Source organism: Callospermophilus lateralis, chromosome 14 (genome assembly GCF_048772815.1).
Source record: "Callospermophilus lateralis isolate mCalLat2 chromosome 14, mCalLat2.hap1, whole genome shotgun sequence".
NCBI classification, from domain to species: domain Eukaryota; kingdom Metazoa; phylum Chordata; class Mammalia; order Rodentia; family Sciuridae; genus Callospermophilus; species Callospermophilus lateralis.
This window is the reverse complement of record NC_135318.1, coordinates 48,992,164-49,053,111: the sequence shown is the minus strand read 5'-3', so window position 1 is coordinate 49,053,111 and position 60,948 is coordinate 48,992,164. Positions and strand designations below refer to the sequence as shown.

Here is a 60,948-nt window from a genome sequence, read left to right as displayed (position 1 = left end):
ACAGGGAATAAAGATACCTAAGGAAAACAGCAAGGTCCAAGGAAACTTCTTCGTCTTGAAAGGATGGGTGTAGAACTAAAATTGAAAGTCACTTTAAAGATATGGATGTAAATGTTATAAAAGGTAGAAAACCTCCCATACCTTGAAAGCTTACTTCAACTGCCTTCTCCAATTTAACATTTTAAAGAAGTTTTTATGTACATATAAATTTAAGAAATGCCAAGAAGTCTCTGAAAACCCCATAGGGGTCACTTTGACCCATGGGCATCAAAAATAATCAAGAATATATTTTTCCAATGACATAGTCATTACAGGTTTTACCTTATATTTGCTTGAAAGCAAATATTAGTTAATTCTTTTAAGAATACATTAATAATGTCATAAAAGAAATATAAACTTAAAAAAAATCATATGCAAAGGAGTCACTCAATTGTTCATTTTGCATTGTGCCAATGCTTGAATACTGACTACTTTGAACAAAATTATGATTGTTCGGATTAGTACCATTTGATGGTCCTGATTCATTTATCAGGTTGTTATCTGCACAACTGAAGTCCGATCGCTCAAATGCATTTGATTGTGAAACAAAAACAGTACTAGAACTGGTGCCTGCTGACATACTGGAAGAAGACATCTGATGGAGCTGTCTCAAGTCTCTTGGATCTAACACTGAATTACATGAGGGGTTTTCAAGATTCATGCTCACAAGTCTTGGATTATCAGTCTCCTCCATGCTATCACTGCTGGTTGTCATCATATTCACAGGGCAATTTGACAGCATGTTGGCATCAGAAATACCATATAAGTCAGCTGGTGATATGGATGATGTTTCCATTCTGCCTATGTCATCAGTACTGTTATAAATGCAAACATTAGAAGCATTTAAATCACCAACAGACATGTCCAGGAATGATGAGATACCTTGAGAATTAGCAGAAAGTGTCCCTGTTGAAAAACTACTCAGTGGATTTGTATTGACTGAACGTGAGGTAGGATGGGCCATTGATGACCAACTTGAAGGAGGCTGAGGCACCATTGAAGGTATGGCTGAAGCATGATGTGACAATCCACTGGAGATGGATACAGGTGAGGAATAGTAGGATTCTCCTTGACTAGAAACTCCTGAAGATCTGGACATTTCTGACAAAACTGTACCATGAGAAAACAAGTTTGATTCTGTGGAGGGAAAATGTATTTAACAAAATTAAAATGAACAAAGTTATAAAAATCATTATTGCAAAATTAAAATTTAAAAAACACATTCTTAAAGAGAAATTTCAAGAGAACTGATTTAACATTTTAAATAAAATGTTTTTCAAAGCACTAAAATTATTATACAAGTCCAAAACTGAATTCTATAACATGTAACTTTAATAAATGAATTTAAGATGAATTTTAAAGTTATTTTGGGATATATAATTTCAGTCCAGTTTTTGAGGCCTTATACATGTATTTTTTAAAAGTGAAAGATAAATATTGGAATTTTAATTAACAGGAATTAAACAGCCAAATCATTTCATACTCTCACTTTTAGGAGAAAATGGAGGGACAGAGAAAGCATTCATTAGGGATGGTTGAAAACTATATATAACTTGTAAGATACATTAAGGTGTGACCCTAAAGTATTACAAAATCCCCAGTCAGAAAAAAATTCTGTATTTACTTATGTATTATATAAATGCTGTATATTCTAAACCAGGAAAGGTACTAATATAAGTATACTATGTATACAACCAGAAATATGAAAAATTGAGCTCTGTATATATAATAAGAATTGTGATACATTCTGCTGTTATATATAAATAAAAATAAATAAATTTTTTTTAAAAAGATGTAAGAGAAGGAGCTGGGGTTGTGACTCAGCAGTAGACTGCTCACCTAGCACGTGCAGGGCACTGGGTTTGATCCTCAGCACCATATAAAAATAAATAAATAAAATAAAGGTATTGTGTCCAACTACAACTAAAAAATATTAAAAAAAAAGATAAGAGAAATTCTAATTAACCATTCATTGGCTGAATTATATAAACCAAGGAGTTGTCAAATTTTTTTCTCTAAAGGGCCAGATAACATTTTATTTTATGCTTTGTGAGCTACATAACCTCTGCTAATAATCATCCAATTTCTGTTGTAGTTTTAAAAAAAAATAGAAAAGGCAACTGTGGCTGGAGATGTTATCTTAGTGATAGATCACTTGCCTGGCATACGTGAGGCCCTGGGTTTGATGTTTAGTACTGGCAGGGTGGAGAAGGGGAGGTAGCCAGAGATGATAAGTCATCAACTGAGCATGGCTATGTTCCAATAAAACTTTACTTATAAGAAAGGTGACTAGCCAGACCTAAACCATTTCTTCCATGACACACTATAATTAGGAAAATTACTACTGTATGAACAAAATATAGTTTTTCAAACATAATCAGTTTCCAACACAATCTACAGAAGCACAACTAAATTATCATGTTGAAATCTTGAAAAAATTTATAGGAGAGGAAAATATCAAAGAAAGGCTTATTCTTAAAAGTGGAATTCCACTACATTGTGCAAGGAATACTCCACAGGGGATAAAATACCTTTTTTGATGAATCTTCCTTCTTCGATTGACTCTACTGGACCAGATCTTGGTCTCTCAGGAAAATTGACTGCTATGATAAAGTTTTTCCATTATTAAATGCAATTTGAAAATTAATTTATCAATTAAAACTTGAAAAACTGAATAAAGCAAATAACAAGATCTATTTAAATACGAATCATACAAAATATTCTTACCACAATCCTGCCACAGTTTCTGGAACAGTAGAGTTGTTTTTTGTTTCTTTGATTTATTGCCATAAGTATCTGATTAAAAAGAAACCAGGAAAGTAGGTGAATCATCAAGGAATTATATTTCCTCTCCATTAATAAACAAAAAGCTTTAAATAGACGTACATTTTACATCTGTTACATCTAGATATACATCTGGATTTAATAAGTACATTATAATACCTGTAAGTCAATATCAACTAACGAAAGGTCTGATAAGGATCAAAATAGCAAACACTTTCTAAAAAGGGCATACTAAGAACAAAAATAGATACTCCAAAATCAAAAATAATTTGTTTGTGTTGGTACTGGGGCTTCAACCCATGGGCTCTTTACCACTGAGCTACATCCCAAGTCCTTTTTTTGTTTGTGTGTGTGTACAGGGGATTGAAATCAGGGGCACTTTACCATGGAGCCATATCCCCAGCAATTTTTCTTATATCTTGAGACAGGGTCTCACTAAGTTACTTAAATTGTTGAGGCTGGGTTCAAACTTGCCTCAGCCTCCCCAGTCACTGGGATTGTAGGTGTGGACCACCATGCCTGGCTAAAACAGAAATGTTGATAAATAGTTTAGATGATCTGAAATTATTTCAGATTAATCAAACCTTCCTAAGAAAGAGATGCAAAGAGCATAAGGAAAAAATGAAAACGTTCAGAAAACATATATAAATTATGAATATATATAATGACTAAATGTATCTTACCATGTAGCAGGATCAACATTAAGACATGTATAAAGCAATACCACACCAAAGTATCATACCTTTTTCATCTGGCAGATACCTAAAATCCATAGATTCACTAACTTCCTGGTCAGAGGGTCTCCGCAGCTGCATTTTTACTGTTACTGGTTCTGTTATAGCTTTACAATATGGAGGAGTCTTGAAAACAATGGCTACTTGACGGTGTACATCAGCTTGTGAAAAGTTACCCTTTGCTTCCCAATCATTCAACACAAAACGAACTTCTATGTCATCTAGTTAATAAGAAACCAAATGAATAACAACAATGAAAAAACAAAGTAAATTTTATCTATTAATTTAAAATACATTCTGAATTCAATGAAACAAAATAAGTAAATACCTTTCTGAACTTTGTCACAAAGTAGAAATATTTCATCTCCTCCCCTGACACTTCCACAGTTCTTGTTTACACGACAAATCCTTAATTCTGCAGTATTTGGGGCACCTAAATATAGAGGATTTTAAAAAAATGTGTCTCTACCTTAATAATACATATTATTCTGTTGTAAGGGGAAGGATTTGAGGGAAATCATTTACAAAATAGATAAAAGTTTGTATGTACAGATAGATGACAATAAATACATTAACCATTCACACCTGTCCCTTTCTTTTTTTTTTTTAATTTTTATTATTGGTTGTTCAAAACATTACATAGCTCTTGACATATCATATTTCACACATTTGATTCAAGTGGGTTATGAACTCCCATTTTTACCCCGTATACAGATTGCAGTCACATCGGTTACACATCCACGTTTTTACATATTGCCATACTAGTGTATGTTGTATTCTGCTGCCTTTCCTATCCTCTACTATCCCCCCTCCCCTGCCCTCCCCTCCCATCTTCTCTCTCTACCCCATCTACTGTAATTCATTTCTCCCCCTTGTTTTTTTTTTCCCCTTTCCCCTCACTTCCTCTTGTATGTAATTTTGTATAACAATGAGGGTCTCCTTCCATTTCCATGCAATTACCCTTCTCTCTCCCTTTCCCTCCCACCTCTCGTCCCTGTTTAATGTTAATCTTCTTCTCATGCTCTTCCTCCCTACTCTGTTCTTAGTTGCTCTCCTTATATCAAAGAAGACATTTGGCATTTGTTTTTTAGGGATTGGCTAGCTTCACTTAGCATAATCTGCTCTAATGCCATCCATTTCCCTGCAAATTCCATGATTTTGTCATTTTTTAGTGCAGAGTAATACTCCATTGTGTATAAATGCCACATTTTTTTTTATCCATTCATCTATTGAAGGGCATCTAGGTTGGTTCCACAGTCTAGCTATTGTGAATTGTGTTTCTTTTTAGCTGCTTTAAATAATCTGGTTTAGAGCCAAATGACTCATTTCTAGGCAATGACATTTTCTCTAAATAAACCTCCCTGCTTCTAAATTCTGATTCTTCCAATACATCCTGCATACTGTTACCAGATTAATTTTTTTTTCTGGTACTGGGCATTGAACCCATAGGTGCTTTACCACTGAGCTATATCCCTAGTCCTCTTTATTTTTTATCTTGAGACAGAGTCTTGCTAAATGCTGAGAGTCTTGTTAAGTTGCTGAGATTATAGGTGTGTGCCACTGTGCCAGCTAGATTAATCTTAAATCTCATCCATGTCCCTAGGGCAATACAATTTCCATGTTTTCTTTTATGTGGACAATATGACTAAATAGTTCTTGCTGACATTCACTGCTCTGTATGAGAAGGATACTATTATCTACATTTACAGCCCTAGGTTTCACTAACCTACATGCAAAACAGGTATAATAAGACACCATTGGTAAATAAATATTTTGTGTGTGTGCAGCTAAAATATTTGACCGCAGCATCACAGTCTTTTCGAATGATAAATTTCTGTATCTTTTGTTCTAGCATCTGTCAACATTCTACTTCTGAAAATTTACGCCAGAGTAATATTTATACAAGATATTCACATATAAGGATACTTATCACAATTAAATTTGTTAGGGCAAAAGGAAAACTATGAGAAGGAAAGAAAAACCCAAATGTCCCATGAAAGGATAATGATTTAATAAAATTACAACTAGGCCAGGGCTGTAGCTCAGTGGTAGAGCACACGCCTCGCACATGTGAGGCACTGGGTTCGATCCTCAGCACCACATAAAAATAATAAAGATAAAAAAATTACAATATAGGCATGTCATGAAATATGCAGTTATTGAAAGAATAATGTAACCAAGAGGAAAAGAGGTTCAAGATATAAATTACTAAGAACGAAATTAAGTTTTTAGAAAGATCAGTGACGATATTTTTAAACTATATTGTGTATATGACTGATGATGATTTATTTGTTGGTATAAAGAAAAAACTGGTAAAATATGTGTTTGAGGACAGTGATTATCTTTGGAGGATAAAATTGCAGGAGATTTACTCTTTGTATATTTTATAGTATTTGAATTTTTCTTATGATGAATATACTGTTTTCCCAAATACCAAAAAATTTTTAATAATTAAACTAGTCTTTAAAAACAAAAACAAGCTAAGACTACAAATACAAGGAAATAAAGCACTTACGGTTGTCATAAATTGGGTTAGAGACAACAGGAGGAAGAGCAGTTGTCAAATTACCAAGTTCATCAGGGAGGAAAACTTGAAAACACAGTCTCACCACATTGAGATCACAATCTTCAATATCAAGCAGCTGTTGCTCAGGGACTGAACAAGTATAAACATATTTTTTTAAATGCAGAATAGTCACACAGAGCTAAAATCCCTCATCCATTATATCCAATAAGCTTGAATAGCAACCAAATCTGTACTAACAAAAACAGAATGTACCCAATCTCAAGAATGCCTTTTATTATTATCAAGTAGTCACTATCTAACAGTATTTGATAAATTATAGCCTTTTTAGGAAGTAACTGTTCTAGTAAGCTGACACTTAGAATAGAACCCCAAAATGAAATTAATAACAATTTGATTTTTTTTAATGGATGCAAGTTATACATAACAGAGAAGAGATATTCATTCAACAAATCTGTATTTGGTTTAGTTTAAGTTATCTTCTAAATCTTCCAGGAATTATTTCCCCAGTTTTACAGATGAGAGCTGATTTTAAAGAGACAAAATTATTTGTCCAAAGTTTTACAGCTAGGAAGTGGTAGGGTGGGAATCTGAACCCAGGCCATTGACTCCAGAGCTTATGCTTTTAAAAATTAAACTCTACTAGAAAATTTTACTTACAATCCACATGAAAATGACATACACACAGGAATATCTACTAAAATTGAGATCTACATTTTAGGGATGAAGTGCCAAGAAGATACCAAATGATATAAGATAGCTTGTTTCTATAAAATACTTCATTTGTAAATTAAGTTTGCTCAAAAACAAAAAACCCTACAGTAGGAAAATTTTGCAGTTCTGAAAAAAATAAAATAAAAACTCATATGACAAAATAAAATGTAAGAACAGTTTTTTATAATGATGTTTGAAAAGAAACCCAGTTCCAACAAAAAATATTACTGCATTTTCAAAGAATACCATAAGCTATAACAAATCATAAACAATTCAGCTATATTTTTAAATGCTTAAATATATATATTAAATTTTACAAATTTTATATTTTAACACTTATTTTATAAAATATTAAAATGTAAAATACTAAGTTTGAAAAAACATTTAACCAAATTCCTTAGTACTATAGGCAATAACTAATAAAAACAGTTTTATACTGTTTTAATTTATTTGTACTCATACAGTCTCAGTAATTATCACAACATTTAAATTTGTCTCAATATCATTATTCTCAAGCTAGAGTCTTATAGACTCTAACATCTGAGTCTATAAGAACACAGTTGTATAATAAAAAGTCAAAATGCTATGATGCCAACACATGTATTATAGTAGCACACTTTTCTGGCATCTTAATTAAGGAGGCAATAAGAGGTTTCCTTCTTCAAAACCAAGTTTTATAGCATTGTAAAATTGGAGTTCAAGATCTCACTGTCTCTCAGTTTCAAAGATGAGTAATCAATACACACACACACACACACACACACGCACATAATGAGTAGCTAGGTGCTCCTGACAAGTTTAAAAACAAATCTATACGAATGGTTAAATAAACTATGGCATAACCATGCAATGCAGTAATGCTCAGCAATAAAAAGGAACCAACTATGGATTTTTGCCCCAACTTGGATATATTTCAAAAACAACATGCTGAGCAAGAAGAACCAGACAAGAAAGAGCATAGACTACATGGTTCAATTTGCATGAAACTGTAGAAATAAAAGGGGAGAAATAAAATCTCTTTCTTACTATGAATCACAAAGAAGAAAACATTGAACTAAATGTGCTTTTAAAATGCAGATTCTCAGGACCCACACCAGACCCAGAAATGTGGTCTTGAATCTACATTTTATTTTTTAAAATTTATTTATTTATTCTAATTTGTTATACATGACAGCAGAATGCATTTCAATTTATAGTATACATTTACAGCACAATTTTTCATGTCTCTGGGTGTACACAAAGTAGAGTCATACCATTTGTGTCTTCATACATGTACCTAGGGTAATGATGTCCATCTCATTCCACCATCTTTCCTACCCCCATGCTACCTCCTTTCTGTTCCCTCCCCTTTGCCCTGCTCCCTCTCCTTTGCCCTATCTATAAAGTTCCTCCATTCCTCCTATGCTCCCCGCTACCCCCATTATGGATCAGCATCTACATATTAGAGAAAATATTTGGCCTTTGGTTTTTTGGAACTAGCTTACTTCACTTAGCATGATATTCTCCAACTCCATCCATTTACCTGCAAATGCCATGATTTTATTCTCATTTAATGCTGAGTAATATTCCATTGTGTACATATACCACAGTTTCTTTATCCATTCATCTACTGAAGGGCATCTAGGTTGGTTCCACATTGTGGAATTGTGCTGCTATTGTGAATTGTGCTGCTATAAACATTGATGTGGCTGTGTCACTGTAGTATGCTGTTTTTAAGTCCTTTGTGTATAAACTGAGGAGTGGGATAGCTGGGTCAAATGATGATTCCATGGAATCTGTATTTTAATCTGTACTATGGGATTCCTGTGAATATTCAAGTTGAAAACCACTGCAGAAGTGGCACTAAAGGATGATTAGCAGAGTTCTGAAATGATCATAGTGATTTTAGGAGGATCTTTTGGATGTTTAGAGGGATATCAAGGATAAAGGTGAGAATGCAAGTTCAGAGGCTGTCAACAACTGTTAAGATTAAAAACGATGTAAGCTTACATTCCTACAATGTCAGTGAAAAGACTGGAGACACTGGACTGAGATGGTCAAAGTGAGTAAACAATTAGTTTTTCTGGAATTGTTAAGGGTTCATGAAGAGAAGCAGTTGACGAGAAGATAGAAAAGATGTCAGAGCTTTATGTAGGTGACTTTGAATGTAGGGGCCATTTAATTTTTAAACTATATAAGAAGCCATTATAAGATTCATATCATAGTATTATTCTAAAGACCTGTGATTTGATTGGGGGAAAACTGCTACAACTCAAATTATGAAATGATGAGTTCCTAAACAAGGGAAGTGGCAAAAGGGCTGGAGGAAAGAATGGATGTTAAAACAAAAAGTAGCTGGAGCTATAGCTTAGAAGTAGAGCACTTGCCCATCATGTGTGATGCCCTGGGTTAGATCCCTAGCACCACATAAACAAAAAACAATCTAAACAACAGAAAACATAAATACTGTGAAAGACCAACTGCAGGATTATTTCTTTTCCAAATCTTGTTAAGACCATAAATCTTGGAGCCAGGCTACCTGTATTCAAATTTTGCCTTTACCACTCACTATTTATATGACCTGGAGCAAATTAGTTTTTCTATGCATCCATTTTCTTGTTTACGCAAAGGAGAGATGAATAACACCTACCTCATAGGTTGTCACAAGAATTAGATGAAGTAAAATATGTAAAGCACTTACTATATAACAGGAATTACCTTAAGCATTATCGAATGTTATTAATATAATGCCTGGTTCTGGACTGCCAACAAACAAATGAAAACCTTCCACAGAAGTAGCAGATAAATTTCTGCATGATTTGGGACAGTTATATGACCAAAGCTTTAGTTTTCTCTTCTATAAAGCAGTGTTGCTTTAATGATTCAATAAAACAGTGTACATAAAGCTCATGACATTTATTCCCTGACATACAAAAAGGCCTTAATACATGACAGCTATTAACAATCTCCCTGTTTTATACTGCATCTAGACTTGAATGGCCTCTTTAATTTAAAAATCTATTTTTTTTAATTTGACATTGAATTGAAGCTTTAAGTGAGCATACTCTTGACCCATAAATTTACCAGTTCTGAAAATTTTATGCTAAGGAAATATTCACACAAGAGCTCAAAGTGCCTATTTGATGGAGTTTCTAAGTGAAATGAAAATAACCTAGAAGTTCATTACAATTACTAGGTAAACAAATTACAGTCCATTCAAACAAAAGAATAATCTGTTAAAAAAAATAGATCTGTAAGTACTGACAAGATGTTTAAGATATAATCTTGTGTAGGAAAAACTAAAGCAGTAGAATATGAAGCACAGAATAACTCCCTTTACATAAAAATGTACATCTGTATGAAAATTTAAGACCTAGAAAAAAAGAAATGCACAGGCTGGGCTGTGGCTCAGTGGTAGAGCGCTTGCCTATCATGTGCGAGGTATTGAGTTTGATCCCTGGCACACATAAAAATAAATAAATAAAATAAAGATATTGTGTCCATGTACAACTAAAAAAAAAATATTAAAAACAAACAAACAACAACAAAAGAGATGCACATCCTATGGTCCATAAAAATAGTACTTGTCTGTAAGCACATTCCTTAAATTATCATTATTTCCTTTAAATTATTTTTACACATTCAGGAAAAACAAACCAACAATATAGGCATGTCTTAAATATGACAAATATATCTATTTATCATAAATTGTATAGTCATTCAATTCCTGACATGCCTATTTAAGTAGCTGCAGAACATGTTAGAAGGAAGAATACCATTATTATAGAAACCAATATCTAGTTCAAAACCCATTTACCCATTCAAACAATATAGAGTGCTAAAAAGTACCAGGAGCCACAACAGGATAATGCTATAAGTATAAATGCTTAATAAATGCTATCTAAATAAAATCCACTGAATAGTAAATATGTAGGAATATAAACAAATATACTATGAAAATGTCTTGTGGGATTTTCCTATTTATGTACTACTACTTCTATGCTTGGGAATAAGTTTTGCTGTGGTCTATGCCTATGAATTAAATGCACTCCAATATCTTATAACCCTACTATACCTCCAATACCTTACCTACTAACATTCACAATGTATGTTGTCTGTTGGAAGAGTGGCATAAGGAAGGCCACATTTAAAGAGAACCAGTTTTCTTACAGAAAAAAAAAATGACATTCTCCACTGATAATTGAAATGATACTTACCATTGAAAGGATTGATTCCTGAACTTATTCTTGAAATAATGGCTTCCTTTACTTCTTTTTTCTTAACACATCGGATACCCAAATTTTGAAAACTAGGAGGAAAAGAATAAACTTTCAAAACTGCAGTCTAGTTAATTAAAAAAAAAAAACACTATAGAAACCAAGCATATATCCCACACTGAGGAGACATTATTTTGTTGTCTGGAGATATTAAAGCATGAATTGTATTTCTAATTGCTATGATAAAAATGGGAGAATTCTTTTTTTAAAGAGATGGGGAGAGAGAGAGAAAGAGAATTTTTAATATTTATTTTTTAGTTATCGGCAGACACAACATCTTTGTTTTGTATGTGGTGCTGAGAATCGAACCCAGGACGCACGCATGCCAGGTGAGCGCACTACCGCTTGAGCCACATCGCCAGCGGCAAAATGGGAGAATTTTGAAAAGTGGTGTTATATTTCTAAAAGAACTGCTACAAGAAAAATGTACACATAGAATTATAGCATTTTTATATATCATAATTATACCTTACCAATATGCCTATGTCAAATTTACCAAAGTAGACACAGATTAACCGGAAAGGAACACCAAAAAGCAAAACGTCGCCTCCCAAATTCATGATCAAATCAGTAAAATCTGTGTATTTGATCATATTAAGGAAAAGGTATAAAAAGATGCCCACAGCCTCAAGTCCACAGGTGTGTTTGTTTTAGATGTAGGAATGTTGTCTACATTTAAAATCAAGTAACTGCATATAAACATTGGAAATTCTGAATTCTCTTTAATATTTTAGAGGTTTGGTAATGTAAGTTGGCACAGAAACAACTGGTAGGGGCTGAGCATTGGGGACCCCATTGATGCAGAACTCTACAGTTTGCTGTAATGCCTACTAGTCCTCTTAAAAACAATCAGCTCCATTCATTTATGCTGGCTGCACAGGCCTGCCAGAGATCTGATTTTTGACTTCCACAGTCAATAGCAGTAGAATATGTTTTGTGCCATATTACATGATGTTACTGTAAGAAAGTATTGAAAAAAAAAGTATTAAAATGTATTTTATTAGAAAGAGGTTTAATACTAACAACAATATTTAACAAAAGTTTCAAAATGTCATTTATGGAAAACTTCTCAATAGCTACAAATATTACTAATTTGCATATGTGTAGTACAGATGATGGTCAGGGGAACTCCCCCACCACCACTCAGTCATACTTGTTCCCGCATGGAAAAACCATGACATCATTAAAGTTGGGTGGGTGTGAATAAGGAAGCAAAACTCAATTATAGAAACATTACCATTTGTTCAAACTTCATATGACACTTGCAACCAGAGGCTGCCTTGTTTTTCTCTCTCCCCATGCTTCTTCTACTGTCTCATGTTCATGCTCTGCACATTCAGACTTCTGATTGTTAAAATCTAAAATATCTTTGGCATTTTCTTCCTCTACTTCCAATACTAAAACATAAGTCATGAATTCTTAATCCTTTCTTAAAATTCTATAATTACAATCCTTTTCCTCAAAAGTAGTCCTTTACTGTGAAATATTTTTTGTTTGATTCTTAATTTTTCATTTCTTTAAGAATTCTTCATACTTTTATACTAAATGATTTTGTTTCATCTGAATAATGATTGCTAAGAATATTAGAAGTAATGAGGATTTTTGAAATTCTGAAGGTTGAGGGTGTAGCTCAATGGTAGAGCACTTTCTATATTTGTGTAAGGCCCTGAGTCTGATCCCCAGCATGGCAAAAGAATAAGAAAAGGAAATTTTTGATACGCAGAAACCAAAGATTACAAAGATTATATGAATCAATTATTAATTTGTTTATTCACATTCAACAAGTTTTGAAGTTCCCACTATCCCTTAAAAATTCTGGAAAGTAATGAGGACATACAATCCTCCCTTCATGGAGTTTATAGTTGCATACAAGAGTTGGCAAACTATAACTCCTGGCCATATCCAGCATACTGCCTGGTTTTGTAAATTAAGTTTATACAGAACAGTCGTACTCATGAATTTCAAGCCGCAACAGCAGAGTTCAATAATTGCAACACAGACCCTAGAGCCTGCAAAGCCTAAAATCTTTACTATCTAGCTTTTTACAGAAAAAGTCTGCTAACTTCTACTCTGGATAATCTGATAGCTATTAAATAATCACACAAAAAAATGCTAAACTGAAATCATGACAAGGAGATATACATGATTTATGGAAGCCTATGATGGGAGAGTCAATCAATTCAGGGTGGACACAGGCCTCCTGTAAGGAAGTGATTCTTAATATGAATAGAACTGAACTAAGGGAAGAGGAAAGGAAAGAGACTTCCATGCAATGGCCCCTACAGAAGAACCTTGTGAGCAGAGGAAACTAAAGGAAGGCTTTTGTGATGAAAGCGTAGAGATCAGGCAGAGGAAGCACAATTCAACAGAAGGCTAGAACAAGTGGACCATGGGGGCTGGTAGGCCACAGAAAGAATGTTGTTCCTATTCCAAGAGCCACAGAAAGCCATTAAAATGTCTTAAGCAGGGAAATATTCAATTTGTATTTTAAAAGATATCTCTGGCTAAAGTAAAGGAAAACTAAGGGGAGGAGATCAAAAAAAGAGTTGATGCAAGACCACCAGGGTTAAGGCTATCCCAGCAACTCCAATTTAAAACTGTTGAGGTAGTATGGTTTTCATGGGAGTTCACTAGGTGACATGGATAGATTCAAGAGCTATTTAGGAGGTATCTTAATGATTCACACACGTGTGAGGGGTCTATGTTTGGGGGTTTTATAGAAACCACTAAGACAAGGTACAGTGAAAGGAGAACAATTTTGAGGGAAAAGAGCTGTGATCATGGTTAAGATCATGGTTTGGGGCATATTCTATTAGGGGTCTTTTTGAGACATTTAAAAGAACATTAAGAGCAATCAGACTAAATATCATTCCCTAGTGAAAAGAACTAGGGATCCTTGGGAAAAAATGATGATACAAGGTCTGAATCAAGAAAAGTTCAAGTCTTGAATACACTGTTGTATCAGAAAGTGAAGAAGTGTATGAAGAAACATGGGGACATATTGAAAGGATATAAGAGACAGTATGAAGGGGTTTGTTTTGATCAAATCTGGGTCAATTTGAAAATCAAAATAATGCCACTATAATAATGGTCTATAATACCATTATTATAAGAATATAAGTTGACAGTGACACTTTTTAAATGGGGAAGGGAAAGAAGGAAAGATCCTTTCTTTACAATAGAATGCCAATTAATATCACCAAGAATAGAAAAAACTGAGATCACATGTGTCCTGAAGGGATCACCTCTGTAGATTTCTTGCCCAGTGTTTCATGAAACATGTTATGTTTCTCATGTTAAATATAATCCTAAATATAATGAGTAATCCTTAATGGGATCCTGGATTGGGGATAAAGACCGGGCAACCACAAAGGTCATTACTGGGATAAATGAAGTAATCCAAAAATTTAACTGCTACAGTAAGAAAGAAGGAATGGCCAGAAAAGAAGGAAGTAAAATACGTTTGTTCTCATAGAAATTAAGAAAAGAGAATGTTTCCAGACAGGAGAGGTCAGGTTCAAAATGCTTTTGGGAAGTCAAATAATACAGACAGGATTTATTTCTTGCAAAGTGTATATTACCAAACATTTTGTGTTTTGTGTTGTTATTATTAATAAGAGGACGCATTTTCTGAATAGTTACTATCAATATATAAGGAAACTGACTAATATTTCTGTTGTCATTAGTTTCATTTTTCCCCAAGAACAATACATGCTCATTATAAAAATGAACAATTTAGGAAAAAAGAAACCTCACAATTCTACCCATCCAAAAACAACCACTATTAATACCTTAGCATATACACTACCATGTATATGTATAAACTTTTTAAACAAAAATAAGATTATTCTTCATATCTTGTTTTAAAACATATCTTGTTTTAAAATCTATTTTATTTATCTAGCTTATTATGAATCTCTTTATTTATCAACAGACATATTCGCAATGTTAGTTTTATGACTATTCAGAAGTAGACTAAGTGAATGTCCCACTTTATTTAACTTGTATCCTTTCTTATTTATAACTTTTTGCCATTACAAAGTTACAGTAAACATCATTAAATGTCTGAAAATGCTTAACAGTTTCCTGGGAATAAATTCCTAGACGCAGAATTGCTGGCTCAAGGTGCTTTCATAGTTTTTAGGCTTTTGCTATGTAGCTGTTAAATTGCCTATCAGAAAGCTTTCATTAACTTATACTAACTTACTAAACAGGCTCATCTTCTGGTAGCCTCACCAACATATGAACTTATTACATAATTTTTTTTATTTTAGAACTTTTGTTGTATGTTAATTTTGTAATCTGCCACTTTCTTAATAAATTCTAGTTTTCCAACTTATTTTCTCATATGTGGCATTTTTTAAAAAGTTAACTACATGAAAAAATAGAATAAAAATTTCAGGAATTGTTCAAACTTGAGAAAGAAAATCACAACATAAAGTTTGTTTTTACCTTTACTGATAAAAAGAAGTATTCATGCTAACCATCATGTGATGTGCTGTGTGTTCTAATGAAGAATGAAAATGTACTTCTAATGCAAATAGTAAGAAAATTTAAGTATACACATAGTAAACAGTATGACAAATTAATTTATTCTGCTAAAAAGTAATAGATGATCATGGACAGGAAATAGAACATCCTATACTTGTCCTATTCCTAAAGATGTTTTTGACTATTGGCTGGGGCTGTAGCTCAGTGGCAGAGCGCTTGCCTAGCATGCATAGGTACTAGGTTTGATCCTGCCACTCTGTTTTAAAATAAAGGCATTCTGTCCATCTACAATTACAAAAATATACATATTTAAAAAAAGATGTTTGTGACTATGTACTTACAATAAAGGCCTGCGTTCTTGACCAAATTCTGCTTCATAGTAGCCATCTCTGCAGTCTTTTCCAACTAAATCATGAGGATGAGGTTTATAGGGGTCATTTTTTGTAACTAATGTAATTCTTACTTTTCCTTTTCCATAGTAGTTCATAATCTGGAAAAAGGGGGGATTAAATATATGATTCATAAATATATTTTATTAAAAACTGATTTACTAAATTGACAGTTCAATTTATATAATGTAATTAGCTCTAAATAAATAAAGTTCAACTGACCAGAAACTGCAGTAGAGATGAAACTTTCCAAAGAACACCAGTAGGAAAGAACTTACCTCTCAGCTGCTGGACATATTATTTTCTGCCCTAATTTCAACTGATCATATCATCTGATTATTTATTTCTTTTTAAAACAAGTAATATTATACTTTAATTTTTATCACAGAGCATGAGGAAGAACTAAAATGTTAGAACACTAAATCCTTTATCTTAGATGTACTATCATACCATAAATATCCCTTGAAAATATATAGCTAAACCACACTCAAAATAATAGCACATAAATATAATTTTACTTAACATGCAAGATTTAATTTTACAAAATAACAGTTAATCAGTTATATTAAATAATATAAACAAATCTCAAGTGTTCCCTGTGCAATAAGCAGTAAATCAAGCTGAGTTTAATAAGATGAAATTTCACTCAAATCTGGAACATTCCCAGTACAAAGGAGAGTAAGCATGGGAGAGGCAGGAGGACACTATGAGATGGAGAGAAACTAATGTTTACTTTCAAAGCTAGCAAATTTGCACAAATGAGCAGGAAATAAAAAAAAAAAAACCATTATACCCTAAGGGAGCAAGGTAGTTAAGTAGACTGAGTGGCGTACCAGGTAGAGGGCACTAAAATCCATAAATCTGAATTTAAACATAATTTAAACAGTATCCATGAAGTATATGTTGCCTTTCTGGGTGGAAGAGAGGTAACCACTCAAGACTCTAGGACAGGCTTACAGTAGATAGAACTCAAGCTGGAAAGCGTTTAGGACCTTCTGGAATGGTAAGGATACAGATCATAGAAATATTTTAGAGACATAATGAATAAATAGAATTATGGAGAAGAAAAAATTGACTCAAAGGATTGGAAAATAGAATTTTTAAAATTTACTTATTATGTTTTACCTTTAACATTTAAATAAAAGAATTTGAATAAACCAAATCCATACTGTACCAAAAATGTAACTTAAAATTAAAAAGTTGCTACAGTTAGATGGGAGCAAGAAGCTCTGGCATAATATTGCACAGTATAGTGATTAGATATAACAATAATGTACTGTATATTTTAAAAGCTAGAAAAGGGCTAGGGATACAGCTCAGCAGTTAGTAGAGTGCTTGCCTTGCATGCACAAGGCCCTGGGTTCAATCATCAGCACATACCAAGAAAAAAAAAAGCTAGAAGAAAGGAGTTTGAATATTTCACCATATAGACATGGTAAATGTTTGAGGAGATAAGTATGTTTAACATTATTTAAAGTTTATATAGTCCATACATATATCAAACATTACATGGTATGCCATTCATATATATAATTTTTATGTTTTTATGTATTAGTTAAATAAATGAAAATAGGAATTTGGAAATTCAATACAAAATGTTGGCATTACCTTATTCTATAATTTAACAATTCTCTTTAAATTCAACAGAATAAACTCTGTAAGTAGTGCAGTTATAAAATAGTGAATTAAGCTGGGCACAGTGGTGCATGCCTGATATCCTAGCAGCTCAGGAGGCTGAGGCAGAAGAATTGCGAATTCAAAGCTAGACTCAGCAAAAGCTAGGCGCTAAGCTACGCAGTGAAACCTTGTCTCTAAATAGAATACAAAATAGGGCTGGGGATGTGGCTCAGTGGTTGAGTGCCCCTGAGTTCAATCCTTGGTACTCCCCTCCCCAAAAATAGTGAATAAAGATCTGTTGATAAAAATTAAATACAACTTTTCAAAATTCACTTTGCTATTAGGTTTTTGTTGTTTGAGATGAGATCCTGCTATCCTGCTATTTGCTCAGACTGGTCTTGAACTTCAGGATTCAAGTGATCCTCCTGTCTCAGTATCCCAAGTAGCTGAGACTACAGCATGTGCTACTATGCCCAGATTGCTATTAAGCTTTTAAATTGGCATTTAAAGGATAAAAAATTAAAAGGTAAGTGAAATATAATTTACAAAAATAAACTGATACAGGGGCTGGGGTTGTGGCTCAGTGGTAGAACGCTTGCCTAGCACATGTGAGGCACTGAGTTCGATCCTCGACACCATATAAAAATAAAGCCGAGTTGAAATAGAAAAGTCTCTATAACAGATGGAAGATGTCTTGAAAGCATTGCAAACGAAGCTGTGGGAGGTTGAATCAAAATTGTAGTTTAAGAGCTGCAAAAGCTGAACTCTGTTCCATGTTCCATGTCTCTTATTCTTTCCCACCCATTATGTCTTAAATGAGAAGAACTGTAGAATCATTTCTGCAGCTGTATTTTATGGCAAAGAGGTGATTGTTTCCCACATTAGAATTTTTAAGCAATTTTATGATACTTGCTGGAATTGGAATTTAGGAATTTGTATTCTGATAAGAAACTGGGCTGAGTTTTCAGAATTATTTCCTTCTCTGTGTCAAATTCATTATTATTGATTTTCTATTTTTTAAAGAACGATTTTGCTTTTAATACTTTGGACAGTATTAAATAGTGAATGATAAAAATCTTTTAAAAAATTAAATAAATATATAAATTTGTACATCTGCAACTAAAAAATAAAAATAAAAATAAACTGGTATATTTATCAAAGTCATTGTCAATTAAAAACTACTTTTGAAACTTATGCTAATATGAAAAAAGCCATATTTTAAAAATTATACTATTTTAAATGATGCCAATGATGCAGAGTATCAGATGCAGGCAATAAAGATAAGGAAAAAGGAAAAAAAATGTTCTTCTCCTTTTTGATAAGCCCTAGACTAAGACATTGCAGGAAGAATTCTGATTCAGTTCTCAAATTCATGTTTCATCTACACAGAAATTTTCCTCACCTCTACATGAACATAATACTTTTTCCTCATTAAATGCTTTGTGTTCCATGAAAGGCATCATAATCCAAAAGCTGCCAATGTACACTTAGCACTGTGATTCTCTCTACATAGATTAATATACAAATAATTGTAATTATCTACATCAGGGAAGACTGTATTATAATTAAGAAATGTCCCTACCATCTAATACAGATTAATTTAAAAGGCAATCAAGGAAAAAGACTATGGAGGTAATTAAAGAAAATGAGCCTTTAATATAACTGCAATAGCTAAAATATCAATCAACCAAAAGTGAGAAAGACACAGAAGGATCTATTACCTGGATAGATGGGAATGTTCGATTGTTCTCAGTGCTGTGCTCTCCTGGAATGCTGCCAGCTGATCGCCCTTCACATTTGTACCTAAAACGCATTCCCCTCTGCCTGGGTTGTTCAATTATCTTTATATATGGGTTATACCCACCTGAAAATTTTAAAAGGGAAGGGTTCAGTGAGATTACAATAGGATTATAATAGATTTTTAACAATTTGGGTTTTTTTTTTTTTAAACAGCAGATTAAAACAAAGATTCTCCCTCCCAACATTAACAAGGTTGTAATGTAATTATCCAAGATTGATTGGAAGACACATCTTTTGTTCCCATTCAAATTGAGCTCATATGTAGTATTGACACAAGTCATACAAATCAACTGATTAATTAATGCTTTATTGCTTAATATCCACAGCTAATGCCAATATCAAGTTCTAAAATAACCACTTCATAAATATTCACTTTCCACATGAGATCAAGCAGAAGGGTTTTCCCCAAGATGCCCCAGAATGATGAAGAAGATAGTATTCAGCAGTACATTATACTTCCCAAGACAGTAAACATATTTAACTGTTTGGCTTAACACTGGATTCTTGGAAGTAGGTGAAAAGATCATTCCCTAAAAATGAAAATAATTTAAATTCTTGCAAAAGCATAAGTTTGGAATGTTAAAGGACTTGTACATTGTATACTAAAACAAGCCCCAGAAGAGACTTCAGGCTCAAAAGAATTTTCAAGCAGTCCCATCTAAACTTTTTCTACAATATAAGACACTATGGAGGAAAAGAAACCACAACTATTTTGTTTTATATAGCAATATTATTCAAAATTGCACCTGTAGGATAAGCTACTGATACACATACTTAATGAATGACTCTTAAAATAATTATGCTGAGTGAACAAAGCCAGACCAAAAGAGCACATATGGTATAAGTCCATTTAGAGCTAACTCTAGACTAAGTAAACTATAATGAAAGAAAGCAGATCACTAGTTGCCTAAAATGGGGTAAAGTTTAGGGGATGATGGACATGTTAATTATTTTGATTGTGGTGATGATTTAGGTTGTACACATAGGTCAAAACTTACCAAACTGTGTACTTTAAGAATGTGTAATTTGTTATATATTAATTATACATTAATAAGGCTGTTTAAAACATATGTATCTTTACCCTTTCTTATTATCCAAATCATGGAAATAAAAGTTCAATAAAGATACTCAATTGTGCTTAAAAGGGGTGATTAACAATGTGTTTTCATTTCAGGGGTATGAAGACATCTTCCATTCAAAAAAGAAAAAAAAAAAAAGACTCTCCCCCAATCCATTTAGTGATTTCTAAATTCCCACAATTATAAATCCATTTCACTGAGGTTATCCTGTTAGAATGCAAGCAATTTCAGAAAAGATAAAACGGTGGGTCTTATTAGGTAAGTATAAGAAGAGGCCTTTTGAATCCCACCTAGCCATTTTTTAACAGTAAGTCCCTGGAAATGTTATTAAAATCTCTTAGTCTCCTCTGTAAAATGGGAATGATAATCATAACAGCACTACCTCATAGTGTTGTTGTGAGGATCAGATATCACATGTGTTAAAATTCTTACTGTTATACATATGACATGGTGAAAAGAGGAGGAAAGAAAAAAGGTAAGCATTCTAGGGAGAAGGAAGAAGAGTGTGTCCATAGAAGAGTTTATTTAGGTATCACCAATGGAAGTAGAGTATGTTTTTACTCTTAGAGAACCAAAACTCAGAGCACACAAAGTAACACAGATTTCATTTTATGTGTTATGAGGAATCATTATTTTTATGCAGGGAAATCACAAGATCAGAATAGCATTCGAGAATAAGAACTCTGGTGACACTGGACAGATTGAAAGTAAAAAGCAAGGTGATCAATTTAGAGTCCATTAAAATACAACAGTTTCCCCCTTATCCATGGGGGATATGTTCCAAGACCCCCCAGTGGGTTCCTGAAACTTTATAGACAGTGCTGAACTTTATATATACCATGTTTGTCCTATACATACATACCTATATATGCTAAAGTTTAATTTATAAATTAGGCACAATAAGAGATTAACAACAATAATAAAAAAAATAGAACAATATATTCTAACAATAGTTATTGAAAACTTATTACTTATTTCTGGAAATTTCCACTTATTATTTTTGGACTATGGCTGACCACAAGTAACTGAATTATCAAAACCAAAACTGTGGATAAGTGGAGACTACTGTCATGTGGGCAATGATGAGCATGTGTCTAAAATAAGGCAGTGATAATAGGAATCCAGGTTCATTCAAAAGATAAAACTGCCAGTATTTGGTGCCTAGGCATTAGGCATCAAAAGAAAAATTAAAAGAAGTATTGATGACACCACATTTCTACTTTGGGTCACTGAATAAATTATTACTGTTATCTTCAATTTTATTCAGCTTAAATCAGACTTCTTGTATTGAAGCTACTACCTATTTGTTTATTCAAAACACAAAGGGCCAGGAAAAACTAACTCAATCAAGTTCATAACTCTTTTTTCAATTTTACTGAAAAACCACAAGGCATGCATACAAATGAGTATTTCACAATTTATGTCGTTGTATATTTCAAAATCACATTACAATTTTGAATATTTCCTATCTTTATACATTCTTGTAGGTATATCTAAAAGAAGTACATTTCCCTCTCAAGAGTTAAAATCAACAGTATTTTTCAGTGACATCTTAAATAATTTATGTGGTTGAACTAAAGGTCAAATAAATCCCTGCACACTACTTTAAGGTGTCTTGGTGGGAAACTGATACAGAATTACATCATTGATAGTAAGCTGTTAACTTCTTTGGAGGAGGACGAGGAGTATAAATAAAAATTCTAGGCTCATTGTGAGCAAAGTGAGCAGTGATTTATTGACATTTTAAAAAACTATCTAGTGTGTTAATGAAGTAAGTCTATAGACAAAAGAACAGAAAAGCAATTGTTGAAAAGATTAAATAGAATACTTTTTAAAAGGTTTTTAAAATGCTGAAAATGACATAAATATTAGTTATCATATAATATTGTGTACTGAAAAGTTCTTGAAGTTTACTTTTTCTATTACGGAAGTTCTTAATTGGTAAAAAGTTTCACTAACAACCAAGTAACCAAATTTTTTGTAATATTCTATACCTCCCCAGCTGAAAATAATTTCCTCTTCCTGTAAATAAAAATAGCACTTTTGTTTATAATAATTATTCCAAATAACTTTAATTCAGGGAGGATTCATTTTATTTGTTCTTGAAATAAAGCTACCTGCTTTATTTCTTTTAGATACTTGAAGGCAGAAATTACATTATTCATAAGTGCCTTATATACAAATATTAAGTAAATATCTATTGGGTGAATGATTTAAAATCTGAAGATATTTTGTTTGTGCAAGTTACTCAAACATGAAAAGACTATATTAATGATTAATAGATCTTCTTCATTAGATTCTGCTATGATGAAAAAAGCAGTGCTTTGTAGGTACTGGAATTGCCATACCTTCCTACTTCCTCACACCCATTCATATGCTTATTTTTTTATCTCTGGCTATGATTTTTAAAACTTCCTAGCTATAAATAATTTATATTATATATCAGTACAATGCAACAATTATTTCCTTCCTGAGGACGGTTTTGCAAATGCCACTCTTCCCACAGATAAAAAGTGCTGAAATGTAGTCACATATGGAGTAGAAGAAGGTAAAATATAAATCAGGGAATTGCAGGGAAAAATGAGTACTCCTAACTAAGATTACTGAATGTCACTACAGTTTTGAAAAGCACTGAAATGTCTTCAAAATGAGTTCTAAACAATTTGATTACTGTATTTTTCTTTAATCAATACTGCGTAAAACTAGGATTGTCCCTATGTTTTGAACAGTATTGTAAAATGCTAATGCAGACCAGAACATCTGAAATATAGCCCAAATTTTTGCAATGTATATTTATGATTTATTTGCACTAAGGAAAAAAAGAGTGCTATATAAAAATCACACAATAAAGTATTAGTTTTTGGTTAAAAAAAGAAATTACATTGAAGTAAAAGATAAAAATAGATTACCATTTGTCAGAAATACACACATTCACTAAAATCTTTTTTTTTTTTTTTTTTTTTTTTGGTGTTGGGGATTGAATCTAGGGCTTTGCACATGCAAGGCAAGAGCTCTACCACCAAGCTACATAACCAGTTCCAGATTCATTAAAATCTTATTGCTAGCATTAGGAATCAGTATTAAGTATACAGTGAAAAATATTAATTACATTTAATATAATTTTTAAGCACTTTGTATATATTTGATCCTAACTTTAATCTTCATAAAGAAAGAACTTATCCCATTTTACGGGTGATAAAACTATAAAATTCAAAATTATATAAAGTAATGAGAAAAAAAATTATGAATGACATTAGCTACAGTGACAGCTCAGATTCCAGGATGCCAAACTTAAGAAACAAACATAAAAAGCAGCTAGGGGTAAAATTACAATAACTGATTCAGCACATTTTAAAAAAATACCTGCAAACTAAAATAAATATATTCTAGTTTAATAAAATAATTCATCTTGGTATAAGCAAGCAGTTTAATAAAATAATTCATCTTGGTATAAGCAAGTATAAGAGTCAATAAAATCTTTAGAACCAAGTTTGTACTGGAGATGTACATCAGAAACACCTAAGTAGCTTTTCCAAAACAGAGGACATGCCCTGACCCCATCTCAGAACCCAACAGGAAGAACTCTTCAAGGGTAAAGCTGTTTCTGAAAGAGCCTTTCAAGCCAGTTTAACACATTCCTAATTCAAGAACCATAGCCCTAAAACTTGCAGAAGTAGAAACAATGATAACATATATCTGAAGCAGCAATCCCAAGTTCAGGTCTGCTTCCTGGATAAATAAGGCAGAGCAATTCTGACTAGTTGTAACTCCTTTTTCTCTCCTGATCAAAACAGATTATTCAAAATGCAAGCAACAGAAAAAGACAAAGGGATAGCCTTCAACTGCTCTAATTTGTTTTAAAAATAAACCATTTACAAAATAAATATTTCAACATACTTCTTGCAGTACAATACATAAATATTTGAAATGCCAATGTGTCAAAACATCACAGTTAAGAAAGCTGACTAGAGTGCCTCTCTCTCTCATAGAGCTCCTGGATGACATTTTGCCTGGGACCCAAAGGAGCAAAAGGGGCTAAGAATACATACTTTTCCAACTATCACCTCTACTCATGGTGGAAAAAAAGAAAATAGGATCTATTCTTTTTTCCTCCAACAAGACCTATCAAAGTTTACTTCAATACAACAGATTGACTTTGAATTGGCCTTAAGAATCCAGGTAATGGAATTTTCAAATGAGTAGTCAACTGATGTATGCACCACAAGGTAAAAAGGATATTATAGATTTTGGCAATAGAGATTCCACTGCTATAGAGGTGGGAGAAAAACTTTTGGCCTACTGGGTGAAAAAGTAGAGAAATGTTTAAAATCTGTCCCAGATTATACAGGTATTTAAATTAAAAAAAAAAAAAAATACATGGCAGGGCCAAATCATCTGTTAAGATTTCTAGACTTAAAAATACAGGAGGGCGAGTTAAATATGAATTTCAAGTAAACAAATAATTTTTTTAGTGTAAATCTATGCTATATAATATTTGGGTCATGTGCCTACAAACACAATCATGTACAGAGAACACAAATGGGGGGGAGTTGGAACAAAAGAAATTTGAGTGACTTGTTATATTAAAAAACAACAGGACATACCCCTAGCTGTTGCTACTTATGATTCATTTTATTCACTCATTCTCCTTATGTTTATTATATATCACTTCAATTTTTATACCACTGTTATTTCTTTTTCATGTGTTACAGCTCTAAAAGAACATTCATGTTTGTGTGCAATCTTTTACTTAAAAAAGTCATTTGCTTTAGCTATCCATTCCTAACCTCCAGTTCTATTATTAAAGAGTAAGTTGCCATATACTTATATCCATTTTTTTTCTCCTTACTCAAGAGAAAAATAGTTCTCTTGAAATTCATACTACAAAGAGGTGGTTAAGTATTGGGGTTCACAAAAACAATTTTTTGTGTACTTCCTATTCTGTTACATAGCAGAGTCATACTACAGAAAAATGTGCATAAAAAGAAATTATCTAAATTTTAAGTCAACTTAACCAAAGAGAGTACTAATTATTAGTAAACATAGTCACATACCACCCAAGAACATTTTGCTTTTTTTACTGAAAAGTTTTCAATTTAGACATAAAATACTTACATTAAATAGAATAGAATTATAAATACACAAAGGTAATGTCTACTTAACTATGCACCTTTGATAGGTTTGGGAACACATTTTTTTTCACTTTGCCTATTCTAATTAATTGTGTCAAGAAATTAGAATCAGGAGTATTGTTTAAAGGGGGGAGGCAATGAAAAACAATGACCAAGTTATGAAACCCTAAATAACTAATCTGTCAATTTATATTACAACATTTAGAATCATTATATAAAGTACCAGCCACTCATAGCATTTATATAATTTTTATAATTTATATAATTTTGATGATGATTATGCTCTTATGTTACTTTTACATTATAGGGATCATCTCTTCAACTACACATACCTATTTACATATAACATCCGGTGAGAAATGAAATAGTCTTAAATGCTTGGTAATCAATAAAAATACTTTTTGAGGTTTTTAATACTATCTTACTACAAACAGAATCTAAAGTAAATAATAAACTCATTAAGCAATTTTTTTCCTGTCACTCTTTCAGCTAAATTAGTTCCAAATCAGAATGGGAATTTATAATTTAATGAATCTTTTTCTCTCTTTAAGGTCTTTACAACTGATTTAAAAAAAAGTATAACCTGACTTCTTTAAAATTTTGTTTTGTTTTGTTTTACCTAGTAGTTGCAAATAACTGAATTACAATTTAAATAACTTGTTGTATTTTAAATAGTTCCATTTAATGCAACTTTTTAGAAAAGACCAAAAAAGATAACCATCCTACAACTTCCAAATCTTTGAACTTTCAGTTTCTTTACACTTCCCTTTCAATTTAGAGACTCAGTCCTCATAACAAAAATATACTGTCATTAAACAAGTTTAAGTTGCATCACATTTTAAAATCAGGTAAGTCTTACAATACTCTATGTAGAAACGATTGTTTTTTTTTTTTTCTATTTTAGAAAAGTTTTAAGTATTACATATATGAAAGATCAGTCTGGTCAAATAGCCAACAGTGGACCTTTTTTACTTAAAATGCTCACCATTCATTAGTTCTTTCATATGCCATCTCTTCCTGATAACCAATAAACTAAACATTTGATGTCATCCTTGTACTTTTTAATCTAAACATCTATTGAATTGATATTTTCAAGATTCTCTGAAAGTCTGGGGTCATTTAAGTGAGTAAAGGGAAAGTTGAAATATTTTAAACTACACTTGTCTTCTCACACGAAAACCACAGACAAACTGAAATCAAATGTCATGTGAAACACCCCAATTTCCTTTTCAGCGTACAGCAGTAGCTATGGTATTGTTCTGCTCAACCCTTTAAAGAGGTTCTTTTTGCTTTCTACTTCCTCTTCTCTACCAGACATCAGCTTTCTACCGAGGGTCACTACAGGAGGCAGTAGGAAGCATGCGGGTCAAGAACAAACAAGACCCTTCTTCATTCAGCCTCCTACTACAGCCTTAAGGTGTCATTTTAGGCTTCCGGCTTTTACTTGCGCTGCACCCGGTGCTGGGGCAGTGCAACTGCAACACCCCCACCCTCACCCCGCCAAAATCCCGGTAATGATCCAACCTAGTCTACTTGACTTACCCGCTTTGAGTTACAGGCAGCCCTACATCATGGCTATCTATACAACTCTTCCTCCCTTTCCCTGCAAGCTGTTTCTTAACTTGTTTCCCTGCAAAGCAACAAATCCAACCATTTATAGACGAAAAGAAATATTTACATCAGGGGATACCGTTGTTTTCATGCCTAGCCATTATTTTAAAGCACAAATAGTTTCAAAATCCTTTCCCCGTTGCTGCTAACAAGAAGGGGACTTGGAACTCGACGTCTCTACTCGGTAAGTTAGAAAAGTCTGCGCTTGAGTTCCCAGTAAAAGTCATCCACTTTGTTTCCACTTAATACCTGTTAAAATAACACTAAGAAACTTACGGCAGCGCCACATTTTACACAACTGTCAGCACAAGAACTTGGAGCTTGATGAAATTAATCTAAACAGGGAGAGAGTTCGCCCGAGGTCTAAAGCTTCCTCATTCTCGTCCAAAAATACAAAACCACCATTTCAATACAATTCAACCTCTAAATACGAGAACTCTTCGTCCTCCCTTATTTAATTACTTCCCTAATCCCCAAATCAAGTTGTTGGGAATTTCTAAAGTTCCGGCTATTACAAGAGCATCAGATTACACAGCGCGGCTTTGATTTCGCACGCAAACCTTCAAGCAGGTAACTTTTTCTGACAATTTGCCAGATGAGGCGATTTCAAAGCCAGAATGTGCCATCAAAACAGATCCCGAATCCCTGGGCAGCACCACCCCGCAGAACAGCTTCTTCCCCGTCCGGCCGCGATGGGCGCACTCACCGGAGGCCATGGCTCCGCTCTCCGCGCAGTCGGGCCGGCAGCTCCAAACGTCGGGGCCCGAGGCCGTCAGCCAGACAGCCGCCAGTCAAGTCAGGAGGCCGCGGGACCTTTGCAGTCGGGACCCCAGTCCCCCTGACCACCCCCGGGCCTCCTCCTCTTTCCCGCCCTCCCCTGGGCTTGCGGCTCACACCTTCCCACCCCCTGAATTCTCGCGCTCAGGGTCACCACTGTCGCCCGTCCAGCCAGCGGGAGACAGGAGCAGGGGGCGGAGCGGGACGAGAGCCGAGCGGCTGCCCGGCCAAGAGACTGGCAGCCCGGAGGGAGGGGAATTTCCCGCGGCTGACGTAGCGCTCCCCACTGCCTTTCCCGGGGGCGGGGGGCGGAGCGTTCTCGAGGCTGGCGCGCGCGCACCCGCACTGAGCAGCCCGCGACCCGCCCCGGCCCCGCCCCCGCGCGCTCCCCGCCCCCGCGCGTGCGCCCCTAGAATTGCTGCGGGATTGGGTCCGGGTGCAGATGCTGGAGCGCGGGGTCTGCGGGAGTGCGGGGACGGTAAAGAGCTCCGGCAGCTCGGAGGTGACGGCTCTGAGCGTGAGAAGGCCGCCGGCTCCCGAGAAATCCCCCTCCTCCGGGTTGTCCTTCGGAGTGTGGCTTAAAGTTCAGGAGCTGGTGGGAGGGTGAGGTGACGTCGAGAGGGTCGGTCGCCCGGGAGCACCTGGAGGCGGGCCGGGCGGCCTCCTGGCTGGGGGGGTGGGGTGTGGAGAACGGCCCGGGGTTTTCGATAGGTGGTTCCCCCTCTTCCCGATTTCGCACATGCAAATCTCCACCCCCGCGCCGGGGCGCGTTGGAGCGCGGGCGTCCCGGCGTGCCCTCGAGGGGAAGTGCGGAAGCGGCCGTCGGCGAGGTTTATTTGTAATTCGTGTATTTGCATAGGGGACCCCCGCAGTCTGATTTTCCTCCTTTATATCTACATTTTGAGGGCTTGGTTAACTACGTATTTTATGTACTAAAACCTTTTAAACTCAAAAGGTCTGCACTGCGAGTTCCTCGTTACGCAGTGAGTGGACACTGTATCTTGAGATTTGACAGATACCCATGAGGAAGGGGGCGCTGAAACGAGCATTTAGTGCATTAAAGGATCCATTATAACTTTATTTCTTTCATTTGCTAATAAACACCTGTTTCCTTGTCTAGTATGTGTTGATATCTTCATTTTGTAAACGAGTTAATAAGGATTTGGAGAAATTAAGTACTTCAGAATGCTGGTTAAAGGGAAAACGGTTTAAACCCAAAGTTATCTGATTCCAAGTCTTTTCTCTGGTCCCGTGGTGCCAAAAATAACTATTTGGAGAGGAAAGGAATGGGGAATATTAACCTGCTTTATGAGTGGCCCAAACCGGAGGACTCTCTGGAAGAAATCATTAAAAATAAAACCTTGCCATTCCCCAAATAGCTCTCCACAAAAATGTACAATGTACAGAAAAGGTAACACTTCTATAATTGGGTAATTAAATCATATTGTGGTGCACATCATAGTTGATCCACTAAAGAGATGGCAAAGACCAAAAAAAAAAAAAAAAAAGAAAACCTCAATCCTTAATAATAATCCATTAAAATAATATTGATTGTCTTTATCCAAAAGAAATAAAATAGGAAGTTACATCTTGGAGCCAAGAGCCAAGGCTTAAAACTCCTAAAGATTTTTTTAGGGTTTAGACTGGGAAAAAAATGTTTATTATTCTATAGCTGATAGCTGGTCGTTGCAGTTTATATAGAGAAGAATGGCACATGTTATTTTTCCTTGAGGGCTTATAGTCTCTGATGTGTTTCTTCAACAAATATCTACTTTGCCAGATGCCCTTCTAGGTTGTGGACGTATACACTAGATTAACAGGATAAAAAATGGCCTTCCTGTAGCTGTGTCCTACATGAAAGACATAAAGTATATTAGCAAATAAGACCATTTTAAATACTATTATTAAAATATTTTGTTACTTTATTACTATAAAGAAAATAAGGAGGTGGGGGTAAGAAGTCAGGAAGAGAGATGCACTTTAGAGGTGACATTTGAGCTGAGATCCAAGCAGTGAGAAAGAGACCTCCACAGGAAGATGCAGGCAAAGAACATGCCAATGGAGGGAAACAACAAGCACCACTCTTTCTGAGAGACTGGAAGGCAATAGGGCTACAGTAGTCTGAATGAAATGGAAAAGGGAAGTAGGGGCCAGATCATGAAGGGCCTTATAGGGCATGGTACACAGGATTGAATTTTATTCCAGTTGCACATTGGAACCCTGTGGGAAATTTGTAAGTGAGTAATTGATGTATGGGTACAATATGTTTATTCTGGCTGATGTGTTAAACTGTTAGTATGTGCTCACTAAAGGCAGGAGTAAAGACAGAGCAGCTAGGAAGCTGCTGACATAGAGAAGTAAAGGTTTGGACTAGTGTTTTCGTGAAGAGATGATAAAAGGAGGTCAGATACAGTGAGATTTTGGTGAGAGAACTTTCAGATGAAATTGAAAAAGATGAGTATAAAACATGACCTTGAATTTGGCAAAATGGAAGTCATTAGTGTAAGAACCACATCAGTATAAGGGAGAGGATGAAAGCTGAATTGGAGCAGGTTGAGAGAAAAAAAAATGGATGGAAATGATGAGTATAAACAACTTTTTCAAGAGTGTTAAAGGAAACAGAGAATTGGGGCAAAAGCTGGAGGAGGATGTGGATTTGTATTATGCTAAGGGCTGTCACTAAGAACCTCAATCGCAACAGGTTAACATAAATTCACAGTCCAGTGTGAACTAGATGGTTTTCTTCCAGGAGTGACTCAGGGACCCCAGCATCTTTCAAGCTGCCTTGCAAAAGGAAAGAGTAGATCACTAATAAGAGATTTGTATGAACCAGGCCTAAAGGTGGAATACATTCCTCTGAACACAGACTGTTTTTCACAGGACCTCCAAAGGGGGGCTGGGAAATATAATTTGAGAAATGTGATTTAGCTGTGTGACCAAGAAAAAGACAAAAATGGATATCAGTGAACACTAGCAATTTCTTGCATAAAATTTTTATTTTTAGAGGGGTGATAGTAAGGCATATCTAACATATCTAACTCTGTGGTGAAGGAGAAATTGATAATGGAGAGAAGGGAGTAAGTATAAAAATGAAGAAGGGAGAAAGGTAGGACTCCAGAGCAGTGCGGTTGGTCATAGACTGGAATAAGGATATCTCAGTAATAACAAGAAGGAAGGCAGAGTAGATGGAGCAAGCCTGGTGGATCTGATGGTAGAGATGAGGTGATCAGTTGTCATTTTGTAATGCTTTTAGTGAAGTAAAGTCTGCCTGAGAGTAGATGATGAAGAGGGAATAGAAGGTTTGAGGAAGAGGAGAAACTGAAGACAAGATCTGAGAGTAGAACTTTAGAAGGTTTATCCAACTAGACTGATTGCCTATATGAAATTTGTGGCCTACACAAAAATGTTGACTAGTAAACAGTATTTCTGATATGGTTTTAGCCAAGGGATATCAATGGGCCATACTATCCTTAAAAAGAAAATAATCTAATAAAATTTAAGTATGAGAGTGTTCAGGAAAGATTCATAATATCTGTTAAGCCTCCTGGATGAGCCCATCTATTCACATTATTTTATCAATGATCCCAGGGTCATATTTAGCTTGGATCTTTCACAGGACTTCAGACTTATATATCTAGTTGTCTGCTAGCCACCTCTAGTGGAACATCCTAAGCATCCCAGACTTAACCTACATAAAAACTTCTCTCCCACATTTAATATTACTCCCAATTTCTCTGTACCACTATATATCCAGACACAGGCTAGAAACTTGAGATCCATCTTTGATTCTCTTTCTCACGGTCCCACAACATCCAATCACCATATCCTGTTGATCTTGCCAATCAAATAAGTATCCATTCTACCTCTGAGCTACACCCCAGCCCTCTTCTTCATTTGACATTCACTGCCCTTGTTTAACTCTTCATTATAATTCATCTAAATTACTGGAATGGGCTCCTAACTATTGTGCCTATCTATAGTTTGTCCCCTTTAAAAACCATTAAGACTTATTGCTTCTAGAGTCATCTTTATGAATGCTTATCAGGCCATACCACTCTTATGCCTTAAAACCATCAGTTGCGCCCAGTTCACTTGCACATGAACTACAAACTACTCCCCAAAATCTGGCAACTACCTTTCCTCAGCCTCCTCTTGCACTCCACACTTTGCACTTTACCCCTTGCTAAACTGCTTCAGAGCTCCTCGTATCTATAAAAGCAGGTCTTTTCTTGTCTCTCTGCCTTTTCCTAGAATGCTCCTTCCCAGAGACATGCCATGCTTGTGTATCAAAAGATTTAATCTTATTAAATTGTCAGTTCTTTCCAAACTGATCTGTTGATCTAATGAATTCCAATTGAAATCACAGTGTATTATTGATGAAATATAAGGGAGTGATTATTAAGTATATATAAAAATGCAAATGTTCTCAAATAGCCCTGGAAATATTGAAGAATAAAGCCAAGAATCTATATTACCAGACATCCAAATATGTTATAAAACTACAGAAATTGAGATTGTGTGGTATTGGTACAAAGTTATACAAATAGAATGATGGGCTGAGTTAGAAATTGCAGAAATAGGCCCACACACATATAGTCACTTGTTTACAACAGTCTCCACTGCAATAAGGGGGCGGGGGAAGAAGATGTCTATTTTAAAGAACTATTTCTGGAAAAAAGTTGATATCTATATGAAAAATAATGAAATCTGACCCCAACTTCACACCATATAAACCTAAATGTGAAAATAAACTAATAAAACTTATAGAAGAAAACATACCTTGGGATAGGCAAAGAGTTCTTGAACATTATGCAAAAAAAAAAAAAATTGTACTTAATTAGGTAAAAATGCCCCTAAGATAATGAAAAGGCAAGTCACATAGTGGGAGAAAAATACAATACATATATCTGATAAAGAACTCTGTAGCATCCATGTGGTACTCTGCTCAGATGTCTTCTAGAGAGGACCTGCCTCAGCTTTCAAGGCAAAGTCACACAGTTCCTTATAGCACATCTGGGACAAAAGGACTCACTATCTCCAGCCCACACAGGACTTCTCTATGTGCAAGGTTTGTGTCAGAACTCCCCACTGGACTGGCTAAGACTGTCTCAGAGATACACTCCAGTCTGATGCTCTTTCTACTCAATTCTCCTTTTCCCCCAACTTTCTTATCATGGGTATCAGACCTGCATCTTAACAGTTTCCCTGCCTATTCTTTCTTTCTTTACCTTTTATCTTTCATAGGTGTTACCCCAATAAAGTTCGTACACTGTTAACTTCATACTGTTATCTGCTTCCCGGAGGACCCAACTGGTACACTCATATCCAGAATATATAAAGAATGTCTATAGATCAGTAAGAAAAATGTGGACAATCCAGTTTTTTAAAACAGGCAAAAGACAAACTGGTACTTTTGAAGGGGGACTAGCCAAATAATAAGCATTTAAAAAAGCATTCAGCATTACTAGTTATCAGGGAAATGTATATAAAAACCACAATGAGATATTGCTACTATTCCATTGGGAGTTGGCTAAACTCAAAAGGACAATATAGAGTGTTGGTAAGGATGTAGAAAAAATGGAATTCTTAAATTTGTTTGTGGTTGTATAATTTGGACCAACAATCTGGGAAAATTGGCACAACTTACTAAAACTGAAATACACACCTATGACCCAGCATACTACCAATACCCATGACCCAGCATACTACTTTTGGGTATTTGTTTAATATAAATAATTGCTTATATCTGCCAAAATATGAACAAGACTACTTAAGACATCTTTATTCATATTGTCCCTAAATTGGAAACATCTAAATATTCATCAACAATAGAATGGCTAAATTCCTACAATGGATTTCTCCCCAATAACAATATATTATTGCCACACCTGTCTTTATACACGTAAAGTGAAAAAACTATACAAAAAAGAGTACATACTGCATGAGTTCACTTATATCAATTCAAAACCAGATATAACTTATTCTGTAAGATAGATCAGAATATTGAGTACCTGTTGTTCAATAGACCAGCCTCTTGAGTTGCTGGAAATGTTCTTTATATATCTTGATATAGGTGATGAGTTACAAAGACTATTATCTTTGATCAGGCTCCTCTAAGGTCTCTTGTCAGCCATGCCTCAGCCTTGTCCTATAACAACTGCAGACTCTGAGCACAAATAATTTCACTGCACCCATCCTACTAAGAGACACAAACAATGCTGGAATAGTTTCTCACAGCTCAATACCACATCTCTAGGACGATGACTTAAGGCCTCTTAAGTCCCTTCCCAGGAAAGCCCAAGGCTACTAGAAGGAAGTAGTTTGTTCCTGCCAACATCTAAAGACAGGACCCAGCCCCCCCCCTCTATATAGGAGGGGAGGACCCTACAAACCCAGTTGGCCCAGTCACATTGACCAACTCCTCTAACCACATTTGTAAATTTCGACTCTCCCTTAGTCTCCATTTAAAATGCCTAGTCACCTCTGCATAAATCAAAGTTGAGCTCAGCTTTCACTGGGCTCTCTTTCCTATAGTTGTTACTGAGTAGTCTGTCTTTACTATTTTAACTAGTGTCTGGCTTTGTTTTTGACATGGTTTACATATATTTAAGACTTAATTGAGCTCTACTAGTGTACAAAGACTTGTGAACTTTAAGATAATTTTTTTAAAGTTTGGAAAGATCTTTAAGACTAGGGCCACTCACTTTGAGGTGCAGCTCCCTACCTACATTTTTTCCATCTCCTAAAAGCACACTTCTTCCCTAGGTTCATTCTTACTCAATTTACAGGAAGCCTTAATAGATTGCCCTGATAGGTAGACTGCTCCTTCTCTGTGCAAAATAATAGTCAGCAAATTGTCTATCATCCTGCTTAACACACTGCATTGTGGTAGCTGATCTTGTGCCTCACTCACCTACTAAATTAAACTACTTAAGTCCTTGAAAGCAGGGGAACTCTTGTTCCCAGTGGCTGGGATGCTCAATATTGGTTGAAAGATTTAACCTGACAAGAGATCAATACCTTTGTTCTTTAGGGCTGGTTAGTTTGTTAATGTCCCACATGTCTGATCTTTAGTGTCTGGTATACTGTATACCTTGCATTGGATGTCTCTTCTGAGCTTTGTGGGGGATTATCATGTTTAATTTTATTCTGAAACTTTGTTGTAACATCTATTCGGTTTAATGACAGGCATGTCTTCTTTCAATAACAAAAGTCTCTTGGGGAAATTTTACTTTTTCTCCCTTACTCTAAATTTCTCATATTTTTCTGGGAATATAGACCCAGGAAGCATCAATTTGCTAGTCCAGGTTTTTAGTTACATGAAGGATTGTGACTTCTTTATTGCTGCACATAAATAAAGAAATTTATTTGTTTAAATTTTCCTCAGTATCAAAAGCAGTAGTTTGGGACTGGGATTGTAGCTCAGTGATAGAGCTCTTGCCTAGTACCTGTGAGGCACTGGGTTCAATTCTCAGCACCACATAAAAATAAATAAATAAAGGTATTGTGTCTATCTACAAGTAAAAAGTAATAATAATAATAATTTAAAAAGCAGTGGTTCTCTACCTTATTGGTTTTGTACCCCCTGTTTTGTAACATGTGTATAACATTATTTACTAGCCTAAAGTGAAATTCACAAATGTAACCTAACCTACATATATATGTGTGTATATATATATGTATGTATATACATATATACATATATATATATATGTATATATATATATTCTAATAAATACAAATAATACTCTAATAGCAATATCAAGAAGAAATAAAGCTGGGCGTGGTAGTGCATGCCTGTAATCCTAGCAGCTTGGGAGGCTGAGGCAGGACGATCAAGGAGTTCAAAGCCAGCCTCAGCAACTTAGTGAGGCCCTATGCAATTTAGTGAGACCCTGTCTCAAAAAATAAAAAGGGCTAGAGATGTGGCTCAGTGATTGAATGCCCCTGGGTTTAATTCCTGGTACAAAAAAAAAAAAAAAAGAAGAAGAAGAAGAGGAAGAAGAAATAAAAAGAAAACTTGGGCATGACTAGATTAAAAGACATAATGAAGTTGTCAGATGTTTACATCCACATATACAATAACTGTAATGTATTTGCAGGCTGATACTATTGTGTTGTATTGGTGACCTGTCAGTTGTGATTTTTTCTGAAATTTTTTTTTTTTTGGAAAAAATTTCTTCCCTTACTTAATACAGTCTTTGCATTCCTGGTAAATTCAGTCTATATTAAACCCATACACAAAAATGTATTATGTTTATGTATAAAAGAAAGTTGTGTTATTCCAGGCTTGTATTATTATAGATGAATGGAAATAGTGAAACGGGAAAATCGTGAGAATGGGGCGGTTTTTCACTCTGCTGAATTATCCCTTGCAGGACATCTAGTATTCCTCACCACCCCAGCTGTAAATGCTAGTGGTGCCCCCAAAGTATTGTGCCAGCCAATGTGGTCACAGATTTCCAAAATAATACAGTTTTGAAACAGTTGTTCTTAAGTTTGGGTGATAATTTGGGAATGCAGATTTCTTGGCCTCTCTTTCAGGAATTCTGAATCAGATGTAGGGGACTGGCCTAGAATCTACATTTACAGAATAGATATGAGGTGTTCCCCCAAACCTCCTGTTACTGCAGGAATAATCAAAAGTAAGATGATTAGACTATGAGAACCGTAACCTAATCATTCCATCCTAGTTTGAATAGACTGAGTGGTAACTGTAGACAGATGGGCATGGCTGTAGGAGGTGGGTCACTGGGGCATGCCATAGAAAGGTGTATCTTCCCTGGGGCCTCTATCCCACCCTCCTCTCTCTCTGCTTCTATGCTGCTACCAGCTGAGAAATTCCTTCTGGCATGCTGTTCCCCCATGATGTGCTGCCTCACCTTGGGTCCAGAGCAATGGAGTCAGCAGTCGATGGACTGAGACCTCTGAAACTGTGAGCCCCACGTAAACTTTTCCTCCTCTAAGTTGTTGTTGTCAGCTATTTTGGTCACAGCGAAACAAAAGTTGACTAAAACACTACATTTTTTTCTTTGACTACTCTAGGAGTTCTATCTTTCAGAATTCACCTTGACAAGCTTTCCTCTAGGCTATAGCCATGACTCTCAACTTACCATACTAAATAATCTCAACAGAGACCAATTTACTCTTAAGAAGTTTTATATTTAGAGCTATTTGTTTAGTATATTTATGTTTTAAGCCCATAAAAATTATAGCAGCAGTATTGCAGTACATTTTATTGCTGTCACTTTTGGACAAGGGCAAAAATATTCTATTAGTAGTTGAGAACTGTAATGATACTATTGAGTAAATTTTTGCCACTCTAATAACTACACAACACAGAAGAAAAATTTAAAACATAAGTGGAAATTGGGATAATGAAGAGTAAAAGACGAGGGTCAGAAAATATAGTGAATTGGGCTGGGAATGTGGCTCAAGCGGTAGCGCACTCGCCTGGCATACGTGGGGCCTGGGTTCGATCCTCAGCACCACATACAAACAAAGATGTTGTGTCCGCTGATAATTAAAAAAAATAAATAAATATTTAAAAAATTCTCTCTCTCTCTCTCTCAAAAAAAAAAGAAAGAAAGAAAGAAAGAAAGAAAGAAAATATAGTGAATAGTGAGTTTAGGGAAAGTACTTGAAGGTGACAGGGAGCCCCAGGTTAATCATAGCCTATCAATGAGTCCAAATGGACAGCAGAGCAGAGAGGAAATGGTACCCTTCATGACATCCCGACCAGATGACATCTATCTTTCACTACCGGTTGAGAACCAAGCACAGCTTTGATGTCTGATCAGAGGCTCTTTGTGTGTGTGTGTGTGTGTGTGTGTGTGTGTGTGTGTGTGCGCGCGCGCGCGCGCACGCACGCATGCACGCACACAGAATATGTAGTTTATCCACTGAGCCTGTTGTGCAAGTTGTTTCTGAATAAATAGTCAGGCACAGTAAGAGAGTCTTGAATAATATTCAATGGAGGTTGTTGAAAAAAAAGTCTATTGAATTATCCCTGTGGCCCATAACCAAGGGCTTTACAAATACACAGAGCTGGCTTTCAATCTCAGCTCAGCTGAGATTATAACCTGTGGGACGTTACTGTAGGAAAGTCACCTGCCCTCTCCAGGTATAAACTTGGAGTAATAATAATAATACTTACTTCAGAAGCTTGTGATCACAAGAATGAGACCACAAATGCAAAGTGACCAATACATGAAAAGCACTAAAAAATATTAGTAGGGTTTTCTTTTTCTGTTTTATTATAAACATTTTCAACCATTCAACCAAATTGAAAGAATTTTGCTGGGAATATCTGTGTATCTACCAACTGCATTCTACCATTAATATTTTGCCACACTTACCTTATCACCCACTTAGTCATTTTTCCAATTCTCTGTCCACCAAATTCACCTCTCTGATTTTAAAAAATATATTTAAAAATTAGTTGGAGACACTGGGACACTGGGACACTGTCTCCTAAATATTTCAGCATGTAAAGATAGTTATTCTTACATTTCACTAATAATTCATTCTTTTCATCAGATTTATTGTGTCTCTGCCTCAAAGCATTATAGATAAACACTGCCACATTACCTCTCTTTCATGCATTCTTCATCTGGGTTAACTTTGTTACTCAGTTTTATGCAGATATTTTATATCAATTTAAACCACAAGTTTCTTATATGAAAAAAAGGCTTTATCAGAATTACACTTTGGTAACAATTGGAGTACTATAAGTATTGCCAACTGGAGTACTATAAGTATTGCCCAACTGGCTGTTGTGCTCCCTCCACTACTCAGGACAAGTAACTGCAGTAGCCAGACTCAACCATCACTACTGGATTTGTGCCATTTACCACCCCTATTCCTGCTGTCCTGTTTACTTACTTGCTACATGAAAATTGTTTGAGATCTCTGAAATTTACTCCCATGAATTTAAGAGATGTAAAAGACAAAAGTAAGAGAAGGAAGGTGGATACCTCATAAAGAATGGGAATTCAGGGCTGGGGTTGTGGCTCAGAATAGAGTGCCTCGCATATGTGAGGCACTGGGTTCAATCCTCAGCACCACATAAAAATAAATAACTAAATAAAATAAAGTAAAAAAACAAAATAATGGGAATTCAGGTCTTTCTACACTCTTGGAACCATTTCCACTTTCTTGAACACACAGAAATAGTCTTTGAAAATGTCTGCAATGCTAGCTGAAGGAGGTAATACTTTATGATGGATGCCATTTGTTTAAGTGGACAGAGGAGAGGAAAGAGAGAAATAAAAAAAATGATTGTCGCACACAGCCACATCAATGTTTATATCAGCTCAATTCACAATAGCTAAACTATGGAACCAGCCTAGGTGCCCTTCAACAGATGAATGGATAAAGAAACTGTGGTATATATACATAATAGAATTTTACTTGGCCTTATAAAAGAATGAAAGTATGGCATTTGTCAGTAAATGGATGGAACTGGAGAATATTATACTAAGCAAAATAAACTAATCCAAAATAATCAAAGACAGAATGTTTTCTCTGTTATACAGAAGCTAATTCACAATAAGAGTGGTGGAAAATAGTGTATTTTGGATTAAACAGAGAGGAGTAAAGGGGGAGGAGCGGGTATGGAGGTAAGAATGATAGTAGAATGAATTGGACATTATTACCCTATGTGCATATATGATTATATAACCTGTGTAACTCTACATCATGTACAACCAGACAAATGAGAAATTATACTCCAGTGTCAAAATGTATTCTACTGTCATGTATAACTAATTGCAACAACTTAAAAAATGAGTGCTGGAGAGACAAGGGCAATCAAAGTAGAGGGCATATGACAGGTCCAGCTCACTTCTCTTCTTTTCCTTTATTAATTGTAGCCTGACAGATGGTTGCTCAACTGCACTTTGTCTCCCAGTCCCTGATCCATATTCAACTCTACTGTTGAGGACAATATCCTAGAGCTTATGGCTGCAAAACAAGATGGAAGCAACCTGAGTGACTGCACAGATTGGCCTGGAATGCAGATGATTAAGAAATGAATTACTGTCTTTTTTTTAAAAAAGTCATTGCATTTGTTATAGCAGCTAATATTAATTAACTAATGTGGATATTCATAAGACATAAAGGAAAATAATTTGGTAGTAGGGGGTCAGAACGCCAGGTGGAGTATTTTGGTTTATCTCATAGTCAATGGAGAAAAACATGGCAAGTTCTTAACTAGGGAGAGTTGTAGTGGGGGCTGTTCAAGGAAAATGAGAACAGAACCACTCAAAATTTCCACTAAGAGGTTTTTGCAGTGAAACAAATGTGAGCCTCAAATAGACCAGGATATGGAGTGTGAAAATGAAATAAAAATAAAGTGAAAGGAATACATTCAAGAAACATCACAGAGATATTGCAGGCCTTGATGACCAATTGGATTTAGGAGAACCAGGAATCAAAGACAAGTTCCAGGTTTCTAAACCGAAATGCTCTGATACAGAAGGAATTCCTGTCAAGAAAATGGAACTCTATAGATTAACTTCAAAAATTCATAAATAATTTGCAATATGGCCCCAAAGGCAGATCCTGTCAACAATTTTGTCTTTTCACCCTATCATCCAATGCGAGTGTGCATGCCGCCATTTTTAAAGCAAATTAGGGGGAAGGGATAGTCCCTAAAAGAAGAAGAGCTCTAAAGAAACCTGCCCCACTCACCCACTTTATGAGGAACTGAAACACAGGGTAAGTGAACTCCCAGAGAAATGAAATCTTAGTACATGAGAGCTTCAAAATGAAGTCATAGAATATTCATTCTTAAACAGCTTCTCTCTTTTATGTTTATGGTCAGCAGGCCCTATAGAATTATATCCTAGTTTTGCATATACAGCACTTCTTGGAAGTATGACACAAGCATGAGATCCAATAATTACTTGTTCAGATTTAGAATTAGCATTTTCAGAAGTGGTAACAAAGTCAAGCATGAGATCCAATAATTACTTGTTCAGATTTAGAATTAGCATTTTCAGAAGTGGTAACAAAGTCATTATTACCTAAAGTCATATGATGTCTCTAATATGTGTCAAAAGAAAATAGCTGAAGGTTTAGGTTGGAAAGAACTCTGTAAATCGCATTCTCACTTCACACTTGCGGACACAAGCACTGAAGATTTTAGGCGCTTTGCCCATGTCTATGCAGATAGTTACTGAGTGGAACTTGAAACCAGACTTTCAGATTCTTGGATCTGTTTCTACTATTTCACAATTGCCTTTCAAAATATGACCTATAACAAAAAGCAATATAAAATTATTTGTTAGCTAACTAGCAGTAGTAATCTTTTCTTTCCACATTTTTATTGGTGCATTATAGTTGGTGGGATTTATTGTTACATATTTATACAAGCACACAATACAACAATATAATTTGGCCAATATCACTCCCCAGAATTTCCCCTCTCTCCTTGTCTCCTACCCCTTCATCCCTTCTACTGATTTCCCTTTGATTTTTAGATCTACCCACACATTTGTTTTCCTTTTTCCTCTGTAGCTTTGCATATTAGAGAAAACATAAGACCTTAACCTTCTTTCTGAGTTTGACTTATTTCACTTAACACAATGGTCTCTAGTTCTATCCATTTTCCTGCAAATGCTATAATTTCATTTTTATTTATAGCTGAATAAAATTCCACATGTATATATACCACATTTTCTTTATCCATTCATTTGTTGATGGACACCCAGGCTGGTTCCATAGTTTGGCTATTGTGAATTGAGCTGTAATAGAGGCTCATGTTGGATGGTAGGGTGAAAAGATAAAATTGCTGACAGGATCTGCCTTTGGAGCCACACTGCAAATTATTTATGAATTTTTGAGATTAGTCTATATAGTTCCATTTTCTTGACAGGAATTCCTTCTGTATCAGCTCAATATGGGTATGCATGTATCACTGTAGTAAGTTGACTTTAATTCTTCTGGGTAAATACTGAGAAGTGGTACAGCTGGGTCATATGGTGGTTCCATGCCTACTCTTTTGAGGAGCCTCCAAACTGATTTCCATAGTGGTATAATCCCACCAACAGTGTAAAAGTGTTTCTATTTCTTTACCTCCTCTCCAGCATTTATTATTATTTACATTCTTGATGATTGCCATTCTGACTGGTGTGAGGTAAAATATCAATGTAGTTTTGATTTCCATTTCCCTAATTACTAATGATGTAGAACATTTTTTCACATATTTGTTGGCCATTTATGTTTCTTCTTTTGAGAAGTGTCTGTTTAGATCATTTATTAATTGAGCTATTTGATTTTTTTCATGTAAAGTTTTTTGTACTCTTTATATATTCTGGATATTAATCCTTTGTCAGAAGATAGTCGTAATCTTACTTATAAAAAAGAGAACATATGAGGATTGGTGTCATTGAAAAGGACTATATCTTTTAAGACTCTCATGGTCATTTCCCAAAAATTCTCAACCCAACACCTCTGTAGGAACAGTAAAATTCAAAGTTTTTATCTCTCCACGTATCTGGTACTAGTGATCGAACCAGGGACACTCTACCAATGAGCTATATCCCGAGCCATTTTTAAAAATTTTGTTTTTATTTTGAGATAGAGTCTCACTCAATTGCCCAGGCTGGCCTTGAACTTGTGATCCTTCTGCTGCAGCCTCCTGAATAGCTGGGATTACAGGTGTGTGCCACCAGGCTTGGCTTCAAAACTTTTGCTTTTTAAAGGAAATACATTGGGTGTATCTTATCCACTCTTAATTCCTTAGAGTGATTATAGTGCCCTGGTATAGTAGGTGTCTAATGAAATATAAATTATTACACATTGAATCGCACCATTATTGATCTGAATGATAATGTGTTAGCATTATTTTCCACTAAGGAAAAACAAAGAGTTTAAAAGAAGCATGGGCTGGGATGTAGCTCAGTGCGAGAGCACTTGCCTAGCAGGTGGGAGACTCTGAGTTAGATCCCTAACCTGCAAAAAATAAAATAAAACAGAAAATAAGAGACATAAGGCTTAACTCCTGCCCAAAGTCGTGACTATTCCTGCAGAGGCTGAAATAGCAATTATACAAAGGTGAGAACTGAAATCATGGATTAAATATCACGAAAGTGACTTGGGCCAACTAGTTACCAACTTCTTTAATAATGTTTAGAATAATTAATTTTTTGCTGATATTGTTATTTATTTTAAATTTAAATCCTAAAAATACACATGTAAAAGTCACCTATATTTTTACCTAATACAGATATCATCTACACGCATGCCTAAGTGTGGGTGTATCTGTTCCCTTCCAGAACTTTTTTCATCTGTAGGCTTTGATTTATTTCTTCTGTTCTTTCTTGATCCTGGTAAAATATTAAAGCAGAGAAAGCAAGTCAAATGAGTCAACTAAAGTGACCTCACCCCTACTCCCGTGCCCAAAATATCAAACAGTAATGATTTAGAGTATATCCTCATGTAACTTATTGCCTATTTTACTTAGCTCTAGTCATGAATACATGTTTATATAAAATTTGATAGACCCCCCTCTTTTTCTCTATGTGGTATCTTGTGTTTTTGCCATGTTGCCACATGGATTTCATACTAAGCTCTATAAGGAAGAAAGTTGCCTGGCGAATGGATATGTGAGGAAACTGGGAATTGTTTCAAGGTTTGTGGGTCCTAATCAGGTTAAAGATTTTGTGTGACCATGAAGTAGAAAAATTGGAAAAATAAGAAACAGTGAGCAGAAGGTTGGATTTTCTGTTATTGCATAAAAAGGAAAGGCTTATATTTAGATATCGAACAACAGAAATTGAGGACAAGCATAACTTTCATCCAAGAATAATATTCAAAGCAAACTATCAAAAACTCTGAGATTCAGAATATATTAAACCTAAATTTGGATATTCCAGGCAAAACATTTTCATTTTCACAGTAAACATATGCACATTTATTTTTAAGTTAGTGCTGTGTTTAAAGTGATAGTATAAATGATAAAATTATACTTACATATTATAAGGTATATTTTGAATACATTTTTTTGGAACCAGGGATTGAACCCAGGGTCAGTCACTTAACCACTGAGTCACATCCCTAACCCTTTTTATTTTTATTTTGAGACAGGGTCTCTCTAAGTTCCATCTGTCTCTTGAATGCTTCTTGCACCATAACTCTTCAACACTTTTGTAACCACAAATCACTATTGTCCATATAGTTAACTGATGCTAGATGAAGGAGAGCAGTAATAGTGATACTTAACTCCTTTTTTCCAGGATCTGACCCGAAGGAGAACATCCTGATAATCCATTAAAGAAAGTTCACCCTCTCAACAGCATGGAACATGTATTGGGAGAAGAGCAAGACTAGAGACAGGCTGACTAGTAGGGAAAATAATTGCAATAATGAAGGGGAAAGAAGATATAATTACTTACATTTAGAGGGTTGCTTTGAGGAATAGGTACTTGGGAAAAAGGTAAAGAGAACTTCTGCATTTCTTCTTTGGGCAGTTGTATTTGACTGTGGTGACATTTTGTGATGTAGGAATTCCAGAATTGAGGGATTTCTCCCTTTACATTGGAGTAAATTTAAGTATTACAAAATATCTTATTATTCTTTCTCCCTTTCTTTCTTTTTTTTTTAACGGAAGCTTGATTTTGTTTGAGTAATTTTCCTGCTATAAATGCCATATGTCATTTATGTCTCTAAGTCAATCATGCTAACCCCATTCTTGAGCTGGAAGTTGGTTTAGGAATGGACAAATGAGACATGAAGTGAAATTTACTGTAGAGCTTCTGGAATAGATTTTTTTTCTATGATTTGAATGTGTCCCCCAAACTTCATGTATTGGAAACTAATTCCAATAATGTTAAGATAATGTTAAGAGGTGGGGTCTTTAAAGGGTGATTAAGCATGGGGTGGAACTCTTTGTGGATGGAATTAAAACACTTTCAAAAGGCTTAAGGTTGCCCTTTTAGCTTCTGCAAGATGAAAATGGAGAAGATGACCCTCACCAGATGCCAGCTGGCATCTATAACTAGGAGAAAATAAATTTCTGTTTAGATATTTAAACCTTGTCTCAGATAGTTTATTCTAATAGCACAGAGGAAGATAGTTTTTTTTTTTCACTCATAAAAAGAGACAACCAATAATTCACTGGACTTTGTTGTGTCTGCATGTGACAAGTAAACTGTGGACACAATTTTAAGATCATGTGATGACCTTAGAGCTGATGACCTCAGAGCAGAAAGATCTAGAAGGAATCTGAGTTTTTGATGGGCAAAGTTAGTTGCTGAGTTGGGACCATTTCACCTGAGATTTCTTGTTTTATGGTAATAAATGTTTCTATATGATTCAATCCAGGTGAGGTTCCTGTTATATGTATACCAAAACAACTTAAGAGATACAGAACAGGACTATCTCTAAAATTCCTATCCAGGCCTATAGCCACTTGGAAATAAGACCTTGGGGACTGTATTTTCAGTGGTCCAACCAATGACCCAGAGCAGTTTACCATGAGAAGGTGAACTGATTGAGATCTGAACTCTTGGAAAATAGTGTCCACTACGTGTTTATTATAAACTGGCCATTTAATTCTATCAATATTAAGGCATAGAATTTCTTTTTCTTTTTCTTCTTGTTTTTTTGTTTTTTTTTTTGGTACTGGGGATTGAACTCAGAGGCACTCAACCACTCAGTTGCATCCCTCGCACTATTTTGTATTTTATTTAGAGATAGGGTCTCACTGAGTTCTTAGTGCCTCACTTTTGCTGAGGCTGTCTTTGAACTTGCAATCCTTCTGTCTCAGCCTCTCAAGCCACTGGGATTATAGGTGTGCTAAGCCATAAAATCGTAATAGTCACTTCCTTTTTTATATTTAACTGTTACTTCATGCCTGTTGTTGCTCAAGACAACTGGTAGACCTAAGACATAGTGCTTAGGTCATGATGGAAGTTTACAACTTTGACAAAGCCCTTTGACAGAGTACAGGAAATAAAAGTCAACCAAACAGGAAGTAGGCAGAGCAGCCAGAAATATTTGGCCTATTGCAAAAAAAATTGTCTAGCTACAGAACATATAATACTAAACAATATTCTGAACTGAAATTTCCCATTTGTAAACATTAATGGGGATCATGAGAGAGAGGAAAAACAAAGGAAGTAAATAATATTTCTTACTGGAGTAATTATTACACAAACCAAAGAATACCATCTGTACAGGTAGTAACAGTTTTAAAACATTTCTGAAAATTCCTTGACTGTTCTCCCATGACAAGATGAATTCTGTGGCTCCTCTCTTTGAACCTAGGTCAAACTATAGTGACTGACCTGTGGATCAAGGCAGAAGTGATGCTATGCGATTTTTCCAGGCCAGGTTATAAAAAGTGGTACAGATTCTCCCTCGTTGTCTAGACCCTGCTTTAGAGCCTGAGCCACTGTGTAAGAAGCATTACTACCCTGAGACCCCCATGCTGTGAGGAAGCACAACTAATCCATGTAGACCTGGGAAAAGGGAGCTGCCTAGTCATCCCCATGTTTTCCCAGTGCTTCTTTTCCATTTCCTGCCACTGGCTGACTGCAACTGCGTAAGAGATCCTAAGCCAGAAACATCCACAACAGCTCTTCCTGCATTCTTGACCCACAGAAATTACAAAGAGATCATAAAAGGACTGTTGCTTTTTATCCAACGCTTTGGGGTGGTTTGTTATGCAGCAATGGCTAACTGGAACAAATAGATGAGGTGATTTAAATGCTGTGATTCTTTATTAGATAGAGTAAGAATCTAAGGGCCCATTAGAAGCCATTATATCTAATTACTATGACAAAGAAAGGTGAATTGATGGTTCCAGTCAGAGGACCCATTGACAATAATAAAAGCAAATAATTAGTTGGTGAGTCCAAGGATGGTTTTTAAAACATCTTGATCCTAAAAGAATATGTTAGTTAAAATGAAATGTTCAAATGTGATGTCATATTTCTCGGAGATAATTTGTATGAATAATTTTCTTTTTACCACTGTTTCTTCCTATTTTATCTTACCAACAAACTACAACAGATATTTGGGCTGTTTCCTGACATGTCATATCTCAAAATTCAAAAAGCCCCAAACTGGGAGGTTTAAGACTTATATGAACTGGGGACCAGTTTGTTTGCCTTAGGATATTTAGTCATTTAACATTTCTGAAAGGGAAACAGCCAGTCTGGCCAAATCTGTGGGCTAAATTTTAGGATGGTAAAGATGGATGTCAGAGAAGTTAAAGGCTCCTAAGACTTGCATTTATCATATTAATTCTTCCCATTCTGTTTTAAAGTGTTGAAAAAAAAATTTAAAAATTTCAAGATCAACAAAACAAAATGCAAAATAGTAACATGGAAAATGCATATGAAATGTTCAGAGTAGGAAAAATTAACAAAGACAGAAAGCAGATTAGAGGTGTCCTAGGACTGGAGGTCACATAGGGATTGGTACTGATGAGTAACATGAGTATAGGATTTCTTTAGGGAATGCTGAAAATCCTCTAAAATTGATTGTAAGTAATGGTTGCAAAACCAAGTAGATGGGTTGAGCATCCCTAATATGAAGATCCCAAATCCAAAACGGTCCAAATTCTGAAACTTTTGAGCATTGGGTTGTTGCCACAGGTGAAAATTTCATACCTGGCCTCATTTCAAAACAAGGGATAGTAAAAATATTTTATAAAATTACCTTCATATATATATGAAGGTAATATATAGAATACACATATATAGAATACACACATAAAACAATAAATTTCACATTTAGACTTTGGTCCCATCCCCAAGATATCATTATGAATATGTAAACATTCGCAATATAAAAAATCAAAATTCAAAACACTTCTGATCTCAAGAATTTCCGATAAGAGATACTCAACCTGTATTAAGAACCACTGCATGGTGGGTGTGGTGGCATATGCTTGTAACCCCAGCTATTGGGAGGCCTAGGTAGGAAAATCCAAGTTCCAGGACAGCCTGGGCAACTTAGTGAGACCCTGTCTCAAAATAAAAAACTTAAAAGGACTGGTGGTAGAGTGGAAGAATGTGTGTGTTTGATCCCCAGTACCATAAAAACAAAACAAAAACCATTGCACCATACTCTAAAGGGGTAAATCATGTGAAATGTGAACACTGTATCATACAATTTGCTTAATAAAGCTGTTAGAAAAGAAATAACATGGGAAAAAAGTGTAAGTAAGATGAAAACAGATAAAACTTAAGCCTCTTTATCATAATTAAGATGTTTTCACCAATACTTAGAAATTCCCTTGTAAAAAAGAATGTGATGCTGAGATTCTTCTAAAGCAGACTTCAGCAAACTTTTCCTATAATAGGTCAGACAGACAAAATTTTAGGCTTTGTTGATTAAAAGTCAGAACTGCATTCATTATATAGGTATAGGTATTCATATACCAAGAAAGAATAAATTTTTGCACGTTGTTAATTAATGGAATTAAAAATACCCCATAATAATTGAGTACCATTTTTTTTTTTTTACAATTCAGGTCTTCCCATGAGAAGAATGGAATTCTTTTTTAGGAGATAACATTTTGCTTAATTGAAATTCAAAGTTAGTATTCCCTATCATTAAATTGATTGTAAATGTCCTTCTTAAAAAAAATTCTTAGCTCATGGGTCATATAAAACAAATAGCAGGCTGTATTTGGCCTATGGATCATAGTTGGCCAACCTCTAAAAGGAATAAATTCTTGAAGGTTGATGTATTGGTTTCCATGGGGCTTCTGTAACAAAGTACCTCAAGCTGGGTGACTTAAAACAAAGTAGTGCTTTATTTTATAGAGTTATGTTCACCTTGGAGGAAGAAGCCACACTGGGCTGGGCCCTGGGCAAGATAAGACAGAGTGAAGAGGCTGGACTGGAGCTGTGGGGCCTGAAGGATCACTTTGGGCAGATGGAACCAAATGTTCAATGTTCGAGATGGAGCAGATCAAAGCATTTTCAAGGAACACAGAGAAGGCCAATATATTTGGAATGCCATGTGTGCCAACAGTTTAGTTCTGTTTTTGATGGTGTTGGGATTGAACCCAGGGCCTTGTGCATGCTAGGCAAGCACTCTACCAACTGAGCTATATCCCCAGCCCCCTACAGTTTAGTTCTTGATAAGGTAGAAAGGACAAGCTGGGGTCAGATCTTGTAGGACCTTTTAAACCATGGTGAGATTGGGAATTTGTCCTAAGAATACCAGGACCCCTAATTGCTTCTATGCAGGAGAATATCATGATCTGATTTGATTTCAAAACATAAAAAGTCTTGGATGCTAAGTAACAAATGATTTAGAGAGCAGGGCAAAAGTGAGGTGAAGCCATATGTCTTGAAGCTATAACAATTATCCAGGCAAGAGTTGAAGGTGACTGGTACAAGGTTTAGCCATGCTAATGGAGAGAAGTAAGTAGATTAATGATCTCTTCTTCTCAGACAAGATCTACAGTATTGGAAAATTCGTGAATATAAGGGTGAAGAAGACAGTGTTAAGAATGGCTTTCAGGTTTCTGCCATCAGTACCTGGGTGGAGAGTGGGACCATAGAACAAAATATGAAACACTGGAATAGCCCCAGGTTTGGCAGTAGAAAGAGGAAGATTATGAGTTTGGTATGAATATGTTCAATATGAGCAACTGGCGAAATGGCAAGAGGGCTGTCTGAAACTGGAGATATAAATCTAAGGGTGGTTATTGTGATTTCCAGGGACCAGTGAATAAATCTCCTTACCTTCTGAGTTCAGAGGCAATTGAAAAATAAATACTGACCTTAAGGGATCAAAATCTCAACTTCTTTATTGTGTAAACTGGATGTGTGGAATGTGGCTTTGATCTGTAGACAAAGTTAAGCTTGTCAATATTTTTTCCTGAATTTCACTTATTAGCCCCCAAATTTCAGACCTCCCTGCTTATTTCAGAACGGAGTTCATGGTGTAGGAGGGAGAACTGGGTGTTGCTCCAGAGGACACTGGTCCAGAGAAGGAGGGAAAGGTACCCAAGCTGTTAGTGAGTCACCCCTGTCAGAAGGATGGTAGATTCTAGCAGGAAACAGGTGCAGTTAAAGCTGTAATTGATGAGAGGTTAGCACAGGGATGATTTGCAGAGGTGTGGGCAAGGTCAAAGCTACCAACAAGGGATGCAAATGCATCCAGGAACTAGGTACTGGGAGGTTCCAGTAGGAACAAAGGGAGAGGTTACCAGAACTGTGGATGAGGCAGAGGCACTGCCTGATAGTGAGGAGGCAGAGGAAAGAATCCAGTGCCCAAACTGTGGCTCTCACTGTTCAGCAGAGTGGGGGATAAATTTCCTACCTACTCATTTTTTCCATTTCTGAACTCCCTCCCATTGACCAAACCCATTAGAAGCCAGAGAACTGTATCAACCAAGGAATGCATTGGCAGCAGTCATCCAAGAGTACAAGGGTGGAAAATGGGCCACCAGAAAATAACCAAGATGGGCAGGGGTTGGAGGAGAGGGTAAGAGGTGTTGTTCTGCTGTCTTGGCAGTGAGCATCTTTGAGGTAAGGATGCTGCCTTGCTCCTACCTTTATGAAGCTCACCTCCACCTCACATCAACTCTTCCTTTGAGTTCATCCTTCATCTACTACTGGGTAGATTAGCCTTTGCTCCAAGATGACTCTGAAATAGTAACCAAACAATTCTTTAATTAAATGATCAGTGTTTGCTGCGCCTTGGAATGGAAACTCAGTACTATTCTATTTCATAAGCTCACATTTTCTCAACTGTATTATTCAACTGGCTCATCAGAAGATATGCAATGGGATCAGATGATATAGAAATGTATGATGATATGATGTTTGATAATGATACGATGCCCATAAAACTGAAATGTCACAAATAACCTTTCATTAGAGTGTTCACTGTTTCTAAGGCATAGATTTTTGTTCCCTTTCACACCTTAACGTTTCTGAAATTGGGATTCATATTCCAGTCTCCTCAGCCAAGCTGCAGTTCCAACAGAGTTGTCATTGCCCATGCATGTGCATAAAAACTGGCACGATGGGTACCAGCAACATGGAAGAAAGTCCTATAGGCAGAGCACTGTTATAAAATGCTTTGTCACCAGTGCTCTGGGTGATACAGAGGATGACACTATTTGAGATTCATACAGTTCATTCTGAGTTAAAAAGTGAGTTTGTCATAGACACAGAAAGTAAATTAGTGGTTGCAGGCGCTGGGGGAGTAGGAGCAGTGGAAGGGGGAGTGGCAGCTACTGGATACTGGGTTTCTTTGGGGGGGGTGTGTGATAGAACTGTCCTGAGATAGGGAGCAGTGATGGTTGTATAACTTTACAAATACACTAAAAACCATTGAATTATTTTGCTTTAAAAGGGCAAATTTTATGGTAGGTGAATTATACCTCAAATTTTTAAAAAGGGATTAAAAACATAAAGGGAAGCTATTTGTGACTTAAAGGGACCAGAGAATAAATCTTACCTTCTGAGTTCAGAGCTACTTAAGAAAGAACTATTGATAGAGAACTCTACTATTTTTGCAACTTATCTGCCTCTAAAACGATTTCAAAATAAAAAATTTAACAAATGGGGCTGGGGTTGTGGCTCACGGTAGAGTGCTTGCCTTGCACGTGTGAGGCACTGGGTTTAATCTCAGCACCACATAAAAATAAATAAACAAAATAAAGGTATTAAAAACACATTAAAAATTAAATACTTTTGGGGAATACCATCCAAACTTGAGGTTTTGTGTAGAAAAATCTGTATTCAGAGTAGTTATAGACTTGTGTGAGCTCTCTCTTAGTGAGGAAAAATGATATTCAATAAAAAATTTTTCTAATTTTGAAAGCAAAGATGATTCAGAATGTTTGAATTTTAATATAAAGAGCTTCTAAGAATATTTTAGGTTGTTTTGCTTATATTTTCCTTTTTATGGATGTAGAAGATCAACATGTGATTGAAAATCTGTTGCTACTAAGTCTAAAAAATCTTGTTGACTAAGCATAAAATACACATTTTAGGTGGCAAAGAAAATCACCTTGTCAAAGTTTAGTTAGCTTTTATTCCCCTTATTGGTACTATGTTAGATGTTGTGAAATACAGTATTACCTATCCAATGAGGAATTCTTCCCAAACCAAAAATTCCCTTACTTTTATATGGTAAAGACCACAGACATTATAGTCCACCATTATCTCCTGCACAAACTCCCATCCTAATTAATCACAATCTAGGGTCTTCACTCAGTGCCTGGGAAAAGTGAGGTTCTTTCAGTGATTGCAGCCAAAGTCTCCTGTGTATTCCACTTTTAGAGCCCAAAGGGTTAACAGGACGTGGATAATTATCCCAGCACCAGCCTCACGCCCAAGAAACTTAAAAGCTTAAGCAAATCTGCTGCTCCTCACAGCAGTTAAACCAGTTGTGTCAGTCCTGATTCTAGATTGTGAGCTGCAGAAGCCACTGAGTTAAGCAAAGAAGGAATTTATGCATAGCCCACTAGGTAAGTGGGAAATTACAGGGAAGACTGGAACCCCTGGCTTTGAGTGGTGTGACCTATAAATTAGGCTGGAGAAGACACTGCTGTTGGGATCTGAGCTGTGGACTCACCATCATGAAAGGTTCTCGTTGGGCCTTATCTGCCCATCACTGACTCCTCACTCACAGTCGAGAGTGGGTGCATCTCACTGGCTGAGTCTTGGTCACATGGCTGCCTCATGATCACATGGCTGCAAGGGAAGTTGGGAAAATGAGTGACATTTTTTGCTTCCATAAAAGGAGGCAATCTGCCTCACAAAAAGACTCTTTTTTTAAAAAAAAAAATTTATTCTTCAATTTTCAGTGGACACAACATCTTTATTTTATTTTTATGTAGTGCTGAGGATCGAACCCAGCACCCCGCGCATGCCAGGCGAGCGCGCTACTGCTTGAGCCACATCCCCAGCCCACGCAAAGCCCCTTAAGGAGTGTACAGAAGTTTAGTTGGTGTACAGACAAAAATCACATGAATATACAATTTACCAATCAAAATAAAGTCCTCAAAATCTCAGAAGTTACATATTGTGCTGGCACCAGCTAATGACCCTAGCAGAAGCCCTGCAGTATCTGAAGGAAGGAGGAGAGACAAAAATAAAGAAAGAAAGAAAGAAAGAAAAGAAAACATCTTATAGATATCATCTGTGTTGGTTTTCCACAGTTCTTGACCTATGAACTTTATACTGTGTTGGAAGAAGTCTTTCATTAAGAGGTTAATTATTGCCAAAGTTTACCATATCACACCTGGAAATTGAAATCCTCCTATTCTCTTGCAAAAGTGAGAAATTTTCAATGGTGTTCCAAATCTTACTGAAGACTCCCTGCTTTTCTATTCTGTATATTTAAAATCATTTAATTTCCATTTCTTAGTCTGTTTTCTATTGCTTTATAACTGAATAGCACAGACTGTATAATTTATAAAGAGAAATTTATATCTTACAGTTCTTCAGCTGGCAAATCCCAAAGTTGAGGGGCTGCTTTTGATAAGGGCCTTCTTGCTGGTGGGGAACACTCGGCAGAGTCGCAAGGTGGCACAGGGAATTACATGGTGAGACAGAACAAGCTTGCCAGAGGAGCTCACCTTTATAACAAAACCATTCCAGTAATAACTCATCCATCCATTAATCCATGAATGGGTTAATTCATTCATGAGGGCAGAATCCTCATGACCCAATTATCCCCTAAATGTCCCATCTCTCAAGTACCAGTAACATATAACTTTGGGGGTTAAGTTTCCAACACATGAAAATTGCGGGGACATAGTCAAAACTATAGTACCCTATATCCCCGTCAAGTCAAGGACACATCCCCACCTCCTCTTGTGAACCACCTTGCAGTTGGAATGCTGGTAAATTGGCTCTCTTTAGTCATGATTTGTACCATTTGCCAATTCCCATGGTGGAAGATTTCAAGCTGCCAAAGTTGTGACTTGCAAAAATCTCTGAACATTTATTGCCTCTTTTGGGTCTCTGCAAACATCATATTTTGCCTAGAATTTCTTAGGCTGGTGACATCTGTCTCCTGAAGCAGTTGTCTCAGTTCTTTAATCTGGAGAATGAATAATGTTCCATGAGGGAAGAGTCCTCTGGTTTGTTCATGGCTGTATTCCCAATGCCTAGAACACTATCTGGCACATGGAAGACCCCTGAGTACCTCTTTGTCTTGGTGGTGGTTCTAAGGCTCTTCCCTGGAGCCTGGTGAGGACCAACACCTTTTTCATGTGCCCATCCACGGGGCAATGCCTTTCTCTACCTTGGCATTAAAGTTTTCCTTAATGTCCTGTGTTTATCAGGGAAGTGGAACCTGCTTCTGATCATCTATTTGCCCCTGTTGTTCCACTTCTCTTTTCTGGAAACTCAACCAAGTTTCTAACATTTTACCTTACTTCTTTTTTATTTTTAGGCACTGGGAATTGAACTCAGGTGCACTCAACTACTGAGCCACATTCTCCATCCCTATTTTGTATTTTATTTAGAGGTAGGGTCCCACTGAGTTGCTTAGGGCCTGACTTTTGCTGAGGCTGGCTTTGAACTCATGATTCTTCTGCCTCAGCCTCCTGAGCTACTGGGATTACAGGTGAGTGCCACTGTGCCTGGCTTACCTTGCTTCTTGAGTTTATCATTTCCTTCTTCATCACATGTCAGTCCACACTGTTAATTGTAACTATTTGTGTTTATCTTTTTATTTCCCTTTCTAGCCAAGATGATTGCTTTTCTGATAAACACCTTAGAATCTATCTTGTGGGGTCCACCACAGTGAACACCATGAAATAAAATTTTGAGCCTGCTAAAACACATGGCTGGTGAAAGAAATTTTATATTCCTTTTTCTTTTCTGCATGATGTTGTCGTACTGGGCTAATATTGAACCAGGCCTGGATTCTGTCACTGTCCTGCCTGGTCACCTGTAGCCCATTTCAAAGCTTGGCCTTCCCTGAAAAATCCCCTCCACAAGTTCGCCAGGTATGTTTCCTCAAGGCATCTGCCATGCCTGTGTTCTGACCTGTAATCATGGAGCCACCTAGAAATGTTCTATGCTCATCTTTCCAGACATCCTGCCTCAAATTAGGCCGAGATTGTGTGACTACCTGCTATAACTGTCATGGTCTTTAAAGGGTGATTCCCCCAATCAAACCTACTGTCTGACCTTTTAAGAGGGCACTTCTCAAGAGCTTCCTGGAAATACACTCCTTGGTTGCATGGGGAGAGGGTGTGTAGATTACTCTGCTCTGTTCTCTGAAATTCCTCCTCCCTCTATTAGAGCCCTTTGGACTTCACTCAGTCTTTCTGATCTAGTAATAGCTACAACAAATGAGTTTCTAGTACCTTCTTTGAGAGTGGTCAGCTCCAAGCACATCTCCCTTCTCTTCTCCCTAGTCCTTTCATATGGGCCTAGCTTGACCTCCAGGATCAAAAGCTTTCTCCTGGAGCTAGAGGTATAGCTCAGTGGTAGAGAACTTTCCTAGTGTGTATGAGATCTTGGGTTTGATCCCAACCACTGAAAGAAGCACAACAAAACAACAACTATAACAGCAAAACCTTCCTCCCAGGGAAACCCTACTCTCCCCACAGCAGTAGTGGAAGGCCCACTGCTAGCCAACCAGATCAGACACTGGCTGCAAACAACCCGCACGTGTCTCTGGCTGAACCCAAGTTTCCCTTGCTGTCCTCCCTTCCCCCATTATCAATCCCAACCCAGCTCCTTTATTTATCTTTATCTGCTCTTATTCTATCTCCAAGTTCAAAGTTTCTAAACCAACCCAGCTCCTCTTGATTCCTACAGACAGCACATTCCTGGCACAGGCCTTTTCTTATCCTTCTTAGTCTTTAATTTTACTAATAGTTTCATTGTGCCCCAAAAGGTGACCTGCCACCTATAAAAATAAAGGTCTCTGGCTGGGGATATAGCTCAGTTGGTAGAGTGCTTGCTTAGCATGCACAAGGCTCTGGGTTTAATTCCCAGTACCACAAAAAAAGCAGGAGGTCCCTATTCTTCTTTCTGTTCACTGATAAAAATCTACCACCCTCTGTGACTGAGCCTCCAAATCAGAGTCTCTGATCAAAGCCATGGCCTGGTTTGAGTAACAAATCTAGGAGAGGACTTGCATATATGTGGTAGAGATTGAGCATGATTCTAGGACTCTGTAGGTAATTCATATGGAGTCAGGGGTTAATTCCACCATGGGTCTCTCCTTGGCCCTAAAACAGTTCATCATGGCATAAAGAAGAGAATTTGAGGCAGTTGACTTAATGCACCTAAGGCTAGAACCTCACGTGCTAGTATGTACTCTTACCCAGTTTTCTCAAACAGTCCTCAAACCAACAGCATCAGTATCACCTGGTGACTTGTTAGAAATTCAAATTCATAGGCTTTAATCCAGACCTACTGACTTAGAAGTAGGAGCCCAGGATATTTTAATAGGCTCACTAGGTGATTATAATACATGTTAGGATTTGAAAAACCACCATTCTAACCCACATGAAGTGTAGTTTCCTTTGACCTTTTCCTGCCTGAGAAACATGGTAGGAACAGTAAAAAAATGATCCCAACCACAAATACTTAAAGAACTTGTTCACAGAAACTCTGTTTTAAGTGTGTCACCATATTGGGTATACCTGCTTAGATTTATCAGTTGCAAAAGTCTGTATGGCCTGAGTACACTGAGGTTGCAAAGGCTTGGGTTTGCCATGCTCCTGTGACATCAGTCTTATTAAAATGTTCTATGATAATAGAAAACAGTATGGAGATTCCTCAGAAAATTTGGAATGGAATCATCATTTGACCCAATTATCCCATTCCTCGGTTTATGCCCAAAGGACTTAAAAACAGCATACTACAGTGATGCAGGCACATCAATGTTTATAGCAGCTCGATTCACAATAGCTAAACTATAGAACCAATCTAGATGCCCTTCAACACATGAATGGATGAAGAAAATGTGTTACATATACACAATAGAATATTACTCAGGCTTAAAGAAGAATGAAATTGTGACATTTGCACATAAATGGATGGAGCTGGGGAATATCATGCTAAGTGAACTAAGCCAAACCCAAAAAATTAAGACAGAATGTTTTCTCTGATAAGTAGATACTAATCCATAATGGTGGTGGGCTGGGGAAGAATGAAGGAACTTTGGATTGTGCAGAGGGGAGTGAAGGGAGAGCAGGAGGTGTGGGATTGGGAAGGATGGTGAGATGAGATGGACATTATTACCCTATATATATATGTATGATGACACTACTGGTGTGACTCTACACCATGTTCAGCCAGAAGAAGAAGTGCTCCATTTGTGTGCAATGGGTCAAAATGCATTCTACTGTCGTGTATAACTAATTAGAACAAATTTAAAAAGAAAAGAAAAAAATGCTCTATGCTAAAGAAGTTGACACTGGAAGTCCTGTGCTTATTAAAGTGCAGGGACCTCCTGCCCCAGCTATACCTGAAACATATTTCTCTTGGCAGATCTTAAGTCTCTAAGCCCTGTCCTTGTGCCTGTTTTGTGGGCCATGGGTGGAGATATGTTGTAGTTGGACACAATACCTTTATTTTATTTATTCATTTTTATGTGGTTCTGAGGATTGAAACCAGCACCTCGCACGTACTAGGTGAGTGCTCTACTGCTGAGCCATAACCCCAGCCCACCCATGGGTATTTGAGGGTGGTGGTAGAGGTACAAATCATCTACCCTCCACTGAGTTTAAACAAAATGAGAAATATAGGGATCGAAATATCAACTTCATTGCTAATAAAGTGAAATTGGAAAGGAGCTGGGAGTCTGCAGCCATTCCTGGATTTTTAAATACCTCCCCCTCTGAATTGAATCTCCCAAGCCCAGTTGAAGGTCCCCTCTACAGAGGCAGGTTCTGGTCTGGTCCACATGTGTGGGCCAGTTTGGCTCCCTAGAGCTGTGCAGCCTCCCCCAGTGTCCCCCATCAGGCTCATTTACTTGGTCTTTAGAGAAGAGTGGTAAGCTAGGAAAGGAGAGATGGCCAGGGGGCAGGTGCTCTAGGACCATTTCCTCCTGGAATAGACTCAAGGATGGAAGAATCCATTTCCCTGGCTGTGTGGAGAGTATTTGAGGTCAATGGAAAAGTCCAGAATAAGAAAGGAAAGTTAGGACTGAGATTTGAGGAAAGCTCGCATTAAACTCGGTTTCAAGGAGGAAGCCCCAGCCAAAGAAACTGAGAAGGGAGGCAAGAGAGTGGGAGGAAGGATCCAGGAGTATCTAGTGTCATAGAGGCCAGGGGAACACCATTTGAAGGAGAGAGTGATCAGCAGGGTCAGGGTTTCTTCTGTGGGCGCGCCATACGAGGAACAAAAACCATTCCTAGGGTGTAGCCACCTGGAACCACTGGTGATCTCACTGAAGAGTGGGAAGGGGAACTGAGCTTTAGGGTAGTCGATGGAAGTCCATGTGGTGTCCTGGAAGACGGTTTTTAAAGAATGAGGGAGTTAATGCTTATTTGGAAACTGAGGGGAAGGAAAGCGGACTTTGTTTGGAAAGGTTCAAGGGGACAAGTGTCCCAGGACCTGTGCTGCAGGCCAGGTGCCTTGGGTGAATACCTGTCTGAAATACCTTCCCCTCATCTGCACAAAGATGCAATGTGAACTCACAACAGCCCTGAATGGGAAAGATTTGGCACACAAAATAGGGGATAAATGAGAGTAGATCACAGTCATCTGCAAAACCGAGGGCTCCTGGCTCCGAGTTCAGAGAAAGCTTCCAAGGCTATTAAGGGCAGAGGCAATGTCAGTGCTTTTTCACTTTAAAAATTTCCCTGTATTCCTGTATTTTTTGGCAGGCCCTAATTATTTGAGCACCAACTGACTAAGTATTTAAGTCCTAATCTGGTAAAAATGGCCAGAATCCAATAGTCTTAACCCTCCCTAAGTGACAATCCATTAGCTCCCTAAGAACTCGTCCTTTAGATTCGTGGTGAGGTGACTTCAATGGCAACAGCAGCCTTACTCAGGATGGAAGAGTGTCTCCCTATTCACTATTCTCAGAGCCCATCTTCTCTAAGAGCTGGTCTTCAGGCAGTTTTTATAACCATGGATTGAATTCTTACTTATAATATCCCACCTTTTTAAATAACTTCCAACTACGAGATCATAGAAATATCACCACTAGAAAATTTTTAATGATAAGTTTCCCTCTGCTGATACCACCCTCTTTCAAGTACCTAAACCATTTATTGTAAGCTCACATTTCTGGAAAATCAAAATAAATGAACCAGGAAGAAACTGTTGGGCAATTTTTCTAAGTATCTCATAGATCCCTTAGTATTTGTTTTCTTAAGGTTATTTGTTTTCTTGCAATATTAATCAAATTTTCAAAAATAAAGTCTTATATTACTTCCAAAGCACATTTTACATTAGGATTTAAATGCATTACTGAAGGAAAAAAATACAAGATTGATGCTAAAAATTTATTTTAAATTGACCTTAGGATAATTTAGCTAGGTAAATTATTTTTTTAAACACATACACACACAGCCTTACCAAACAGCCAGAACCCAGATAGCTACAGGAGTCAATTACTTCAACATAGAGTTAGTAAAATTCTCCCCATTTTCTGGTGTTTAAAGGTAACTGAAATTACAAATATAATGATTTATTATCAGGAAATGATTAAAAGATAACTGCAATATGAAGGAGAAGATATGAAAATCAAAATTACAATGCATGTGGTGGCCAGAAACTTAAGACTGTTGTCTAAGAAAAAAAAATTGTATGGACATATTATTCCATCAACCACATAATATTTATGCCAAACTCTATTATTATTATAGTTTTTTGGGGTACTAGGGAGTGAACTCACTCAACCACTGAACAACATCCCCAGCCCTATTTTGTTTTTTTTTTTAAATTGAAAACATAAATATATTTTATTTTTATGTAGCTTATTTTATTTTTTTTAAATTTTTATTGTTGGTTGTTCAAAACATTACATAGTTCTTGATATATCATATTTCACACTTTGATTCAAGTGGGTTATGAACTCCCATTTTTTACCCCGTATACAGATTGCAGAATCACATCGGTTACACATCCATTGATTTACCTATTGCCATACTGGTGTCTGTTGTATTCTGCTGCCTTTCCTATCCTCTACTATCCCCCCTCCCCTCCCTTCCCCTCCCCTCTTCTCTCTACCCCCTCTACTGTAATTCATTTCTCCCCCTTATATTTTTCCCCCTTTCCCCTCACTTCCTCTTGTATGTAATTTTGTACACCCCTGAGGGTCTCCTTCCATTTGCATGCAATTTCCCTTCTCTCTCCCTTTCCCTCCCACCTCTCATCCCTGTTTAATGTTAATCTTCTTCTCATGCTCTTTGTCCCTACTCTTTTCTTAGTTACTCTCCTTATATCAAAGAAGACATTTGCCTAGCCCTATTTTGTATTTTATTTAGAGACAGGGTCTCACTGAGTTGCTTAGAGCCTGGCCTTTGCTGAGGCTGGCTTCAAACTCGCAATCCTCCTGTTTTAGTCTCCTGAGCCCCTGGGATTATAGGCATGCGTCACTGCGCCAGGCCCAAACTCTATTTTTAGCAGATAAAATATGATGATAGGATAGAATAAGCTTCAAGACAATATAACAAAATGTGGCAGAAACTTACACATAGAATAAAATAATTTCTAATGAGATTTTGGCCCTTTCTTTGTATGGGATCCAAAGGAAGTGACAGAGTGATCTTTGCAAAAGTCTATTCTAAGGTTAATAGGGCCTTGTTGAAGTTTAAAAGTGGTTCTAGTCTTCCTGTGAGGCCTAAGATAGAGCCAGCCAGTATATCCTATACTGAATATAGTAAACATATGACCACTTTAAAGAAAAATAATAGGTCTATGCACAGGAGTGGTCTCTTGGTTCAGACAGGGCTACTCTATCTAGAAGTGAAGGGAGAGCAATCATAATGGCTCCTAGGTATTTATGTAATAATATGTACAATTGTTGCCCATGGAGATGAGGAGGGGGGTAAGATGGGGGAATGGAAATGGAAGAAAGTAAATAC

The 60,948-nt window shown here is 36.3% G+C and overlaps 1 protein-coding gene across 2 annotated transcripts; it reads right to left on the bottom strand.

Annotated features, from left to right (window-relative positions):
• Positions 1-397: 397 nt before the first annotated feature.
• Rel (REL proto-oncogene, NF-kB subunit) lies at positions 398-27,982 on the bottom strand. 2 transcript variants are annotated; one of them, XM_076833283.1, is made up of 10 exons: positions 27,877-27,982; positions 19,270-19,412; positions 15,884-16,032; positions 10,992-11,083; positions 6,073-6,213; positions 3,886-3,990; positions 3,566-3,778; positions 2,767-2,835; positions 2,571-2,642; positions 398-1,176 (listed from the first exon to the last, which is right to left on the bottom strand). In XM_076833283.1, the coding sequence occupies exons 1-10, from the start codon at positions 27,884-27,886 to the stop codon at positions 398-400; spliced, it is 1,773 nt and encodes a 590-aa protein (XP_076689398.1). In that variant the 5' UTR covers positions 27,887-27,982. The 2 variants fall into 2 exon arrangements, with proteins under 2 accessions (XP_076689398.1, XP_076689399.1); XM_076833284.1 differs by having other exon boundaries at positions 2,571-2,639.
• Between the last annotated feature and the right edge of the window lie 32,966 nt (positions 27,983-60,948).

Bases quoted from the DNA above. Each gene is read 5' to 3' on its own strand.
- Rel (XM_076833283.1), bottom strand. The intron at 6,214-10,991 runs GTAAGTATCATT...ATACTTGTTCAG, and splicing joins AGGAATCAATCCTTTCAATG to TCCCTGAGCAACAGCTGCTT. The intron at 2,643-2,766 runs GTAAGAATATTT...ACTTTATCATAG, and splicing joins GAAACTGTGGCAGGATTGTG to CAGTCAATTTTCCTGAGAGA.